Here is a 72,089-nt window from a genome sequence, read left to right as displayed (position 1 = left end):
CAAAAAAACGTATTTAGATGCAACAGGTGGAGTGTTAAGTTCAGTACCATACTGTGACTGAGCTTAATTTACTTACACAAAGTCTGTTTCATTTACAGTATTGCCAGTCCCACTGAAACTAAACTTCTGAACTGTGTACCCATAGGACCGGTGTTTCTGCCATACCAGTGCAGACAGTAGATGATGAACTGCATACTACTTGCTGATGAACTGTGGTCAGGGTAACGAGACATCTTTTCTCTATCAGGAAACAGCAAAATGTTACAGCACAAATCAAATGTCAGATGCAGTTATTTGCATCTACATATTCTAAGAGAAACAATGAACCTCTGTACACATTTATAAATGAATCAAGTTATTTATAAATTTAAGATTTTACACTTACTTTTGCAATGTTATATGGGTTGAAATCCATGGCAGGGTAATTGAGATGTTCTTCAAAACTTAAAATTGCTCTGTAAATTAGCACTGGCTGTAGTAAAGTGTTTTTTTTTTTTAAAGAAAACTTTCAGACACCTGACCTGCAACACCACAAAGGTAAAATGACATTTAAGTAATAATTTGCAGATCGTTTTTGTCAGTAGTGTTCTCTAACGATAAGGCGTGTTACTGTAACATTACTTTTCCCAGGAACAGAGGAACAAATTCAGTTACTTTGTATTATTTACTTAATTATCTTTATTCTGGAAGATGATGAGAACCTTTGGTTACTATATGATTTGGCCCTCGGGTGAGCAGTGGATCCAGAAGTTGCCAGTTCTCACAACATGTCAATTCCATCAACCAAATGCAAATAACTTTGACTTCATTAACAGCTTTGCCTCACAGAGCAGTGTCTGAGGGAGATTTCACTCTTAGCTGACTTTTTTCTTTTAAGGTTGAATACAGAACTACTTTTGGAGCCTATGGGTTTAAATGCTATTTGCTGAGCACTATTATCCTAAGTGTGACACCCAAATAAAAGTAATTAAAGCAACAATCATATTTTATTTTATTTGTCAATCCATTTTAAGGTAGCAGAAAGCAGGACATATAAATGTACATTTTGTTATTCATCATGAAAAACACTGGATAATCTGTAAGCGCCATAAAAAGGGTGAAACAGAAAAATACAAAACAACTTGATGAAAGCTAGACTACAAAGACTACCAAACTGACAATTATTGCCACATAAATATGTACATTTTCCAGAGTTCAGAGGGCCAAAACCTCCGCATCCACCTCAACACAATAGTTCATCGTGAATCCTCTTGACAATCTTTGTCAGGCAGTTCTTGGATGGTGCGGTTGAAGATATTATTTTGTCTACTTGATCAGATCTGTAAAACAATGGAGATGACAGTCACTGTTGTGCGAGGTAGTGATCTCAGACCCTTTGAGAATACCACACTGAAAGTCTCAATGATAAAATGACTGACTGACTTTGCTTAGACATATAGATAAACATGTTTACAGGCATAAGGATGTGAGTGAATGAGTGAATACTGGTAAAGCCAAATGCAGTGGGCTTTACAGTGTGCCCAAACCAAAAACAGCCCTGGTAGAAAAACTGGTAAGAAATTAACTGGGGATGGCCGAACAGTAGACAACCAGACAACATGGGCCAGGTAATTTGTAAACAATGATAAAGCACATATGAACCACGTCCAACAAATGAGGACAGGAATCAAGACAAATTCTGAGGGAGAAATTCTGAGGGAGAAATTTGTTCAAAATTTTCCAAACCTTGTGTTTCCGATGAGGTTAACGAAGGTCTGCAATTGTGGACGACTTAGGGGGTAGTCTGAGGTAACAGCAAGGGTCACCTCAAATTTCACAAATGCTTTAAGGCTGGAGAACATGATATGAACTCTGAAAAGAGAATACAGTGGAAACAACTGTCTTAAGTACATACATCAATGATAAGATTTACCATTCCTTACACTCTAAAGCAAATAAGGCCTCTGATTTCCTTTCCTATGTCAGCTCCACTAAGAACTATTTCTCTACCAGAGTCAGTCAAAGGTTTGACCATCTAGGTTTGGGCACAGATGACCCTGTAGCCTAGGTTTCCTCATCTTGTAAGTGAATGCGTATTCAATATCAGTTACATATTTGCATTATTCGCATTTCTTAACAATCAAACTAATAGTAAATAAAAATATGATGATATAAATAGCCACGTATCAGATTAAGAATTATCAGATCATTCTGAGTGACAGTCTTTGAGCTGAAAGCTTTGCAGAGGGACAGACTTACAGTGTATCCACACAGGTCAGCTCCAGGATGTCCAGTCTGAGAGCGCCCCACTTTTTCATTCGGTGGATCTCCTCTCCCAACAGACGAAGACGGCTCACGACCAGGCCCACCTCGTGTAGGAGCTGAGAGATGAAATGCCAACAAGTGAACTCAAGGGTCCATATTATAGATAATACATAAGATGTGCACTAACTGACAGAATCTGAAAGGTAAAATATAGATTGACAGTTCAGATAACCTCAGATAAATCAGTTAAAATGTTTGTCATTTTTCTATATCTTGATTCGAATTTTATTACAGTGGAAACCACTGATGGTGATCACAGTTACAGTGATCAACCGCTTAAATGGATCAAAAAGCTTGGGACAGAATAATTCCTATACAAAGTGCTGTTTAAATAATTCGCTTATTGTAATCAAGTAGTCCTTTTAAGTGTTCATTTTGGGTCTTTTGCTCCATAGCAATGGTCTTTTATTCACAGCAGCGGTCAGCTATTCAGAAATAACAGAACATATGAATAGAATGCCGTGATTGACCAATCAGAATCGAGTATTCAACTAAGCCGCGTAATAACTGAGGCTAATGCTGAGTGAAATCATGACGGGAAAAAGAAAGTCATTTTCTCTCAATGACGAATGTAGGCTCATCGAGGCTTAGAACAAACTGCCAAAAACGAGCCAACGAGATGCAGCAGCAAAACTTCCTCAGGTTACCTTGTGTAGTCTACCCAAACAACAAGAAACAGTACTGGCTGCTAATGACGGGGACAGAAAGCGAATGCGCATGGGGAAAACACCTGTGGTTGAAACTGCCCTCGTGAAGTGGATTGATAATGCCCGGTCACGTAATGCCCCCTTGAGCGGGCCCTTGGTGAGGGAAAAGGCAGCGAGCATTGGCAGCGAGCCTGGGAGAGGAGAATTTCAAAGTTTCCATCGACTGGTTTGAGCCATTTAAAAAGAGAGAGAACATTGTTTTTAAGAAAGTGCACAGGGAGGCTGCTGAGGCTGACATAGTGTCACACGATGAATGGCTTGATGACCCCTGGGGACGGACGAGACAAGAATACACGGAGGAGAACATTTGGAATGCCGATGAGGGAGGAATTTATTTTCGAGCCCTACTTGACGGCACCCTGACCTTTAAATCTGACAATAAAGCGGGGGGAGAAATCTAAGGATAGGATCACCGCTCTCTTCGACTGTTCTGCCGTCGGGGAAAAGAAGGTCATTGACAAAAGTCAGAACCCCCGTTGTTTCAAAGATGTGCGCACTCTGCCTGTGCGTTACGCAGCCAATGCTTCTTCATGGATGACGAGGAATCTCTTTATTGAGCAATTGAGGGAGTGCTACTGCAAATTGGGCCAAGAGAGGACGAATATTCTGCTGCTTGTGGACAACTGTCCAGCCCATGATGTGACAGACACTACACTGAGAAACATCCGGGTTGAGTTTCTGCCAAAGAACACAACCCCCATTCTCCAGCTGTGTGACCAGGGAATCATCAGAACAGCTGAAGTTTACTTTCGTAAGGAGATAGCCCGCACTGTATTGCAGCAAACTGATGAACGGAGGAGAGCTACTGCTGTAGACATCGCCAAAAAAAAATCAGCCTCCTGGATGCTGTTCTCATGCTATGGGATGCCTGGGCTGATGTGGGGTCCCCCACAGTAAGAAATTGCTGGAGGAAAGGAGGTCTGGTCATGTCATCAGAGGAGGAACCAAAAACTGTTGATCCACCTGGCAAGATCAGCGTTGAGGAGTTTGAACAGTGGATTGCAGCTGATGACAGCACCACTGTATTTGAGCCTGTTACTGATGAGTACATCATCGCGGAGATGAGGGAGCGCTTTGGTACGGGTACCAATGCTGCTGGCAGCTTGGAGGAGGGGGAGGAGGAAGAGGAGGAGACCGCTGTACCATCCCAGGCTGAGATGAGGAATGCAATCAGCATTTTAAAAACTGGTCTGCTGCGTGTGGGTTTCAACAATTTTGACCTTTTACATCATTTTGTAAAAGAAGTGAACTTGGTTTTGAACAAAACCATGATCCAAACAACAACGGACAGGTTTGTGAAACGAGGTAGCCAAATTTTGTTGTTGTTGTTGTTATTGTTGCAGAATGTTTTACGAATAAGTTTGATTGTGTTGATAAATCTGAAAAGCAGTTTCAAATGCTTTGAAAATAGTATTGTATTTTGTAAGAGTCAATAAAATTCAGTAAATAGCGACGCTGTCTGTTTCATTACTTTATATTCATGTAATAAATATACAAATGTTAATTAGATGGTGATCTACATGGGAAATAAAGAAAAAGAAAAAATCAGTTATAATGATCATCCACTTAAAGTGATCAGTTTCACCCACACAGATGTGATCACTATAAGTGGTTTCCATTGTACTTGTGTATTGGTCCCTGTTCTGGGTCTACATGCTAGGCATTAAATAAGTGGTTTTCATGGATTGTGTATGTGTGTGCGTGTGTGTGGTGATTGGGGGTGTGGGGGGTGTTACTCTGCTAGATCTCAAACCCACAATTCAATATCAAACATATTAGCTGTTGCTGAAGAATCTGCAGTTGCCCTCTGTCATACAAAAGATCAACACTTACCATTGGAATATGACCAGCTGTTGGGTATTTCTCTGCCCACTTTCTATCTGCTTGAATGTACTGGGAGAGCAACTTATGAACCATGACCGCAAAGCACTGTGACTTCTCCCCTAGGAGACAGGTCCAGTAAACACATGTGTAAGTGAACACACAAATATAAAAAGAATGTACTGAACCTGTGGTGTATTTAAAAGAGTAATAAGTAACTGCTTCTCTCACCATCTAGTTGTAAATGAAAGGATATGTCCATGTTCCGTTCAGCATCACCACTTTTGTCTTTTCCTGAGAAAGAGGGAAATGATGAGACTTTAATCATTTGCACCTTCATTTGAACTGCTATCGTCTGATGAATAACTAAGAATGTAAAATTGTTTAGGTTATAATGCAGTGGAGAATCAGAGAGTCACTGTTAAAGTGAAGATGAACTCACCAAGAGGGTTTTGGAAAGTGAGCTCCATCTCTAGAGTGTTATGGAGGTAAGTAAACAGAGCTCTGTTGTCATTCCTCTCAGCCAGTCTCCATTCATTCAGTCTGAAATGAGAGGGAACATGAACTCTCTCTCCACAGGCAATGACTTGCTGTTTGCTGCCACTTTTCTGTTCTCAGGTCATCCAGCATTTGTTCAACATTATTGGGTAAAACCACTTAAAGTAATTTCACTATTGTGGAAACAAAAACACTGTTTTATGCTTTAGATTTATTTATATTCTAACTTGACGAAAGCCTCTTATTGACGCTATCACTGTGAGGCTCGACAAATGACTTCCAGGTTTTAGTCAAACGCAAAATTAACACTATATTAAATTAAATGTTAGACCAAAGAAAATAAGTCAAGTCATGTCAAAGTCAGAGAGAGAAACCGAATTTATAAATCACACAGTTCTGAATATGGCCCTTTTTCATGTTCTAAACCAGTTCTGTTGTTATAGGATCAACACCAGCATAACTTGTTCTCTATACATTGGTTGATAATGAGGTGGATCTTCCAGCTAACCGAAAGAGCTGTCTGGATGAAACACATTAAAGAATTTCTCCCAGTGTCAAAAGGAAATAGGTTTTCCCAAGCTCTTAATCAAACTGGTAACCTCAACCAATCAGAAATCAGCATTTTGTGCTCATTTGACAAGCTCACATTAGCTAATAACTGTTTCAATAAGACGAGTGCAACAGAAATGCACAGAAATCATTTTCTGGAAACCACTACAGATACTGTTTAAAACCAGTATAATCTGATCAGGTAAAGCATAGCTTTGAGCATCTAGTTAACTGTTGGGTCTTTTTTTTTTTAAACAGTACTTGAGATAGGACTGTAAAAGTTCCAATTAGGTGTAAATACTGTATTATACATAAAAGACAGTGTTGTAGCACATCAGCACAGCTGAAAAAATGTGAAATTCCACATACTAACCTAACGCTATGTCTCTGACCACAAGAGCCTTCAGAAAGTCCAAGAGAAACTGACCTGTTTGGATTTGCAAAAATGATGCGACTAATAAGTTCTCACAGACCTGTTCAAAACTGTGATGTCACTTTGAAGTCCAGTGATGTCTTTCCGCATCAAGTCCAGTTTATCCTGTGTGGCCTTCTTCTGCACTTCCAACTCGCCAATTTGCCTAGACAGACCAAGCGCTGTTTAAGTTTTAAAACTACACAAGCACGCTCTTTAAAATTTTTAGGAGATTGATAAAATAGTTTACCTTTCATTTTCAGCGACAGCTGTGTTAAGATTCAGCAGTTCTGTTAAAACATGAAAAAAAACATTCTTTATATCGCCTGTCACAGAGAAGGCAGAACAGTTTAGAGAATTTTATGCCATGAAAGCATATGCACCTTGTTGTCTTGTTTTCAAAGCAGGCATCATGTCAGGGTTTGTGGGGAAGTCTTCTGTTAGAATGACATCTTTAGCTGCCAGGTCTGTGTTTAACAGTAGGAAACACAAAACATGAACACATACTTTGAAAGCACAGCCCAAGTTGTGTTATGACAAAATAGATACATTATAATTATATAGATATATTATAATCATATTCCACTTCTAATAAGGGAAACGCACGATCTCAGACTTACCTGCGTTTAACTTATTTATGCATTCATCAAGATCCTTGAGTATCCCATCCACCTCCTCAATTTTCTCTCTCAAGTTTCTTTGTGCCTCCTGTGATTGATTTGAGAGATACAAAACTGATAAATACAAAGGTGAGACGTGCATCCCACAACTAGCATTCACAGAATTACATCTTCCATCTGTTATCAGCCATCTGTGGTTACCACCAGTGTGTTCACACTATTTCCTCTCTTGGGTAATTACACATTTCAGAATTGAGGGAAAACTGGGGGGGGGGGGGGGGGGGGGGGGTTAGAAAAGAGAAGATTTCTCCTCGTGAACAGTGAGAATTACTTATTTGCAAATGACTAATTTGTATCATATGTAAAGCACATTAAAGAAATTTTGATGTACCTGTTAGATTTCTTACCTGTGTAGTTTTAACAAGCTCAGAGTACAAGGCTTCTTTCATTTCATGAGAAAGCGATTTGCCTCTCTTTCGGAAGTATACTTTTCTCTCTTTCAACTTCGAGCCAAAGCTTTGAAGCTAAAAAGAAAAAAGGTAACATCACAATAAACTGTGGTTAACTCCTCATACTTCGGTTTCTTTTAATGACTGGACTAAAATGGAGAACTCATCCGAGACACAGTAAACATTAGCATGACAGGGCCCCCTAAGGGAACATCAATACAAAGTGTGAGAAGGTGAATGATACCTCTTCTTTTGACAGTTCTGACATCCCCCTCATCAGCGACACATTGATACTCCTCATTGGATGACTTTGCTCCGATATTCTTGTTTTAAGTCTGGTGGGGGGGGGGGGGGGGGGGGTAATTGTCATCATGATTATAATATCTTAATCATTTATTCAAGATACAAGATTATGTATAAAATACATAATGAATATGTATGAATGCATAAAACGTACAAAATACAACCTGCACGCAACCTAACGCAGCATTTATTAAATGAACACATCTTTAATCAAACTTAACCAAATTCTTAATGGTGACGAATCATAATTAACAAATTTCTTTAGTTAATGTGACAATTTCTCCCATTTGTTTAAATGAAAGGGCAATATTTTTTTAACAAATCAAGTGGCGATATTGATGTGTTTTTTTCTTTATTTTATACTGAAATGGCTTTGCCCATGAGAGCTGTGAGGGGAACTGATTGATCCATGATGAAAAACCGACACATACCCCTCTACCATCTCTGTGAGTTTCTGACAGTCTGTCTCATACACCCTCTGCTTTGGCCGGTAGATGTATTTCTCCTTGAGCAAGTCCTCCATGGTACGTGTTTGGTCAGATTTTAACTAAAAGTGGGAGAAGCACATTTTATATGTGTGTTTGTGCTGTTCAGACAAAAGGACACGACAAATATTAATGCTGGTAATATACGGCAGAGAGAGGCTGATTATACGTTTTCAGGAAGAGCACTTGGTCGAGATCTGTGAATGACAAAGTTGATTCCAAAGTGTCTCAGGAACTCATCTGCCGTAATGCTTCCATCATCAAGTTTCTGAGAGGAAAGAACAGTGGAAATACCATAAAAACACACGTAATGCAAATGCCTAGGTAATGCAAAACAAATCTCATATAAATTCTCTATGGATACCTTTTTAAAGTCGAATTCATGATCAGTTGTCCCGTCCAACTGTGAGTCACACTGACTGTACTTGTAACCTGCAATACATGAATGCGCAAAGTAAGCAGCCTCACTACCTCATTGGTAAACAATCCCAACTACATCATCACCCCGCACCCCCCCAAAAAAACCAAACCAAAACATAAATTTACTGGCATACAGACAGAAAAACATCATGCAATGGGAGTACTGGATACTCACTTGATTCAAATGTGCTTTCATATCTCAGATTAGCAGAGCTGCTGCTGGAACTGACAGCCTCAATGTTCTTAGTCATGCGACCTGGGACCTCCTCAGAATTGACACGTGAAACGCTACTTTCCCACTGCACGACACCATGATGAGTGTCAGGCCCCTGAAATTAAACCATACAAGTTTTAACCTTGTTTGCTGGAAAGAACATGATTAGATTTGGAAAGACAGAGGAAGATACCTTTTCGATAATAGAAGAGGTGGATTGTTTTCTCTTGCTCTCTGCTTTAAGATCTTCATTGTCATCTTCTGGGAAGGGCCTTTTCAGACCTTGGGTGGTCTTTGTGGCAGGCTCAAACACTGAATCATCCTCAGGCTCCATTGACACAAGCTCCCGTGGAGAGCTGTCTCGCTCTTGTGTCAGTTTAAGCAAAGAGCTGTCCACGCTTTCTGAAAGCTCTTCCTCGCTACTGACCTCAGGAAGGACTTCATCGTCGAGGTTGTCGATCATACAGCTGTTATTTACTTCACGAGTCACGTCAGCACCTCTATTCAGCAGTGAGCTTTCAAAAAGGCCGGAGCTTCTGGTCTGTGTCTGGTTTGCATTACTTGGATTGGATCTGGATGGAAGCTTTGGCAAGAAACCACCTAACGACAGCCTTGCTGAAAGGGATTTCTCCCTGTGGTTTTTTGGCATGGTGGACTGGTGATGAGTTAAGTTGGCTGAAGATTCAGGCGCGTCTGCTTTGTCTGCAGCTGGTTCTCCTTCCATCGCATTGGATATCTTGGAAGTCCCTGCATCATTAACGTGTGTCTCTGGTAAAACAGACTTCTGTAAAGGAGGAAGAGCAGTTTCCGTGGCTGCCTCAGCAGACTCCCTGACAACACAGGCAGCATTTTTAAGTTTTAGCTGGAGATCAGTCATTGATCTTTGTCGTGACTTTATTATTTTTGCTGCTTCTTGGTCATCTTGCTGTGAAGAATCAGTTGCAAAATCATCAACAGTGGGTGTAGTGAAAGAATAATTTTTTGAAGGACACGCGATTTCTTTCAGTGCGTTTTTGTCTGCATGGTCAGGCAGAATTTGTGTACTTTCTTTTGTAATATTCACTTCAACATGTTTCGCTGTGTTTTGATCCCCATTCAGAAACATGGGATTTTTCAAAACAGGCGGTGTGACTCCCTCACTTTTTCTTCTGTTACAAAGGGAAAGCGATTCACAGGTTTTGGAGTCAATCATGACGGTTCTGCTTCGGGTAATTTCCATGTCATCATCATCTTGCATTCTTTTGGTCTCACAAATAAACTTTCCTGGGTTCCTATCTTCTGTGGGTAGACACTGTTTTACTTCAGTAATGGGCAATTCAAGAGCTCTGGTCATTTCCATTTGCTCTCCTTCTGAATCTGCACCAAAAAATATGCGTGATGACATTTCAGGTGCACCTCCATTTCCTGCAATTACTGAAGCGCATTCTGTGTGAACATTTTTCATATCGATAGGCATTGTCTGACATTTTGTCAGCTCCATATCCTCAGCACCAGAGTAGACAATGAAGCCCGATGTATTAGTCTGACGTGTCAATTCCACAGGGCCGGGATGGTCTGATGGAACAGCCATCTGTGTTACAGATGAGAGTTGACTATTATCCTCTCTGCTGCTGACTGGATGCCCATGTAATTTGATACTTCCTGTGAGTGCCTCAGTCATTTCCATAACATAACTATTGGGATCCAATGCTGAGGGCCTTGAAAGACTGGCCTTGTTTGGTAGGGAATGTACTGTTTCAAGGGTTTTGAAGTTTATCATAGCAGTCTGGCTTCTCGTCAGTTCCATGTCACAAGAATCATTGAAAATAGTTCTGTTGGAATCCAGTGTTGAAGGCCTTGAGAGACTGACCTTGTTTACTAGAGGATTAACTATTTCAGAGGTTTTGAAGTTGATCATAGCAGTCTGACTTCTTGTCAGTTCCATGTCACAAGAATCATTGAAAACAGTTCTGTTGGGATCCTGTGCTGAAGGCCTTGAAAGACTGACATTGCTCGTCAGAGAATTTACTGTTTCATGGGTTTTGAGATTGATCATAGCTGTTTGGCTTCTTGTCAACTCCATGTCACACGAATCATTGAAAAGAGTCATGTCTGGACCCAGTGCCGAAGGCCTTGAAAGACTGACGTTGCTTGATAAAGGATTAACTGTTTCAGAGGTTTTGAAGTTGATCATAGCAGTCTGACTTCTTGTCAGTTCCATGTCACAAGAGTCACTGAAAACAGTTCTGTTGGGATCCTGTGCTGAAGGCCTTGAAAGACTGACATTGCTCGTCAGAGAATTTACTGTTTCATGGGTTTTGAGATTGATCATAGCTGTTTGGCTTCTTGTCAACTCCATGTCACACGAATCATTGAAAAGAGTCATGTCTGGACCCAGTGCCGAAGGCCTTGAAAGACTGACGTTGCTTGATAAAGGATTAACTGTTTCAGAGGTTTTGAAGTTGATCATAGCAGTCTGACTTCTTGTCAGTTCCATGTCACAAGAGTCACTGAAAACAGTTCTGTTGGGATCCTGTGCTGAAGGCCTTGAAAGACTGACATTGCTCGTCAGAGAATTTACTGTTTCATGGGTTTTGAGATTGATCATAGCTGTTTGGCTTCTTGTCAACTCCATGTCACACGAATCATTGAAAAGAGTCATGTCTGGACCCAGTGCCGAAGGCCTTGAAAGACTGACGTTGCTTGATAAAGGATTAACTGTTTCAGAGGTTTTGAAGTTGATCATAGCAGTCTGACTTCTTGTCAGTTCCATGTCACAAGAGTCATTGAAAACAGTTCTGTTGGGATCCTGTGCTGAAGGCCTTGAAAGACTGACATTGCTCGTCAGAGAATTTACTGTTTCATGGGTTTTGAGATTGATCATAGCTGTTTGGCTTCTTGTCAACTCCATATCACAAGAATCATTTAAAAGAGTCATGTCTGGACCCAGTACTGATGGCCTTGAACGACTAGTCCTACTTGGTAAAGAATTAGCTGTTCCGAGTGTTCTGAGGTTGATCATAGCAGTTTGGCTCCTTGTCAGCTCCATATCACAAGAATCATTAAGAAGATCTGATCCCTCTGGACCAACTCTCTCTTGATTTTCCAGCCCTCCGGATAAGACCGGGTGTAATGTCCCTCTGTTCTTAATTATGTGGGTGTGGCTTTTAGTCAGGTCCATACAGTCCTCCTCAGGTGACATGGTCAGGTGATCAAGAACATTTGAATTTTTTTGCATAAGTCCAGAGCCACTTGGACAATGGATTTGCTTCGTTAAAAATGCTGGTGGCTGATTCTCTTTATCTAATCCTGATGTACGTGCATCACACTGAGCGAAAATGTCACTAGCTCCAACTTTTGAGGGTAGGGATGGAACATTGTTAAACTGAACCAAGGCTGAGGGCTTCTTTGAACTCTCTTTTGGTATGCTTGGCTGTGATAAACTTGCAAGAAAAGCACTGAAGTCTCGATCTATGTTGCTCTTTCCTGTGGTAGACAGATTCCTCAAAGGCATTTGATCAGTATGAGGCTTCAGAATGTCTTGCTGCCCTCCACAAGATTCAGGCACATGAATATCATCATCATAGTCATCTTTTTCAATGGTGATTGTATGACAGTGAGTCATATCCATGTATGCAACATCATCTGATCCAAACACAATCGTTTGGTCCACAAAGTTGCCACGAGCAACAGGGTTTTCAAAGAAATTTTCCTATGTGAGTGGAAAGAAAACAGCTTCAGTGGCAAACACAGCACACATAAAACAGATTTATAAGCATTAAGTGTAGCATTAGTTCACCCTTCATCACGATGTATATGTATAAATCCACGGCTCTTTGTGAACTTCTATCAATGCACTCTCTCTCAGCAGCAGCAAGTTAATCAACACTTGACAAATAGCAAAAGGTTAGAGTGGTGACATAGCAAATTGAATCCCAGGACAAAAATAATATATTTTGACTAAACTGAATTTCATTGAGCGGTGTCTTTAAACACCAATTTTAAACTGCAACTTAATATAATCCAAGTAAATTAGAATCCAAAATGTAATTAAATAGGACTATTAGTGTGCATATACGCCCTGGTCATGTTTTGGAATTATTTCCTGAATAAAGACAATACACTTAAATTGTATGCTGTAAGTTAGTAAAGTTGAAAGACATGAAAGACAGTTATGTGATAAAATACTGAATCACCAACAGAAAGAACAACACCCAAGTAAAACATTTTCACCATACTACAAAATTCCAGAGGACAATAATGGATAAAACATAATAAAATCAACCAGTGTTTGCAGTATCGCTGTTAGAGCTGGTCTATGGTAATGTATAATTACAGCTTACCCCACTCTTTCGGTATGATACACAGAGAGGAGCCACAGACAGTGATTCTGAGCCTAGAAAACATCATAAGTTTCCTTAGGTTTGAGGACAATGAACAGTTATGGTACTTGTAGTCAAATAGAATCCCACATTTCACATATTGAGAGTTTATTACCTGTGATATCTTGCTGTGATATTCCATCTTGTGAAGGGCTTAACCTTATAAAATCACAACATAAATGAGCTAAGATTAAATCAGGAATTAAATCATGAATAAATGTAATAAATGAATATGTAATTGTGCATTTGAATGGTATTTTGCATTCAGTGCCTGGTCAATGAGTACATTTCTTGTGTAAACAAACACTGAGGCAGTCTTGCTTGCCAAAGACACACACACACACACACACACACACACACACACACACACACACAAGATATTAATTACTTATACTGAGGACAATTTGTTAATCGTTGTGATCCAATATTGCTGCAGCACTTGATTTCTGGAATAAACAACAAATTTAAGTGTGATAACTCACCTTTTATCCTGCTGGTCTACTCCTGTAACACAGAAACAGTAGGAAATTATGTCTGTGACATCATCTAAATTCTACTGTTTTGGCAGCATACATAATTACATATTTGCTTTACTGTACAATGCTTTTGATATCCAGCCCTTTCATTTTTTTATTTCAGTTATTAGAGGGACAGGCTTTCTATTGTTCAGTCTTTGAAGCCTTGAATCGGCCTACTTTTGAGGAACATTTTTTCTGGACCAACACCAAAAACATCCAGATGGCAGTTAAAAGAAAAATCACAGGAGAATATTATTTTTTTGCATATAAACGTTGTCATTAATTACTGTCATCCATTCAATCTCTGGAAGGTGAGAGGCACACAAAAATAGTTTTATGTCTGCTATGCCTTTTGAATGATAAGTCTCAACCTCTCTATAGAACCAGGAGTCATCTCTGACAATTTTCAAACACATGCGCCCTCATGAGTCACTATTACAGTTACTATCCTTGTCTCACCCATAAGCCAAACAGGCAAACTTCTTTTGAGTTAATAAACATGGTTTGAAATACTTACCTATTACTGTCACGTTGTTTGACAGGCCCACTGCTGGAGATTCACTTTTAACGTCTCTGCAAAAAGAGTGTAACTATACATTGTTTTGTTTTGTTTTTTACTTTATGTCATAACAAGTTGACTCACATGGAACTTACTTTGAAAAGACATGAACATTATTCGTAGTTGCAAAGCTAACTCTTCGAGAGTTTCTTCTCTTTTCTATTGGCTTGGTAATTTCTTCCTGCTGAAAAACATGAATGTCCGTGAAAATATGGCAGATAATGAGCTACGAGCTGTCCAAGTAACAGAAGTCCATCTGTTAAAAGTTACCTGAACATCTTCCTGAAGTACTTTCATAGATGTCCGCGGGGCTTTTAAAATCTATGCAAGATACAAGATGTTGTTGAGCAGGAATGCTGTATTACACTGCATTACAAGTCAATAATATAATTATCCTTTAAATGATAAGGTAGCGACATACCGACGAAAGACGCCTTTTTGTTGAAATCGCGGGGTCTTTCCTGTAATGAAGAAGTATAAATTAAGTTTGTCATATGGACAGAAGATTTTGTTTTTGTCTTAAAACAGAACTTATGGTGCAAATTCTGCTAAATAATCACAAGTGCGCCCCCAATATTTTGATGGTCTGTTAACAGAACCTAACTCTGTCATTCGTAAACGTGACACCGCTCAGATAAAAGACGAGAAAGAACGACTTACTCAGAGTTCTGCATCCCGGAGGGTTCCATCCTGAACAAGTCGTTTCTGATTCTCTTATTCTCTTGTGATTCTCTTAAGTGGCGAGACTGACTGATCAGCTAGCAAGATGAAACAAAAACACCGATGACTGATCAAGTCAAAGGATATTGGTCAAAGCATTCTGACTCAGTTCAATGCCCATAGCTACAAAACTATTCTTGCATGAGCGCTTTGAGCGAGAAGGGGTTCTTTTCATACTAATATATGTATTAGAACACCGATTTAGGCTGTTTTGTAACTCGGCATCAATCTGTAACGAATACGAAAATACATAAACCAAAATTAGCTGTAAGCTGTGCTAGCTAAAATGTTGCGAATTATGTCTGAAATTTGAAAGCGGCTGTCTTAACATACTTCACGAACCAGAGTAACAGGTCTACCAATTGCATTTACCATGTGTTCATCTCTACTCTTGACTTTAACTTACCTAAACATAAATATCCCTTAAAATGTTGACGGTCGTCATTTGTTAGCTTTCTGTTTGAATTCGGTTTGAAATAAACCGCTCCCTTTGTACGCATGCGCACTACGTTATCGACGCTTAACGCAAAGACCAGAAAGACAAATGACTGAGAAGACTGAGGCTGCAAGAACTCTTTAGAACCATGTTACTGTGGCGGAAACAGATTCACTTAAGATCCTCTGTTCTCAAGTTCGCATTGGAAATGGCTAAGTAGTTGTGTGCTTGTCTTCAATAAAAACTCAATGTTATTATTATTATTAGTAGTAGTAGTAGTGGTATTTTGTTGTTGTTGTTTAAACCAGCGGTTTTATTTAAAGTCTGAGTTGACTGAGTTTTTGAGGAGCGACCTGGGGTTTTAATGAATGAATGAATGAACGACTGAATAAATAAGTTTATGTACAAAACTTTTTCATGAGAGAATGAGAAAGATAGAAACTACTTATTTACTTTTCTTTTCTTGCATTTCAAACCAAACAAGACATATTCTCCTTGGTGCTATTTATATAGTCATAATTTCTCTTCGTAAAAGGGATCGTAAATCATAAAATTATCATGGAATTAAAATTAATTTAGAATCTCTAGGAGCAGGATAATCTCGTTTTTAATGAAGAGTTAACCATCTGGGTGTCGCTTTCAATTGTCTATGCAGGGGGCGTTGATATTCGTAATATCCGGGTGTCGAGGTGTGACGCAGTATTTTGAATTTTCAGGGCGCCGTTTTAGGAAGGAGCTTGGCCATTTTAGTTTACGTTCATATGTAAATCCCAGCAACATTCAGCGTTATTCAGTAAATAAAGGTATGGATTCTTAAACCACAATGCAACGGGTAACAAATAGTGAGCCGGGGGTAATTGGGATAGATGATTCAAGCTAGCTAGCAAGACTGTGACAGCTAAATCTCAAGACCAAACTGACGCGCTAGTGTGTTACTTGGTGATTTATTTAGCTTTATTTAAGTTAACCAGCAAACACTTACTCGTGGCTCCGAGACGATATGAATGAATGTTCTGTGTACTGTTAACAGTTTATTGTCATATGCAAATTGTTGTTTTTACTGCAGGCCGTAGTTAGAATTTATGTCATTAACGAATGCATGTTGCTCGCAGAGGTCATTTAACTAAGTCCTGAACATAGTTAAACAAGGTCCTTAAAGTACTTTAATTTAGCTATTTGAAATCGAAATCCTGGACTATATGGAAAATCAGACTGTTCTGACGGAAGAGCACTAATTAAAAGTGATCATTTGCATAGCAAACAATTGTTACCACTGTTTACTACTGTAACGGTTACATGCCTTTTAATGAATCAGAAAAACTGATTTAGCACAGTGATTAAACTTTTGACAGGATGTTTGTCTGACGTGTCCAGATGCACAATCTTGCTCTAGTGCTTATCGCCTGCACAAACAAATTCGAGTATTTTCCGTGGCCGTGATATGATTGGTATTAAACCACCCTATCCCCTTCTGCTCTTTAACATATTCGCTCTTCACCCTTATCTCTTTCGGTATCTCAATTTGATTTCTTCGTGTGTGAGGTAAATCTCAGCCTGTCACGCGTAGTTGTGCCTGGTAAACGTAAGTTCAGTAAATGTAAATTGAGCTCAGCAGGCTTGAGATAGGTATATACATAGCGACTGCCTGTAATGTGTGGAGTCCTTGAAAATGGAAAATCGGAGATGAAAAAGAGTCCTTGACTTTGATTCAGTGATGTCGGTATGAACCCTGTTTAACAGTGCCCATGGCGGTTCATGTGTACACTGTAAAACCCTTTGTGAACATAATATCAGGTTCATGTCTCTCTTCCGAGAGGTTTTTTTCTGTAATGAGGAATTCTGATGCGACTATGTTAACTGTGCTTAAATTTCAGGCACTTGTAGAACAACTGAAGACACAGCAATCGAAAACATGAAGAAAGCAAATAAAGTGGAATTCAGAGACGCTGCTGTGACGACTTCTGGACCGAAGACGGCAAACGTTAGGCACGATCACGACAACGCACCACGGTGATTACCCTTGATTATCAGTAATACCGTAATCACTGTTTTGATCTCTACCGATTTACTGAAACACATGCATATCTTTTCTTCCAGAAAGAATATGCCATCCAAAATCCACAGAGGGTAAGATTAGGAGTTGAAATTCCTTATTGTAGTTTTCTATGTTGAACCATTCCCAAGAATTATATCATAATTTTTGGTGTTTCTTTTGTTGGGTTTCGTCTATTTTTGTTTTGTTTTTTTCTTTCTTTTTCTTTTTTTTTTTTAGTTTGTCTTCAAAGTATGGACAGCAAAATGATCTAAGAGAACAGAATCGCAATTTGGAGGCAGCAAACGAAGACCTTCAAAAACGTGTAACAGAAATGAAAGTAAGCTGTGGCAGAGATGTGTGGGGAGCCAACATAAACAATCTTTAATTCTTAATTATTTGCGCTGGAGGTTTGTGCCATTGCGAAGCACATTTAAAAAGTCTGTGTAACACACCTATAATCTCCTATTCATCAAAAACACCTGAAATGAACTGTGAATGCTATTGTTGTTGCTTTTAGTTTTAGTAGATTAGTAGAGTGCTGTGATTCAGGTTTAACCTACATGAGATTCACATGGTTATTTACAGCAGTGTAACTTCTAACACTTCGCTTGTTTTATCCCTTTTTATCTCTCCTCATGCCGTTCTTTCTTAAGGAAAATATTGCTGCTCTGGAAACTAAATACACAGATTTACAAGAGGAAAAGAGCAAAACTGATAAACATTTGCGTGACTGTCACATGCTTCTGGTGGCAGAAAACATTGATCCAGGTACTCTCTTTGTTGTTGTTTTTAAATGTTAGACATCCTCTTCATGTGTTGTAAACTTTGACACATACTGCCCCATACTGGATGAAAATGGTTGTTGCTTGTCTAATGTCTGATCATTTGGCTGTATGGCTGTAATGCTGTTTTTCTCTCAGTTATAGGTGAAAGAGTGGGCAAAACAGCACAGCAAAGGGACATGCAGAGAAAGGAGGTTATGGTAAGCACTTTTTGCGTGTTATTCATCATATGAGAATAATTACAGATTAATTACAGATGTGTGGTAATCTTTACATTTTAGGAATAATCCAAGACAGTCATGGCATAAGAATGGCATAAATGTCAGTTTTCCTCCTTCTGGTGGTGACACAATACGTTTCTCTTTAAAGTTTGGCATGATTGATTTTTCCCTGTTTTAGTATTAAGTGTGACTCATGTTACAGTTGTTTAACCTGACACTATGCACTGTGAAACTGAAGCCATTGTGAACTTTAAAGCAGTACCGAGGAGTATAAGGACTTGATTACCTGTGCGCAGAAAAAAATCTCACTAAAAAGCCAGGTGTTGTTTGAGTAAGATGGATTGTTTTTTCGTTTAATATGATAGAATACATTATTAAAAGTGTTACAGAAACATTTCGCCTTGTTAGCCTTGGTGAATACATGTACATACGCTGATAAACCTGTTACAAAGTCATTAGGGCTGAAGTGAAGAGGGTACCTGGTCAGAAATAACATCGCGTTTTTTCTTATTAATCATTTAGAGTGTTTCCCAGAATTTGTTGACTGAACTGGAGCTTTTTGGTGAGATGGCAACAGAACACAAAGCACAACTAGCAGTAAGTGTGTCTTTATGCATATAGGTTTGGATGTTTTTAGTCTAAGGAACATCCTCTACACAAATACCACATGTAACTCTATAACATACTGAGAAGTGAAAGGCGCCTAACTGTTCTAGAATGCGGTCCTGTATGCATTTTTATCAAAACTCCACATTTATTTTTTGTGGAAATATCCTATGAATGTATTAATTTGCTGTAACATTGCAAAATATACCGCTATGCACAGCATCTTGTGTGTTTGTGGGTTTCACTTAATGAATTCCAAGGAGATATAACTCTGAAGGACAAATCGCCCATCTCGCATTTCTTATTCATTTCACCATTTCTAATCTACCTCCAGGAAGTGCAAAACACCATGAATGGCCTTAAAGAAGCAAGAGAGAAACTGCAGCAAGAGCGGAACCTCTTCAGTGTCGATGTGGAAGAAATGGAGAAGGCTCTCGCAGAAGCAGAGAAACTCCTACTGGAGTAAAGCTGTGTGATGTCTCTTTCATATATGCAGAAGAACCTCAATAAAATATTTTCTATTTCAGTGCAAAGTTTCCCTTTGCTCTAGACTGTGTACTTCATACTCCATATTATGTTTGATTTGAATCTTGGGGTGTGTGTGTGTGTATATGTATGTATATGTATATGTATATATATATATATATATATATATATATATATATATATATATATATATATATATCTTATCAGGGATTATTAATTACTAGTTGACCTTTGGGTGTTTTGTGCTCCATAGCTGATTTTAAGAGCTGTTTTTATGCCCCAGTGATTTTTAGCTGATATTATATTAATGTACTGTTTATTATACTAAATTCTGTTGGGGGGTTCTTATTTGAATATACTGCCTACTGACACTGTATTCTGCAACCCTTGAGAACTTTTGTTCTGAGGGAGAGGGGGTATGTAACACACCTGACCATTAAGTGCCTGATGTAGATTAAAGCAAGGGCCCAAACTCCCAGACCTGACATTGTGATGGGATATTAAGTGTCTCTCCATCTATTTCATTCAATTAATCTGAAGTGAACTGTTCGTCCAATGCATATAAGAACTTTACAGAATATTTGTCTGCTGTTTTTCAAAGGATGATCTTCAAAAGAAACGAAAATGAAAGGAGAGTGTGTTGTAGGTATATTTGCTCCTTATATGTCTCTTGTCAGCAGCCTGCTGTTAAAAACAAAAAACATTAAACAGGATTAGGACAGTAGCAAAATGCATCTTATAAATATCTGAGAAGGTTTGTGACTGAGGACAGTGCACGCGTCTGACCATTCCAAAAACGTTAAAATGTCAGTATATGCTATGAAACCTGCGATACCATTCTGGAGACCCAAGTCTTGAAATATAATTCGAGGATATTTCCTACTGACTGACCACCTGCTTTTCATCATTATTTTTAAGACCTGTTATGAACAATAAATAGATAAATTCATCGAAATTGAAAAAGTATATCATTGTCACACTGATAATGATATTGATGACAATATTGTGATATTGTCATCATGCTGGCCCTGGCATAGCCATGCCATATTTCTTGTATGTTAATAAAGACTCTTTAAATGAAATGGGATTCATTTGAGGCAGGAGATCTTTCAAATCTTGCTTTGTAGGTTTCTGAAAATGAACTGGTAACATCTTTGATGGTTTGACAGTTTGCCAGCCAGTCTGCAGACATTTTTAGTGTTACATATCACAGAGTAGGGGCATTTTGCCATTATGTGCAGATTTTTTTTTTCTAGATTACTTTGAGTTTGCAAACAATATAGGTAATATTATTTTACAGTCACATTTCTGGTCACAATATTTTATCAGTTAGAAAGTTATAAAATGTAAAATGTTACGAGGTGAGAACCTGTGACTGCTGACTCATGAAAATCAAGAATTAAAATTGGTTAATTTCGTATTGTTTTAAATGTAAGTATAGGGCAGTCGGCATGACAATCTATTGCAATGCTGTTTTTAAGTAGACCATATGCAATGACGTTTTTCCACGTATGGTGCATTATGATGTCATATGTGGACACAGTAGGCATAAACAAATACGGCGTGCAGGCCACACAGCATCGCATTTCATACAACCGCTTTTAGTGGATCGCTGAGCGCACTTCGGTAAAGCACTGGTGAAATTAACTGAATTAAAGGTAAGTGCTGATTTCAGTCATATGATCATTACATGTGGGAGAATCTGAATCTTAGTGAGACATAACAGTTCAAGTTTATTTAGAGCCCAATATTACTATTTAAAGTCTCAAATACTTCTAGATATAAGTTTTATTATTGGTGTGATGTATGAAAATGTAAGCAAAGTAGCATTTATTTCGAATCTTATCCTATATTTTAGGCCTACGGTCTATATTTCGGATACATTTTTCACAGGTATAACGCAAAAGACAATTTAAAGTAACCTAACCGATTCTATATAACATAGACTACTGAAGAAAAAAAAGTAATTTATACAAAGTTATGAAAATTGTCATTATTATTATTGTCATTATTATAATGGTACGATTTTGCTACTTGTAGAAACTCAAAATGGCAGGCGAAGAGAATCTGGAGATAAAACTCTACAAGGAAAGAATCTGGCTAATGAACCAGCTGGAGCAACACCACCGCCTCACGAACAACGAGGTTGAACGCAAGATGCTTGTGTTGAAGACGGAATGGAGAGAGGAGTGGGAAAAGGAGAAAGAGAGGAGAGTAAAACCAAGTACTTCTGTCGAAGGTAGACTGCGCCTCATCTCGTGCCCAACAATGCACCGATCTGATCGGAACAGGGCGTTATGTTTTAAAACTTTTCGGCAGTCGTCGGCATTCAGTAATTTCTTAGCTGGCATTTGTTATTGGGTTTGAAGAAAACTTTGGAGTGCTGGGACCAAGTCAATTATTATAAACATCCTCTACACAGTAAGGGGGAAAGAACAATACTCAAACATGGTTATTTTAAAAAAAATATATATATATATATAAAACGGGGACTTGCCAGAGATATAGGCCTATAGCGTCAGTATACTTTATATGTTAATTTACGTCAAAGGAACTTAAGTGCGATATATCCATCAGTCCTTTTGATACACTGATTCGTGTCAGATAACAGTGAAGAGGCCACCCATAGTCCCACCGTGGCTGCCATGCAACGTCTATTCACAGCCATGCGTGTTTTGGCTTCGACGTTAGTACATCTCTTTATGACATCAGTCCGCGTTCGGCTTTCCGCTCGAAAAGTTTAGGGTATTTCACACAAATTTTCAAAAATGGTTCTATTTTAGTAATACAGCTTTTTAAGTTCTCACAAGCATTTTGTAATTGTCCGTCTACCTGTCTAAAGTAGATAGCATAAGATAATGACTTGAGGTTAACTAAGGAGATATCATTCATTACCTTCTCCACTCTGAGGGTCTTTGTAAGTGGTGAGCACATAAGAGCTTTGAAAATGCCAGTATAACAAGACATTTTAAGTGTGAAACAGACCAGTACATATAGAGTGATATTGAGGGTCAGTGATATAATCAAGATAATCTGTTGCTTTTGTATTGTACGGTTAGAACCACCTAAAGAAAATATTATGCTGTCACTTCAGCTCTACCCAGATTTTGCCTAATGGGTATATCCTGATCCTGGCTGGCATGGCATGCAATATAATTTATTATCAAATATAATTTATTGTTATCTCGCAGGACTGGTTGAGGAATGGCAGGAGATTCTAACAGAAAGAAAGAAAATGGTGCAAGACATGAAGGCTCTGTTCAAAAAAGAGGAGGAGATGAAAGAGATAGAGAGTGAGAGAGAGAGGACAGAGGAAAAAAAACTTCTAGAGGATGAGTGGAGAAAAATTGAGGAAGAGAAAAAGCAGATTAAAGAAGAGAGGGCCGCAATGGAAAATGAAAAAATGAAAATGTATGGAGAAATTGAGGAAAAGGAGAGAAAAATCCTGGAGGCAGAGGTACAAAAAAAGGAAGAAGCGAAAAAAGAATGGAAACTTATCAAGGAGGAGAAAAGGAAAATTGAGAAAGAAAGAAACAGAATGCAGCGGGAGATGGAGAAGTTAAGAAAGAAGCAGGATGAAGAGCTGAGGATGAGAGAGGCAGAGATAAAAGAAGAATGGAACAAAGTAGAGAGGGCAAAAATTCAAATTGAGCAGGAAAGACAAGATGAGAGACAAAGAAAAAGACAAGACATGGCTGAAGCAAAAAAGGAAAGGAAGCAAAAAATGGATAGACCTGGACGACTGGTAAAAAGCGCAAAGGAAGAGATCAATGGAAGTGACAAACTGATTAAAGAACCTGAATTTCCTGTTAAAAAGGTGAACAAAGTAGTCATACCAAGGGCAGCACTTGAACTTCTCAGGAAGAATGAAGAGAAACAGAAAGCTGTGGAGAGAGAACTCCAGGTCAAAGAACAAGTCACCAAAACAGAAAACCTGAGCTCAGTAAAAGTGCCAGCAAAAATACTGAACGAGGATGATCTGTTTGAAAAGGAAGTGGAGATATTTGACAAAGAGCTTGACATGAAGAAGGAACAGAAGATTCCAGAACAGACAAAAAGTGTCAAAAAACCTGAGAAGCCTCTGACTGAGGATGAGCTTTTCGAGAAAGATCTGGAGATGCTTGAAAGAGAGCTGAATATTACTGAAGAAAAGATGACAGTGGAAAAAGAAATGGGGAAGGCCACAACAGGTTCACTATCAAAAGAGAAGCAACAACAAAGTGTGACCAAAAAGTGGAACATTCCAGAACAGACAAAAAGTGTCAAAAAACCTGAGAAACATCTGACTGAGGATGAGCTGTTCGAGAAAGATCTGGAGATGCTTGCAAGAGAGTTGAATATTACTGAGGAAAAGAAGACAGTGGAAAAAGAAACAGGAAAGGCCGCAACAGGTTCACCATCAACAGAGAAAAAGCAACAAAGTGTGACCAAAAAGTGGAACATTCCAGAACAGACAAAAAGTCTCAAAACAACTGAGAAACATCTGACAGAGGATGAGCTTTTTGAGAGAGATCTGGAGATGTATGTAAAAGAGATGAATATCATTGACCAGAAGGAGAAGCTGAAAAAAGAAACAGGCAAGACCACAATAGGCTCAGTATTAACAGAGAAAAAACAACAAAGTGTGACCAAAAAGTGGAACGTTCCAGAACAGACAAAATGTCTCAAAACAACCGAGAAACAACTGACTGAGGATGAGCTTTTTGAGAGAGATCTGGAGATGTATGTAAAAGAGATGAACATTATTGACCAGAAGGAGAAACTGAAAAAAGAAACGGGAAAGGTCACAACAGGCTCACTATCAACAGTGAAAAAACAACAAAGTGTGACCAGAGAGCAGAAGAAAAAGAAATACGATGAAGTAGACAACGAATTAGATCAGTTGTTGAAAGAGCTGGATATGGGTTAGACTGAAATATATCATGTCAGGATCCATAGTAGGAGAGGAAACTGAAAACTGCTCTGAACACTGCCCCATGATTCATTTCAGCTCCCAGCTTTTTTTAAAAAAGATCTTTGGAAAATCCTAGATGTCCAGTACTCAAAGACAAACGCTCTCTCTCCCTTATAGTGAAAAATAAAAATCTTCATCTGTCCTCTCTGAACATCCAGACAAGAAAACTTCATATAACTTCATTTACTTCCTTGTCACAAAACTCTCCAGAAGATTCGACAGGCACCAGTCAGACGTCAAATTCAATGAAAAAGCTGCCACTTGTACTGTTTACATGAATACTTCGCGTAATGAACATGCGCAGAAAGTTCCAGGTGCAGAAGACGATCCGATTGAGCGTTCACATGGCTAAAATATTCCTATCAAACGGATTATCAGAAATCTACACCACCACTTTAAATCCGATTGAATTCTCGATCGGATTATGGTATTTCATTCCAATCGAGGTGTTTACACAAGGCTGTTTCATTCTGATTGAGCTTTAATCCAACGGAATATAGAGCTCCATGTAAACGCACCTACTGTCATCAGAGCAGTCTGTGGCCACTACAACACTATAAACCCTCTCTCAGGCCTTTCTCCACTGCTCATCCGCCGGACTCAATGTCATTCCCTCTCTCCACCTCTCCACTCTTGACAAATGGACATTTATTGGTGCTGCATCAACCTCATGGAATTCCTGTCCTCCACATATTTGATCCTGTTCAACTGTGCCATCTTTAAAAAAAAAACAACAACTAAACATTGCACCCGTTTGTATTAAAAGTTCTCTGCTCTTTACTCCAGCTGTCTTTTTTTCCAGTTTAATTATCATATTAATCAACAATACATGTAGAGACACTGCATTTATCAAAGTTCTTGCAGATTTGAAAGACTGATTATGTAAATTACCTGATACAGAAAGAAATATGTATTTCCGATTAGTGTAAACTTTTGTGAAGAGGTACAGTATATTCCCCCATGCTATTGTATTTCAGCATTTCAGTCTTGCCTGCTTTAAGCATCAGGAAATTTGAAGACATCCAACCCTTAATAGCACAAAGACATGCCTCAAGGTTAGCCAATTCAGAGCGGTCATTGTGCTGGATAGGTAAGAAAATCTGACTATCATCAGCATAGCAATGGAAGTTAATGTTGTAACTATGAATAATGTCACCCAAAGGGAGCATGTAAATAGAGAATAGAAGAGGGCCAAGGATTGATCCCTGAGGAACACCACAGTTAAGCTTACGGTATTCAGAGGTCACATTATTATAGTGGACACGCTGCTTTCTCTCAGAGAGATAAGATGTAAACCAAGAGAGCGCCAGGCCACGAATCCCAATTTGGTTTTCCAGGCACTTTAACAATATAATGTGATCGACCGTGTCAAATGCTCAGATCAAGCAGAATAAGAATAGAAGAAGCACCAGCATCCATGGCTAATAAAAGATCATCAGTTACTCTAGTAAGCCCGGTTTCAGTAGAGCGAAAACACCTGAAGCCTGACTGAAATATTTCAAACAGACTGTTAGAGGTCATATGGGCTATCAGCTGAGCAGCTACAATTTTTTCAAGAATTTTTGAAAGAAACGAGAAATTAGAGATCGGCCTATAATTATTTAAGGCTTCAGGGTCAAGGTTCGTTTTTTTAAGTAGAGAAATTAAGTCTATTTTTTGCAAGAAAGATTCAACAAAATAGTTTGCAGTAAAAGGGCTAGATTGAGGGGAGTGATTCTGGGTAAGTTTAGATACTGTATCAAAAAGGAAACTGGGGTTATTTTTGTTAACATGAATTATTTTCGAGTAATATGCGCATTTGGCTGTGTAGAGAGCGAGTTTATAATCTATCATGCTGTCGTGCCATGCAAGGCGGAAAACCTCTAGTTTGGTTGCCCGCCAGTTTCGTTCCAATTTCCTACACACCTGCTTCAGTGCACAGGTATCAAAGTAAGCTAACTTTATCTTAAATGAATTCTTTTTCAGCTCTTTGGCTGAAGCACCTTTATATTAATTTAGTCTTACATCAGACTCTGATATCAGATTCAGATTTGTTAAAGTTATCAGTAACTGTACGTTCACACTGAGAGCGGCGAGAGCGTCAAAATGACCGGAAGTCATTCATTTTCAATTAGAGCCAGCGTCTTTAAGCGGCGAAGAGCGTCGCGGCGAGGGTGGTTTGGGCGTCAAAATACAGTTGAAGTTCGGGTTAACTTTATGGTAATGAGATATGACGCCGTTGGGCGGCAACCAATAGAAACTTGGAAGTGCTCCGCTCTAGAGAATTGTAGAGAACACAACAGTATAAACTATTGTTCCCACAAAACTTTTGGTCCTAAGCAAAATGGAGGAGAAACTGATTATATCGGTGGTGGGTTTCCCCATGTTGTACTGTAATGTAGGTTATGCACAAACGTTAGTGTTAATTAAAGACCAAGGCTAGTAAACGTGTCCTATAAACTCCATGCTGGAATTTGAACTAGCCTATCATTAACACAAAAGACACACAACAAAAAAAAGCTTTTAAGTAGTGTTTTTCATTAGTTTATTTTGTTACGAAATATGTAATTAGCATTGTTTATTTATTTCTGTCATCGGTCGATTTCGCACCTTCTCATTTAAAATATCTCATAAGGTTAACTTATATCCTACTGGTGGTCAGTCAGCACAAAGATGCCGCTCGACCTGTTTGTTTGCTTTATAGCCCCTTTAAAAACATTTGCATAACCAAGCTTTCCGAAGGAACTTGTACCCGCCTATTTCATCAACGGCAGAGCGTCCACAGTGTTCAACAGCGTCGTTGGCAGGGAGGTTTGGGCGACTCTTGACGCTCTCGCCGCTCTCAGTGTGAACATACAGTAACACGTTCTCTCGACTTTACAACAAAACAACAACTCCCTATTGCCAGCTACAATAACACATATCAGCATGGTAATTGTAAAGGGCTGACAAATCCATCCATTTAAAGCTAAATAAAAGGAACCCCCCCCCCCCTCGCCTTTTTTTTAAAGATCTAAAGGTATTTAAGGTACCTTTATTTTGCTCAGGCGGCAGATGACGCTCATACATCACTGTGGGTCAATTATGGAGGCCATCACTACAAGCATGCAGTGTTCAGAAAGAAACTGACAAGGGCTTGAGTGGCAAAAACACTTTCTTGCGTTTCCTAGTTGATACACAGGCATTGTAAATAAGATTTCATCATTGCCGTTTGTTCTCACACTAATCGAAGTGATCAAAGAATTGTTTAATGTAAACAGAGTGTGATGTTCTAATTCAGAGTTGTGTAGCATGGTGCCTCAAATGACCGTTACAGCCACAGGGCAACCAAACGGTTTCATCAATGCTAATATCACATCTTTAAGACTCTTTTACATAAAGAATTGTAGGTTCAGGATGCAACGAATGTATTTGTGTTTGTAACCTGAAAAATGTTAGCCCCGTCTTCACACTTTCTGGTGAGTTACCCGCCTGTTTATAGTATCCCGACGTGATCCGTCGGGCTGTGCTGTTTATGATTTTGTGCTACTGGCAAAGTCTGTTGGCAAAGTCCGTTAGATGTGTTGGCAACGTCCGTTATCTGGATTTCAAATGAGAACACTTCTTTTTATTGGCCCGTTAGCATGCTTTGATATCTGTGATTGGACAGCGAAGTGACCAATCATATTGGTCAGAGAAGTGACCAATCACCAAGGAGCCTATGCCGCAGCTCACTTCCTACAGGAGTTGCAATTCGTAATATTAGAAGATTAAAGCTGCGTCCAAAACCGCATACTAACGTACTAAATAGTCAGAACAGTACGCCACCATTAGTAGTACGTCCAAATACATAGTATGCATAGAGTAGTATGTGAATAGTACACGGATGACACACTACTTCCGTTGGAAAAACGAAGTATGCGAGCACTGGACACTTTTCAATCCCATGAGGCCACATGGGAAAAGGGGGCGTTTCTGACGGAGTCAATTGTGGCTGAGAAGATGGCGGACGATCCTATTTTCAAGTGTAAGAAGAAGCTGTGTCAAAATTACTAAAAATATTTGTTTATGTGTATATATGTACAGTCGCCAGGAATCTTTTTTAACGCTATGTAAACGTTAGTTAAATGTTAGAAGTCTTTGTATGTTGATGTTAGTGGCATAATCGTGTTTTAGCTTAGGAGCTAAGTAGCTAGCTAGCATTGAGTTGTTTTATTTGAGCGCTTTTCATTGTATTTTGCCTTTTTAAATGTGGAACGTATACTGTTTATTACTTTATTTAATTAAGAACCGTTTATTTATTTTTTGACTAGTTCCAGTGTAGTTGTGTTTATATCCGTAAGGACAGACGATGACACTGCCAGCCTGATCAGCTGGCGGTCCGCAATGAGTGCCTTTTTACCGGGAAAAGAAATGCCGCGGTGAAAGGATTTGAGTGAGTATCATGGCTAGCGTAAGGTATATCAGCACATCTTACATCTTTAGGTTGACTGTTACGACTACATGGACGTGTGGTTTTATTATGACGTCTACTGTATTTGTAGTGTGTAATTCTTCTTATTGTATTTTGCCATTTGTGTGTGTGTCAGAACATTTGTAGCTGAACAGGATCTGTCAGGGAAGGTTTCTCCAGGCTGGGTCAAAAAGAAATGGGAAAACCTGAAGCAAAAATGTAAAGTGAGCAAGCACTGGCAAATTTTCACAAATTTATATCCCAGTACTGCATAGTAATGTTAGGTTAAAAGAATGGTGTCTGTAATGGTGGCTGGCATAGATGAGAGCTGCATAGCTTGAGGGGGGAATTGGTTTGTTGTACTTGTTGGTGTTGTAGTCTTTTCTTGTTTGTTTTTGTAGGACCTAAAATCCCCCAAAACAGGTGTTGGTACTGAGGATGGTGAGGGAACAGCGGCATCCTGGAAATGGTACAATGCCATGGATGAGGCAATATGTGGCAGGCCCTCTGTCACTCCGCCTGTCCTTATTGCCTCTGCAAGTCAGTGTGCCGCTGAACCCTCATCATCCTCACCAAGGGAAGAACCAACTGAAAAGGGTGAGACTTCTGAAAGGAAAAGGAAGGCAAACTGCTCAGCAGACAGGCTAATTATGTATATGAGAGAGATGGAGGAAAGGGAAGAGCAGAAGGATAGGGAAGCTGAGGAAAGGGAAAAGAAAAGGTTAAAGGAAATGGAGGAGAGAGAAAAAAAGAGAGAGAGGCAGATGAGAGAAAGGGAGGAAAGAAGGGAGAGAGCCGCCCTTGAGCGAGAGGAAAGAAGGGAGAGAGCCGCCCTTGAGCAAGAGGAGAGAAGAGACAGGGAAGCGAGAGAGAGAGAGAGGAACGATTTTTAAGTTTGATGGAGGTGTTGGTGAAGAAGTTTTCATGAATGTTGAACAATAAAATAAATAAACCACTTCACTGAAATTTTGTGGTTTTATATATATGATGAAAGATAACTATTTACATGCACTGAAACTGGCATGTATGTAAGTATAGAGTCGCAGGAACATTGGTAACATTGAAGGAACAATAGGGGTCCTTCAACATAAAGGTTTCAGTTGTACAATTATACACCTCAAACTAATAATACACTACTCATACACTTCACATGTAAGGTCATCAACCGCATCCCACTTCAAGCCCTGTTCGACTTATTGTTTGTGTAATAGTATTTTGAAGGTATTGCTACAACAAGGTCATTGGCATAGAACTATTCACATTACTTAACAAAATTAAATATCATTGTTGAGATATTAGGATTAATTTTAAGTGTAAGTATAGTCAATGTAATATAGTAAATTCTGTGTCATGAGGCCTTCTAGTTGTAATCATGGTCATGAAGGGCAGGCACAGTAACTTGTGGTGCTGACACTGCTGCAGCAAGCATGTTTCTTATGTTGTCCCCTGCTGTAACCTCCTGTCTGCCTGCAGCCTCTGGATTGCCCTCATCACCACAGTCCGCCTCATCAGGTTCGACAAGATCTCCGTTGTCAATGCAGAGGTTGTGCAGTATTGCACAACCTGCCAAAACCTCAGGTGTAAATGTGGGGCTAACCTCAAGCGATTTAAAAAAGATGGATCTCCAGCGTGTTTCCATCATGGTGAATGTCCTTTCTATGATGGATCTTGCACGAGAGAGCCTGTCGTTGAACCTTGCCTGGACTGGATTTTGAACGGGTTCACGATATGGGGTGATAGTCCGGATGGGTGCCATAAGGCACGGGTATCCACCATCGCCTAAAATACATTTCCCCTCAGGTGGGTACAGGCGATTCAGATACACTGGACTGTTTTTCAACACACGAGCATCGTGCACTGATCCCGGATAGCCCACAAAAATGTCAATGAACCTCCCACGGTGATCACAGATGGCCTGCAAGTTTATTGATGTAAACAATTTTCGGTTGAAATAACACTGCATTTGCTTTTGGGGCTTTTATTCGAATGTGACATCCGTCAACAGCCCCAACTGCCATTGCAAAAGCAGGGGATCCAGCCAGCCTTGCAAATCCTGCACCTACCCCTTCTATTTCATTTGCATTGGGGAAATGGATCACTTTCTTTATAATTTCACAGAGTGCCTTGCTTACTTTATGCACAATAAAGTGAACAGAGGACTTTGGGATGTCAAATGCCTGGGACACCTCCATAAAAGATGCTGCATGTGCCAACCAGTAAAGAAAAACCAAGACCTCTATATCCTTCTGCCAGCCATGGTCAGCGTTGAGTGTCAGTGCCGCACAAAGAGCAGCAACTGACTGTCGGGAGAGTTGAAGGTCAAAGGACTCATCAAGATAATGGCGGAGTACTGGGACGTTGTTGTTGAGCTGGCAGTATGTGGTGGGGGATTCAGTCTGAAAGTAAATTAATAAAGGCTGCTGTTTATGAACGCTTCTTCATTCTATTGTCTTTAAAATTATGCAGGGTTGTACCCATAACTTGGAACCAAAATGTACAGATGAAAAGGTTTGTTCAGCTTTTATTATGTTTTTCATGTTTGCCTGGCCTATAGCACACACCTATATCCTTCTAAGGTAATATATCATGCAGTGTCATGTGCACTTGGAGATAAACTGTGTTAAGCTGGAAAAAGCCATAAAAACCAATTATAATACTGTTATCCTGGACCATATGTTAAAAGGACAATTGTTTGCTACTTTGTTATTTGCACCAGTCGAGGTGGGCAAGTCCTTGCACTTAAGCTAAGCCGTATGACATGCATAGCACAAACATGTTAAAACGTTCATTTTGGGGGATATTATGGGTACGTAATTGAATGTTTTAAACAGTTAATATGTTAATACACGGCTTCAATGAGTACTCGACACTGACAGGTCAATTACGACATTCTACGGTCTGTTATTTCTGAAGGTCAGACCACCGCTATGACTAGCAGACCGTTGCTATGGACGCTGACGGGATTTTTTTTTTTTTTTAGCGGATCCAAGACAACCGGTTCGCGTCGGGGTACCCCTCTTGCTGTACATTATCCGGTACTTATTTTAAATTATCTCTTACATATTTTAAACTGTTTTGTGTAAACTGTTTTAGTTTCGTCTAATATTTTAATCCGTTATTAGATAAATACACTTTCAAAGCAATGCTATTCAAATGGTATGGGTTGAGGGATGGCACTGTTTCATACATACATTGAGCTGATAGAAAAAAAGTATTAAACGACTTCTGTGTGCAAGTTTTCTTGTAGCTCGAAGACGCCTGAGCCTTGTGTTTGACGGTGTTAAAAAAAACACCAATAAAACAGAGGAAAATTTCCAGAATCTTTTAGTACGTACTCCGCACTACTATTTCAATGCAAGTTTAGTGTGCAGTATGTAGTATGCGGTTTTGGACGCAGCTATAGAAAATCCTTATGCACTTCAATCAGACTTTTTAAGATGGGAGAGAGCTAATAACAAGAGATGTGTGAGAGCAATTTGGTGACCTTTGATCATAGTTTTTTGCTGCATTAACCCAGGTAGCTTTGTTTTGCCTAAAGTAGGCGGCAATGGAGAGGACAGCGCTTAATTTAACTGGCCTAACTACCCATGTTCCTTAGATTTTAGTTTTGTTTTTTTGATAGGAGATAGTGCCCATGACGTGATATGTCAGGTCCATATTAAGCTTTGAAATCAAATCTGGTGAGCATTGATCGCTGTTTAGGTACATTATGCCACGTTGATCTTTTCCCTTACAATGGGCCTCAATGGAGAGGAAAACGCTTAACGTAACATAACGAATCTATTCCTTAGATTTTGGTTTTGATATTCTGACATGTGAAAGTGTTTATTACAAGAGATGTCCGAAGGAAATTTGGTGATCATTGATCGCTGTTCAGGTACATGAAGCCACATTAAGCTTTTCCCTCACAATGGGCGTTAATGGAGAGGAAAACGCTTAACGTAAAATAGCGAACAAATTCTTTGGATTTGGTTTTGATATTTTGACATGTGAAAGTGTTCATGACAAGATATGTGGGAGAGAACTCTGGTGATCGCTGCTTACATACATTAAGCCACGTTAAAGCTTTTCCCTTATAATGGCCCTCAACGTAGAGGAAAACGCTTAACGTAAGATAACAGCCATAGTCCTTGCTTTTAGGGGGCGGTTGTAAGCGAAAGTGTTCATGACAAGATATAAGTGACAGAACTTTGGTGATCATTGATCGCTGTTTAGGTACATTAAGCCACGTTAAGCTTTTTCCTTAAAATGGGCGTCGATGGAGAGGAAAACGCTTAACGTAAGATAGCGAACAAATTGTTTGGATTTTGGTTTTGATGTTTTGACATGTGAAAGTGTTCATGAAAATAGATGTATGAGAGAAATTTGGTGATCATTGATCGTTGTTTAGGTACAAGCCACGTTAAGCGTTTTAAAATTCCCCCCTAAAGTAGTGTAGATGTAACCCAGCTGTAATTTACTCAGCTTGTGTTGATTGTTTTCACCAGTAAATAGTTACTGTCACTTTAACACTAGTATACGACAGTAGCAAACGCTTTCTGGTAGGGTTAGGAAGCTATCATACAAACGCACTGGCGGGAGAACACGCGGGTTCAGAGGGGCTGCGCGAAGGCAGAGAGCACATCTGCGGAGTTGCGTGGTCCTCGCCTGAGCTTCGTTATCAACCATAAAGGTGCAATGTTCTCTCGCTAGACGGACTGCCTGTCTTCAGTAGTCCTGGACGCTTTGACACGCGGAGGAGAGGAGCAGACGGATTTGCACTGGTCACCCCACCGGGACAACTTGAGTATTACACAATCTTTTTTTTTTTTTCCCACCTAGAGCTCTATGCAATATATTTTTTTTGGGTACCCCTTTTTTTTTTGGTTGCTTCGTTTGGTTTCCTTTTCTTCTCAAATTTCTATGTTTGAACTAAAGTGCGGTGATAAGGACACCCAGATTTGGCAAAGGAACCATTTCTTCAGATGAGAGACCCTTATGAAACAAATGTGGCAGAATGGACTAAGCAAAGGATTTGTCAGTTGAGGTTGTGTTTAACTGAAGTGTTCAAAGTATCATTTGGGAGGTGAATTCAAATGTTGTAAGAATCCGTTTTGTTTATTTTGGACAATAGCAGTGTAATATACTATGGACAGACTTTGTTTTATGGATTGAACAAACCTTTACTGTGATGTATAATTTACTTTGTATTCTATGAGAAGGATACGTTTCCAGTCCAATAATTTTGTTGGATTCAGATAGTAAACAGCTATCAAACCCTGAATAAATTCTTCATTGAAGTAAGTCAATCCAGTTTGCTCATTTTTACCAGATACTGTGACTGGGTTACATAAACATATAGCAAACAATTGTTATCACTATTTAGTACTGTAACGGTTACATGCCTTTTAATGAATCGGAAGAATTGATTTAGAACGGTGATGAAACTTTTGACAGGATGTTTGTTTGATGTGTCCAGATGCATAATACGCTCTACAAACAGATTCGAGTATTTTCCGTGGCCGTGATATGATTGGTATTAAACCACCCTACCCCCTTCTGCTCTTTAACATATTTGCAGTGAACTGTCCATACAATGCATATAAGAACTTTACAGAATATTTGTCTACTGTTTTTAAAAGGATGATCTTCAGAAGAAACGAAAATGAAAGGAGAGTGTGTTGTAGGTATATTTGCTCCTCATATTTCTCTTGTCAGCAGCCTGCTGTTAAAAACAAAAAACATTAAACAGGATTAGGACAGTAGCAAAATGCATCTTATAAATATATGAGAAGGTTTGTGACTGTGAGGACAGTGCACACGTAAGACCTGTTATGAACAATAAATAGATAAATTCATCAAAATTGAAAAAGTATATCATTGTCACACTGATAATGATATTGATGACAATATTGTGATATTGTCATCATGCTGGCCCTGGCATAGCCATGCCATATTTCTTGTATGTTAATAAAGACTCTTTAAATGAAATGGGATTCATTTGAGGCAGGAGATCTTTCAAATCTTGCTTTGTAGGTTTCTGAAAATGAACTGGTAACATCTTTGATGATTTGACAGTTTGCCAGCCAGTCTGCAGACATTTTTAGTGTTACATATCACAGAGTAGAGGCATTTTGCCATTATATGCAGATTGTTTTTTTTCTAGATTACTTTGGGTTTGCAAACAATATAGGTAATATTATTTTACAGTCACATTTCTGGTCACAATATTTTATCAGTTAGAAAGTTATAAAATGTAAAATGTTACGAGGTGAGAACCTGTGACTGCTGACTCGTGAAAATCAAGAATTAAAATTGGTTAATTTCGTATTGTTTTAAATGTAAGTATAGGGCAGTCGGCATGACAATCTATTGCAATGCTGTTTTTAAGTAGACCATGTGCAATGACGTTTTTCCACGTATGGTGCATTATGATGTCATATGTGGACACAGTAGGCATAAACAAATACGGCGTGCAGGCCACACAGCATCGCATTTCATACAACAGCTTTTAGTGGATCGCTGAGCGCACTTCGGTAAAGCACTGGTGAAATTAACTGAATTAAAGGTAAGTGCTGATTTCAGTCATATGATCATTACATGTGGGAGAATCTGAATCTTAGTGAGACATAACAGTTCGAGTTTATTTAGAGCCCAATATTACTATTTAAAGTCTCAAATACTTCTAGATATAATTTTTATTATTGGTGTGATGTATGAAAATGTAAGCAAAGTAGCATTTATTTCGAATCTTATCCTATATTTTAGGCCTACGGTCTATATTTCGGATACATTTTTCACAGGTATAACGCAAAAGACAATTTAAAGTAACCTAACCGATTCTATATAACATAGACTACTGAAGAAAAAAAGTAATTTATACAAAGTTATGAAAATTGTCATTATTATTATTGTCATTATTATAATGGTGCGATTTTGCTACTTGTAGAAACTCCAAATGGCAGGCGAAGAGAATCTGGAGATAAAACTCTACAAGGAAAGAATCTGGCTAATGAACCAGCTGGAGCAACACCACCGCCTCACGACCAACGAGGTTGAACGCAAGATGCTTGTGTTGAAGACGGAATGGAGAGAGGAGTGGGAAAAGGAGAAAGAGAGGAGAGTAAAACCAAATACTTCTGTCGAAGGTAGACTGCGCCTCACCTCGTGCCCAACAGTGCACCGATCTGATCGGAACAGGGCGTTATGTTTTAAAACTTTTCGGCAGTCGTCGGCATTCAGTAATTTCTTAGCTGGCATTTGTTATTGGGTTTGAAGAAAACTTTGGAGTGCTGGGACCAAGTCAATTATTATAAACATCCTCTACACAGTAAGGGGGAAAGAACAATACTCAAACATGGTTATTTTAAAAAAATATATATATATATAAAACGGGGACTTGCCAGAGATATAGGCCTATAGCGTCAGTATACTTTATATGTTAATTTACGTCAAAAGAACTTAAGTGCGATATATCCATCAGTCCTTTTGATACACTGATTCGTGTCAGATAACAGTGAAGAGGCCACCCATAGTCCCACCGTGGCTGCCATGCAACGTCTATTCACAGCCATGCGTGTTTTGGCTTCGACGTTAGTACATCTCTTTATGACATCAGTCAGCTTTCGGCTTTCCGCTCGAAAAGTTTAGGGTATTTCACACAAATTTTCAAAAATGGTTCTATTTTAGTAATACAGCTTTTTAAGTTCTCACAAGCATTTTGTAATTGTCCGTCTACCTGTCTAAAGTAGATAGCATAAGGTAATGACTTGAGGTTAACTAAGGAGATATCATTCATTACCTTCTCCACTCTGAGCGTCTTTGTAAGTGGTGAGCACATAAGAGCTTTGAAAATGCCAGTATAACAAGACATTTTAAGTGTGAAACAGACCAGTACATATAGAGTGATATTGAGGGTCAGTGATATAATCAAGATAATCTGTTGCTTTTGTATTGTACGGTTAGAACCGCCTAAAGAAAATATTATGCTGTCACTTCAGCTCTACCCAGATTTTGCCTAATGGGTATATCCTGATCCTGGCTGGCATGGCATGCAATATAATTTATTATCAAATATAATTTATTGTTATCTCGCAGGACTGGTTGAGGAATGGCAGGAGATTCTAACAGAAAGAAAGAAAATGGTGCAAGACATGAAGGCTCTGTTCAAAAAGGAGGAGGAGATGAAAGAGATAGAGAGTGAGAGAGAGAGGACAGAGGAAAAAAAACTTCTAGAGGATGAGTGGAGAAAAATTGAGGAAGAGAAAAAGCAGATTAAAGAAGAGAGGGCCGCAATGGAAAATGAAAAAATGAAAATGTATGGAGAAATTGAGGAAAAGGAGAGAAAAATCCTGGAGGCAGAGGTACAAAAAAAGGAAGAAGCGAAAAAAGAATGGAAACTTATCAAGGAGGAGAAAAGGAAAATTGAGAAAGAAAGAAACAGAATGCAGCGGGAGATGGAGAAGCTAAGAAAGAAGCAGGATGAAGAGCTGAGGATGAGAGAGGCAGAGATAAAAGAAGAATGGAACAAAGTAGAGAGGGCAAAAATTCAAATTGAGCAGGAAAGACAAGATGAGAGACAAAGAAAAAGACAAGACATGGCTGAAGCAAAAAAGGAAAGGAAGCAAAAAATGGATGGACCTGGACGACTGGTAAAAAGTGCAAAGGAAGAGATCAATGTAAGTGACAAACTGATTAAAGAACCTGAATTTCCTGTTAAAAAGGTGAACAAAGTAGTCATACCAAGGGCAGCACTTGAACTTCTCAGGAAGAATGAAGAGAAACAGAAAGCTGTGGAGAGAGAACTCCAGGTCAAAGAACAAGTCACCAAAACAGAAAACCTGAGCTCAGTAAAAGTGCCAGCAAAAATACTGAACGAGGATGATCTGTTTGAAAAGGAAGTGGAGATATTTGACAAAGAGCTTGACATGAAGAAGGAACAGAAGATTCCAGAACAGACAAAAAGTGTCAAAAAACCTGAGAAGCATCTGACTGAGGATGAGCTTTTCGAGAAAGATCTGGAGATGCTTGAAAGAGAGCTGAATATTACTGAGGAAAAGAAGACAGTGGAAAAAGAAATGGGAAAGGCCACAACAGGTTCACTATCAAAAGAGAAAAAGCAACAAAGTGTGACCAAAAAGTGGAACATTCCAGAACAGACAAAAAGTGTCAAAAAACCTGAGAAACATCTGACTGAGGATGAGCTTTTTGAGAAAGATCTGGAGATGCTTGCAAGAGAGTTGAATATTACTGAGGAAAAGAAGACAGTGGAAAAAGAAACAGGAAAGGCTGCAACAGGCTCACCATCAACAGAGAAAAAGCTAAATGTGACCAAAAAGTGGAACATTCCAGAACAGACAAAAAGTCTCAAAACAACTGAGAAACATCTGACAGAGGATGAGCTTTTTGAGAGAGATCTGGAGATGTATGTAAAAGAGATGAATATCATTGACCAGAAGGAGAAACTGAAAAAAGAAACAGGCAAGACCACAATAGGCTCAGTATTAACAGTGAAAAAACAACAAAGTGTGACCAAAAAGTGGAACGTTCCAGAACAGACAAAAAGTCTCAAAACAACCGAGAAACAACTGACTGAGGATGAACTTTTTGAGAGAGATCTGGAGATGTATGTAAAAGAGATGAACATTATTGACCAGAAGGAGAAACTGAAAAAAGAAACGGGAAAGGTCACAACAGGCTCACTATCAACAGTGAAAAAACAACAAAGTGTGACCAGAGAGCAGAAGAAAAAGAGATATGATGAAGTAGACAACGAATTAGATCATTTGTTGAAAGAGCTGGATATGGGTTAGACTGAAATATATCATGTCAGGATCCATAGTAGGAGAGGAAACTGAAAACTGCTCTGAACACTGCCCCATGATTAATTTCAGCTCCCAGCTTTTTTTAAAAGATCTTTGGAAAATCCTAGATGTCCAGTACTCAAAGACAAACGCTCTCTCCCTTATAGTGAAAGAAAAAATCTTCATCTGTCCTCTCTGAACATCCAGACAAGAAAACTTCATATAACTTCATTTACTTCCTTGTCACAAAACTCTCCAGAAGATTCGACAGGCACCAGTCAGACGTCAAATTCAATGAAAAAGCTGCCACTTGTACTGTTTACATGAATACTTCGCATAATGAACATGCGCAGAAAGTTCCAGGTGCAGAAGACGATCCGATTGAGCGTTCACATGGCTAAAATATTCCTATCAAACGGATTATCAGAAATCTACACCACCACTTTAAATCCGATTGAATTCTCGATCAGATTATGGTATTTCATTCGATCGAGGTGTTTACACAAGGCTGTTTCATTCTGATTGAGCTTTAATCCAACGGAATATAGAGCTCCATGTAAACGCACCTACTGTCATCAGAGCAGTCTGTGGCCACTACAACACTATAAACCCTCTCTCAGGCCTTTCTCCACTGCTCATCCGCCGGACTCAATGTCATTCCCTCTCTCCACCTCTCCACTCTTGACAAATGGACATTTATTGGTGCTGCATCAACCTCATGGAATTCCTGTCCTCCACATATTTGATCCTGTTCAACTGTGCCATCTTTAAAAAAAAGACAACAACTAAACATTGCGCCTGTTTGTATTAAAAGTTCTCTGCTCTTTACTCCAGCTGTCTTTTTTTCCAGTTTAATTATCATATTAATCAACAATACATGTAGAGACACTGCATTTATCAAAGTTCTTGCAGATTTGAAAGACTGATTATGTAAATTACCTGATACAGAAAGAAATGTGTATTTCCGATTAGTGTAAACTTTTATGAAGAGGTACAGTATATTCCCCCATGCTATTGTACTTACACTGGGTCTTCTCAGGACATTCACACTTGCTCTCCCACCTACATAAGAGCAACACTGAGGAGAATTCTCATATTTGTTGTTTAGTTAATATTATTAACTGAATTTTCTGTTCAGTTCTACTACAATATCAGAGTAAGCTAACTTTATCTTAAATGAATTCTTTTTCAGCTCTTTGGCTGAATCACCATTATATTAATTTAGTCTTACATCAGACTCTGATATCAGATTCAGATTTGTTAAAGTTATCAGTAACACATATTCTCTCAACTTTAAAACAAAACAACAACTCCCTATTGCCAGCTTCAATAACACATATCAGCATGGTAATTGTAAAGGGCTGACAAATCCATCCATTTAAAGCTAAATAAAAGGAACCCCCCCCCCCCCCCCACCTTTTTTTTAAAGATCTAAAGGTATTTAAGGTACCTTTATTTTGCTCAGGGGGCAGATGACGCTCATACATCACTGTGGGTCAATTATGGAGGCCATCGCTACAAGCATGCAGCGTTCAGAAAGAAACTGACAAGGGCTTGAGTGGCAAAAACACTTTCTTGCGCTTCCTAGTTGATACAGGCATTGTAAATAAGATTTCATCGTTGTCATTTGTTCTCACACTAATCGAAGTGATCAAAGAATTGTTTAAGCGTGAAGGTAAACAGAGTGTGAAGTTCTAATTCAGAGTTGTGTAGCTTGGTGCCTCAAATGACCGTTACAGCCGAAGGGGGAACCAAACGGTTTCATCAATGTTAATATCACATCTTTTACATAAAGAATTGTAGGTTCATGGTGCAATGAATGTATTTGTGTTTATAATTTGAAAAATGTTAGCCCCATCTTCACACTTTCTGGGGAGTTACCCGCCTGTTTATAGTATCCTGTTAGCATGATCCGTCAGGGTGTGTTGTGTGTGTGCATGCACGTGTGTGAGGTAAGCGTGAATGCATGAGCCAGTGTTTAGTAGCTGTTTCTCTCCTGGTTAAATGTGTTCACTTTGATTAAACAGAATCAAACTGAATAATTTTCTACATTGTTGAACACTCACTAATTCCCCTCACTGATTATTTTATTTGAGTGAAATTTGTTGTTCATGTTATGTCTATGTCATTTATGTTTTGTTAATCCCATTACTGAAGTATTATTCATGTTTCTGAAGTGCCGTAAATATTCTGCATTTCAGAAATAAACTGAGTACAAGTACAAGTACAGTAGCAGTGAAATCACCCAGCCCAAACAGTTTGTGTGTGGGGATATTCTGTTACTGGAGCACCCCCTTGACTGCAGCCACTATAGTGTTTGCAGTCCCATCTCGCACCATGACAGGGTCTAGGAACATGCGCCACAGTTTCCCTTCTTGGTCCATGTATCTGAAAATGATAATGGCATTTTCATAAAAGACTATTAAGTTGGGACTATTAAGTTGATAATTACATGAACTTTTTGTTTTTAGTACCTGACATGTAGATCCAGCTGCCTGTTGATGGCAGCGTTTGTGCTCTCATCAGCCTCAAGGCCTATAGCCACAGAGGCCTGTATTGCTTTGAGGATGGGCTCCTCCACCATCACAGCAAGAACCTGCAGCATTCAATCACTTATGAAATGAGACATGTAGTTTGTGTTTCCTCCAATCTATAAATGAAACTGGGCATGTATCGTTTTTGCAATATTTTTATATTAGGTTATAATGAAAACATCAAAATAGCGCAGAATAGTATGGAACCTTTTACCGTGAGCTTTTCAAAACATTTTCAGCCAAGTAGCTCTGCCAAGTCCAATAGCGCTGGATAATTGGTGTGATGGTACTGTTCTCGCTTTGCCAGGTGGTACAGACATTTAAAGGCCCTTATGACAGCTTCATGCTCCAGGACAACAACAGGCCCGAAGGTGAGCAAGACTGAGGAACCCGTGTGCGTTGTAATTTTTAAAAAAAACATATGAATGGAAACATAAAACTTTTCTTTTTCCAAATATAATCCCTGTGGTGTTCACGTGTCATGTGTCTGTCTAAACATTCCAGGCAGTAAACCAGTGAGCCCTCTTCAGTAAATGGGCACTTTGACACTCGCCTCTTGGCAGCAGGTCAGTGTCGCCTACATAAACGGCAGAACATTCCTAACAAATGATGGATAGATTCATTAAGAATAGTTTCCTTTACGTATTTTAATTTATTTATTTTACACAGTAATTTTGTATTTGAAACTTACCATTTGATGTATGGTACAACCAAGGCTTGAATCTTGGAATATTAGTCTGGGTCCCATCCGGACTTCCTGAGTTTGGAGTTTTTTTTTTTTTTTTGTCTTATGTTTCTCTTTTCTCTGTCCTGTCCTCTCTTGCTCCCCTTGCCTGAACACTTTCCTCTCCTTGTCTCCTCTCTATTTTCTCCTCGTCTGTCTCTCCCTGAGCTCTATCTTCCATCCCTAATCCGTGTTCCCACTCTGTCTATGGAGGTAAACAAACACTTAATAATTGTATGAATTAATATAGGCTAGTTATTTTTCAGTGACAGTTATAACTACTTTTTTTTTTAAGTAAAAACTTTAAGTAAGCTCATTTTATTAGTGCTTTATGAGAGCATCTGCTAAAGGACAATGTAATATAGCCTATTAGTGCCTTTAATTAACTGAATTCCATAATGTGTGCAGGGGGAGTGGGGGCGGGAATCGGGCTTTCCAGCTGAGTCACCAAGGCATTGGATTGGATGATTGGTTGGATTGATTTTTTTTTTTTTTTTTTGCTGCGGCCGCAAAGATTTTGCCATGGTGGGCCGTCACAAAGAAACGTTGCCAGCAGAAACACTGCAGCAATATTAAACAAATAATATTAAGGTTATAAAGAAGTAAAACTTGATTTAGGGTTTGTAAATATCACATATATGTAGGCTGGATGTAAAAGTGTAGCAGAAAGTCTGGAAATGAATTTCAAATAATTTTATATGTTTTTGCTGGCAGCAGTTTTTACTCTGTCCCACTTTACCAATAACGTATTGATAAAGTGGGGCACGGTATTACTGGTAAACTGGGACAGTCACTCAAGTCATTTAAAGTGGGTTTATGGATGAATGCCCTTTTGTAGTGTTCATTATGAATTTACATGTCAACAAAAATGATTGTATTTATTAATAATAAGTACTTAGGGCTATATTTGACTTCTTATCAGCATATTGTATAACAATGTTAAAAATGTATTTCAGTATAGAATGGTTAAACAGGCAGGGAGGACGATGAGGAAAGAGAGAGAGAAGAAAAGGGCAGAGAGTAAGAGAACTTAATAAGAGGAGTGAATTTGTTTTTGTTTCTGTTTGGATAATGTCAATCCGCCCCTTTAGTTCATTTATGTTGATTAGCAGCTCACCTGAGTTGGAGCGCCTGCGCGCCTATAAAAGGTCGCTTGGGATTATTTGTTTTTTCTGGTTTGTTTTTTTGGTTAGAGGTAGGCACCATCTCATTGTGTTTAGTTGGTTTCTTATTGTTTTCCTTTGTGTATCATTACATACCCCATCTGCACCCATGCACGTACATTACACCACTGACTTTACTGATTTTCCACGGTTACTCAGCGTTTTATTTGTAGCATGTATTTTGCATTAAATAAATCATTGAGCTTGTCTCTCGAATGGCGTGTGCCCTTCTCTTTTTGTTGCGCCCTTTGAACCAGGATCGTAACAAAATGGGGGCTCGTCCGGGAGCATGCCTCTGGTAGAAAGCCCATTTTACCGCAAGACAGTGAGTTACTAAAAACACTGGCCAATAGAGGTTCTCCACTCCGTCAGAAGGAGATCCAGAAGCCTGCACTTGAATTTGCTAAAGCAAAATAACCTTCCTGGCTTCTCAAATCCACCAAACAAGCTGGACAATTTTGGTTTGAGAATTTCTTGTGCAGACACCAAGATATCAGCCAGAGGAAGCCAGAGGCCCTTTCAGCTGCAAGGGCAGCATGTGTCAACCACTAATGTGGAGAAGTGGTGCAAAGCATATGAAGGCCTTCTGCTGCAAGTGGGCATTAAAGATGTCCCGAGCTACGTTTGGAACCTGGATTAAACTGATATTCAAGACCACTACCTGTCTTCAAAGGTGGTTGCAGAAGTGGTAAAAGCTTGCTCTGAGGTGACATCCGGGGAGAAGGGAGAAACCACCACGGCTTGTGCTTCAATGCTTCTGGTCAATATAGACCACTCCTCATCATTTTTACAGCAAAACGACTGAAAACTGAGTGGCTGTACAATGCTCCCCCAAACACCATTGTCAAAGTATCTGATAATGGTTGGATTACAGGTGAACTGCTTTTGGTTGGGGTGAAGCAGTTTGTAAGTAGGCTTTCCAAAGAGGACCCGAGGCCACACGTACTGCTGCTAGATGGCCACAGCAGTCATGTGTATAACCTGGAATTCCTGCAGCTCATGAAGTCCCACAAAATGCATGTCATATGTTATCCAGCCCATACCACACACTGCCTGCAACCGGCTGACAAGTCTCTGTTTAAATCACTCAAACACCACTGGAATAAGGAGGGACAGAGGTTATCAGAGAGTCATGAGGAAGGAAGCTCCTCAAAGCAGAGTTCTTCTCACTGTTCAGCAGGGCATGAGAAATGTCAGCCACTGTTTCAAATGCCCAGGCTGGCTTCAGAAGCACTAGGATGTTCCCTTTCAATGCCATGGTCCTACAACCCAGTGTGTTTAAGCCAAGTCTTACCGCAGAAAGGCCGCAAGTATCAAATCAACTGCATCAGCAAGAGTCTCCAACCCCTGTGCTCACAGACTGGATTGGAGTACACTTGCAAAAGTTGCAAAATCAGATATGGTGATTTAGGCCTATCATTGCTTCATTTAGGCAGAATAAGTTAAACGGTACAGTTTAATCACTCACTAACGTTAGCGGTCTTCTACTGATAAACATGGCATTAGCTAGGCTTGTCAGTAACCTAATTTAGCAATGAACAGTGTTATAAGCTGCGAAGATGCGACAAAGGAGACATGACAGGACCGTTGTTTGTTTACTCGCTAGAACTGCAATGTTGTTTCATAAATAAACCTACAATCAAGTTTGTCAACAGCTTAGTCTACACCACTCAACTACCGTGACGTTAAACGTAATTTTGATGTTTGACTGACTGCACCAGCTTTCATGTTACTGCGGCACAACCAAGCATGGCCGACATGAATGTCTCTTCCGCCTCTTTTTTACGTGTCATTTATCGGCCGTTATAAACGCTGATACCGATTTATCTGCAGTTAGCTCACATCAGCCAATATGGGCACGCCGATTTATCAGTCAGGCTCTACTTCTAAATGTTTTCTTCAGTTCTCTTATTAATGCATACATATTTCATAGCTATATTATTTCAGTGTTTCTGTGACACAGTGTGGGACAAGACAACTGTCAAATTTTATCTAGCATTGTACCCATTATCACTAGGATGAAAAGTAAGTAGCAGAACAATGAAACACAATAGACATGTTTTGATTGGCCCATTTATTGTAACTTCAAAAGGACTTCAAATCAAACACTAGTTCATAAGGCAGTTTCAATACTGTTTTGGCAGTGTGAAATGAAATCTCATTAAAAAAATACTAGGACCGTCAAAGCTAATGCATTAATGCATGAACAACTAACAAAGTTAACACGCTAATAATGCGTTAACATGTCTTCTGGTGAAAAGGTGAGTGTATATGTTTTTAGCTTTGTTTTTCTTGGCAGCTTTGTACCTTGCTTTAATGTCAGCCAGCAACGCACAGTGGAAGTTAAATGTTTTTCTGAATTTTGACAACCGAATTTTGACAGCCATGCAGGATAGCTTTGTTCTTCTCTTTGGGACTGTCAGGGTGAGATTTACCCTTCAATCAATTTTTTGTGTTTTTCACACCATCTATTTTTCTCCTCAAATTCTTCATGGAGTTTTTCAATTTTTCTTTGATATTTATGTGATTTTTTTTTTAATCCATGCTTCATGGGGTTTGTCGCCTGCAAAAAAAGACAATTAATATTTGGTTATTTTTTCACCTGTTGGATGCATAACATCAGCAGACCAGATTCCAATCACTCAAATATACCTATACAGTGTGTAGGTCAGTGAAGTAAATCATTGGATTCCTTGGCAACACTTTACCTGACTATGGGTTCATAAGACCAAAAATCTTAAATGGGTCCTAAGTGGCTAACCTTGATGTTCTGTCTACCTCATCCAGAGTCAAAGATGGGCTCAACACCTCTGTTGTTTTGAGTTTTTTTCTGTGCCTATATGGGTCGAAGACAAGACATTGCAATTTTTCGTCCCCAGTCTATAAATCTTATAGAAAATTATTAATGAAATTACACAACTTTTAGGTGTCTGTTGTATCATCAAGGCATTTCTAAGAAAGGTTTATGATTTTTGTTTAAAAAAAAAATGTTTCAAAGCTCAAAACTGTCATTCAGCGCAACTGTCCTCGTATCTGTTCTAAGAGTAAAACATTGCAGAAAACCCCCCAAAATAATCCAAAATAAAAGTGGAAAAATATTTCTCTGCATATTTGTAAGAGTGTCAGGAGTGGCATATTATATTATATTCAGTCAGCTGTGTTTTGGACACCAGTATTACTCTGGACACTTCTGTCTTGGCACAAGTCTAGAGAAGACTTTTGAGATCACTGTGTATAATCCTATAATGGACGCAGAGACAATGCACAGAAGATTTCTCAGTCATGGCACACACTATTCTGACCTGGGTCCTTTGGACCCTAGAAACTTCTCCCAAGTGAAGTCCTCCCCACTTCCACAATCAGCCTTTCAAAAGCTCAGCAAGTGTCTGTTTAAGTTTAACACAAATGGAACTGCAGAGAATTTGCAATGTTACTCCACAGTGGGAAAGACTGAAAATGTCACCATTACAAGAGTATGGAGACCAGATCAGTAGAGGATGAGAATGAAGAGGAGGAGGTTGAAATCCGCTGTAAAAACTGTTCCTCCTGAAATGAGCGGCAACAGTGTTTGCTACCAGATTCTCAGTCGGTACAATGTGCTGACAGATGCCTACCACCTTGGTCTAGCATACAAATTTCAGCTTCCCCTGTCTATCATTCAGGTGTCCTGTGAGCGTACATTTTCAACACTCAGGTTCATTAAAAACAGGATCAGAAGCTCTCATTTGGAGGCTTTCATGCCGATGGCAATAGAGAGGGGCATCCTGCTCACTCTGGATGCTGATGTGATCATTGAGAAAAGCTGCAGAGAGAAGTGATGTCCTCAGAAAGGCATTGAAAGTCAGGTCAGGCCTTTTTGACTGGCTAATCAAAAGGCAACAAAAAGACAACAAAAACAAACAAAAGCTGTTTGTTTCATTTTCTTTAATTATATTCTGTCCTGTTGAGAGATGATAAATATTTGTTTATCTTTTTTTTTCTTGAAAATATGTAAAATACCTTAGCACCCGAGTAAAATACATTAGTTTATATGAAGGCAAGGTTATGTTTTTATTTCAGGACATCATCATTGTATTTATTTTGGGACATCTTTTCATTTGTTTAAAGTAAGTAAAAATTAGTAAGAATGTAAGATGTGCACTGTTCTATGAAAGATAATAAAAGAAGTAACAAAAACAATTTCTGGATTGTTATTTACCTTGAAACACTTGCATATTTTTTTGTGCATTTCAGAGCTGCAACAAATACATATGCAATTACATTAAATTCTCCGTCCACCGAACCATGCCTCACTGTCACATATACTGTATGTAATCAACCCTCAACTTAAAACACCTTAAAACATGACACAAAATGTGTAACTTTGTATTTGTAACTTTATTACCTGCCCCACAGCTGTAACTGACTGTCATATATACTGTACATAAGTAATCAACCCTCACCCACCAGCTCCCCCCGACCCCCTAGGCCGGTCCCAGCGGGTAAGTCCAGGGCTGAATCACTCTCCCAGTACAACCCTGACAGTGACCATGCTAAACTAACTTCTGAACATTTTAATCCATATTTAAATGTATAAAACACATGGTTTCCTTTTTTGTTTACTTGTTATCAGGTGTATTTACAATGAATATACTTTTTTTTGTGTGTGTTTTTCGCCGTAGATGCCCTTATCTAGGAAGGCCTGTTGTTAGCCAACAGAAAGGATAGAAAGGTGATTGTAATGTGATGTAATGAAACAAAATGAAAACGTGTTCATGTGGGATAACCAAGGAAAGAGGTACACATGGATGGGAGAATAAATCAAGAGAATGGTAACAGGTGTAAGACACATTTGATGGAATGCTGTTTTTTAGGTGATTATAAAGTCATTATAAAGTTTGAAAAAGGCAGAAATACATCATGTTAATTTTCATTATTCTACCCCTACATGCAATTCTCAGCTATCAGAGAAGAAAAAAGGCTGCCGATCACCCAGTCATTAAAGACATTAATGCAAATGATGCTGAACAGAAAAAAAAATGTAGGGACAACCAAAGGAAGTACAGAGAGGGAAGAAAGCAAACAAAAGCAGTGCTAGATCTCACACCAGAATCATTCGGAGCAGCACCTGAAAACATTGTGAATAGGCCTGAGCCAAATCTTAACCCCATACAAAAGGTGGAACAAAGGTCTTAGTCTCCTCCACAGACAAATGATCCTCTGGCTTCCTCTAATCCAGAAAAGCTACCAATCCACTACAAATGACTTAAAAAGAAGAAAAGAGATCTTAGCAAGCAACTTGCTGAACTTAGGAAACAACTGGCACAGGCATATCAAAGATGCAACACGTTAAGAAAGATCTTGCAAAGGTCAAGAAAGACTAAAAGAGCAAATGAAATGCAGACAACAGGGAAGCAGGTGTTGTGGAAGGCTCCACAGAGAAAAGTCATCTCATTCCTCCGTAGAGATGAGAATAGCAGACTTCTGGGTGGGGGAAAATAGACACAATAACAAAAAACAAAGTGAAAGCTCAGAGGCACAGACTGACTAAAACCATGAAGGAGTTCCACACATGCTACATCTCGGAGGTGGACAAGGAACAGTGCCTGTCTTCTTAGAGACAGTTTTTTACGTTTGCAGTCGTTCTACATCACAGAGCCAAAGACCAGTGATCGAAATACTTGTACCTGCATCAACAACAAAAATGTAAAAATTGTCCTGGATAAATTCTGTCAAAATGGCTTTGTTGAAATCTAAAAGCATCTCTGATGGTATCCTCAGTTGTGCGTGATACACACAAAAACGAATGTATGTACTGGGTATGCCCTAAGTGCTGTTATCATGAAACTGAAATAGCCCTGCCTGAAGAGCCGAGACAACTTCAGTGGCAACAGTGGGAGAGGGAAAAGACAGTAAAAGGGGAGAACTGATTCACAAACGTGAAGAAAACACAAGCTTGAACATGGACTGACCTACTGCTATTCCTAAACAAAAAGTTGGATGCACTGGCCAGTCACCACTATGACTGGTTACACCAAGTGGAACAGTGCAGAAACCTGAAAGAGACACTGTTGGGGAAGTGAGGCTGTAGTCCACATGGACTACTCTGAATATTACAGCTACAAACTCCACACAGAAGTGCAAGCCTTCCATTTTGGAGGCAGCTGAAAACAGGCTACGATTCACGCGAGTGTTGTCTACACCACTTTCTGATTGTCTACGCCATGATGAATGTGCAGTCTTGGCCTGGGTTTACGTTAATTGGCATCACGTGTAGTTGTCTGGCAGATGAAAATTTCAACGGCTAAAATGTCTGGTGGGAAATATGCCAAATAAATAAGTAAATTCATTAATAGCGTATTAAATAGCCTAATATTGTGTGACCTATAAAATATGTTGCCAAGACAACTTAAATATAAACTTACATTATGCAAAAGTTTGGTTTTCCCTCCACCGTTACGACAATGAGAGATTCACTGAGTGTTTGGTCATGTGACTAAGCAAACAGAGCTGTGATTTTTGGTAATTAGTAGTCAATAAATGCATTGATTTACAATATTTATATAGCACACCAGCATGTGTATGTAGTTACATCTCTATGTTTTTTTAAAAAGTAAAATTTGGTACTATTTGATGGTTAGTGTGAACAGCTAGCATTACCCGTCTTGTTGACATATTTTAGGCTAATGTTTCCATGGTTAAAGAGCGTGCTGCTGTCGTTTATTGCTTTGAATCTTAAATTTGCATGGTAGTTAAGAGCAATGCCTTCTGAGTTTTGCCTTCAATGCCTTCTGAGCTTCTGTGCTTCACGCGTGCAACGCACCTGAGAAGAGTGAAGACTGAAGAGGGCCGTTTCTGGAAGGTCAGTGTTTGACTGCCCCACGCCTTCAGATAAGAATCTCTTACAGTGGCGTTATGATAACCTTAATTGGCTTATATGACGATATGTCAAGACTGGGACTGTTAATTGGCCTGATAAGGTCGAGCAGTTTTGATTTAGCGAACGCTAGCCATCACAATTTGGATCACAAGTTATTTCTATGGAGTCTACAATTAGCTAGCATACTTGTTATTCCAAATTCCACTTGTATAACATTACAAGGGTTCTGGGACTACTCATTTAATGTTACTAACATTACCATTTTGCCGACGATTACAACATTACAACAAGTTGAGCTCCTTAACCAAAGTGCCCACTTAACGTTCATGTTAGCCCCTAATGTTTCCATTTTCTTTATGCTAGGATAATATCAGCAAAACTAATACTGTCATAACCATGATGAAATTAAACAATTTGCTTTTGGATTTCTTTTGGAATATGAGACTAACTAATGAAACAGCCATGTAAACCTTTATCTAAAATGGACCTCATGATGTTTTAAAATGGAACACTTGTTACAGTAGCCTAATTATGTCACTTGAGAACGAGGCAAAGCTCACTGAACACCAGAGGGTGAATTGACATTACCTTGTGACAGTTTTTCTTTTAGTTGTAGTGGCTGTGAAATCAACCTGTAAACGTTGCATCTAAGCCCTGTCTTTTAATTGACCAAACAGCAGTTGCAATAGCTGTAAAGAGCGAAAACCACATTCAATTTAAGGACAGTCTCTCTCTCTCTCTGTCTCTCTCTCCCAAAATATAACATACGCTGTGCTTTCCATTCAATTTGATTTGCCAGTTGTTGTGCATATTGCGTTTTTGTTTTGTTTGATGATTTTGTTTTGTTTGTATTGTGGATGCAATGCACTTAAATACAATTTTGGACCCGGCTCTGCACTCTCTTGATTGTTTATCTTTTTTTTTTTTTTTTTAAAGAGCACTGAACTGATGTCGCCCTTACATTACTTTCGCAGCAGTAAGATTATATTAATTAATCCTAGGGTGAGTTTTCCCCCATATTCCCATGATAACATCGACTGTAAATCCACATTTTAAAGCTGACATGTAAAACATTTTCTTCCCGGTTGCTGCTAATGTTTAACAAAATATGACAAGTGGCATCAGTTACTGATGTGATATGAATTCGTATGAAATTGTTTCATGTTCTTGGTTGTCTTGGTTGCTGTACACACACTCAATTTAGTGAGGCTTAACAGTGTTAGCTGCTGCCTTGAGACAGAGGAAATCAGAGGAATGGGCTGTATCCAGTCCACGGGCCACAGTTTGAGAACCCCTGTCTTACAGGATTTGCTGAAGAATGGCAGGAGATTCTCACAGAGAGATAAAAAAGGAGGAGGACATAAAGGCTATCCTGAGAAAGGAGGAGGAGACAAATGGAGGGAGAGAGAGAAGAAAGAAGAAGAAAACTTCTGAAGGTCAGTGGAAAAGGAAAATAAGAAAGAGAAAAAGCAGATAAAAGAGGACAGGGCAACAATGGAAAAAGAGAAAATGAAAATGTTTGGAGAGATTAAGGAAAAAAGAGAAAAGTTGTGGAGGCAGAGATTTGAAGAAGGAAGAAGTGAATAAAGAATGAACACTTAGTGAGGAGAAGAAAAGAAAATTTGAAAAAGAATGCAGCAGAAGATGGAGAAGTTTAGCAGCATAGATCATATAGGATGAAGAGAGAGAAGCAGAGAAAAAATAAGAATGGCAAAAGTAAGACTGTAAAAAAATCTATTTGAGCAGGAACAACAAGAGGAGAGAAAGAGAAGGCAGAGAAGAACCTTCAACTCTCTGACTGAGGAACAAATAGAGAGGCCAAAAGAAGAGAGCAGAAAAGATGGAGAGGAGATAAAGTGATGACATGATGAAAACACAGGACAAGATTTAAAACAAATGAAAAGGAATAGAAAGTGTTGGAGAAATGGAGGAAGGCCTCTGAATGTTGAAGTCAACGGAAGGGGGCGTCGGTATACCAAAAAGGGAAAATGCAAGGTCAGCAAAACATGAAGGCAACATGAAAAGGGTAAAATCTAGGTCATAGTGACAGGGAAGCATAAGTAATGGCCAGGATGTGGTTGCTTCAGTGTCTGCCTTGCATGGACTAGCCCATCGCTTGATAGCTAACACCTGCATTAAGGGCAGAGTATCTGAGGTGAGATTGGGGACATGGTTGAGCATCCGAGGTAAGATGAGGACATGGTTGAATATTATTTTTTTATTTAACCTAAAAAGGAAACTTCAGAAATAGTGGTGTATGGAATAATGAATTCTGGGAAAATGTGGGGAAAATTCTGGAAGCGAATGGGTTGGACCATGCAAAAACGGATGATGTAAGGGGTGTTACCATACAGCCGTGTTATGCGTTTATTGGATACATAGGTTTAGCATATTGATAAATTTTTATATATAAGTAAATGATTTTATGTATTAGATTCAGTCACTCCCTGGGACCTGACTCAGTTTGTTGTATTTTGCTCACTACTGAATGCAATAAACTTAGACTGCATCAGACTGAGGACTTTGACTGCTTTTTGAAACTTAGAATTCATTTTAAACTCAGCATAAGTAGTACGTCATTTAGTGTGGAGAAGGGACTCGGTCATATCTGGCACTGACCAGGGAGTCTCTCCCACAAAAGAAAATGAATGGATGTTGTCAGCTGGTTAAAAGTCTTGATTGGAACGGACAAAAACGCCTCTAAATATGTGGAGGTGAGATACTTTTTAAAGAACCCTAATTTCCTGTTAGAAATGTGAACAAAGTAGTCATACCAAGGGCAGCACGTGAGCTTCTCAAAAAGAATGAAGAGAAACAGAAAGCTGCAGACAGAGAACTCCAGGTCAAGGAACAAGTCACAAAAACAGAAAAACCGAGTTCGTTGAAAGCGCCGTTAAAAAGACTGAGTGAAGACGATCTGTTTGAAAAGGAAGTGGAGACGCTTGAGATGCTTCAGAAGAAATACCATGAAATAGACAATGAATTGGATCAGTTGTTGAAAGTATTAGATATGGCTGAGACTGAAATACATAAAGGATGAGGTTAAAATCCCGATAGGGAGAAGAGAAAAGATGAATATGCACCTCATACATGCTTAAACACCACCCCGTCATTTATTACAGCTCTCAGCTCTTTTCAAGCCCTTTGGAAAAATCCTGGATCTCTAATACTTAAAGACAAAACCCTCTCCCTCATACTTAAAGATAGAAAGCGTCATTCATACTCTCTGAAAATCCAGACACGACTATAACTAAAACTTCATTCACACTGGTATGTGCTACAGAGCATTTGGTATTTGCACCAGGAGCACCACTGAATGCTTCAGGTAATCCTTTCTCCCTGTGGGAGTTAAATTGTATAACTCCACCTTCCTCTGGCTCTTCTCCTCCTGTGGCTCTTCCTCCATCTAGAGTACTGAGGTACTGAGAGACTTTATCGTCATCAGCTTTATCAGCTTGTATGTTATGTACAGTTATACCCTTATAAGAATCACACGCAATCCACCCTTATCTATTTAATATGTCTACTCTGACTTATTGTTACAACCCCGTCTAGGGTGGGGTGAAACATGAATGCATGGGAGAACCTCCTTCTCCTGCCACCAGTGTAAAACAGAGACACCAACAGCGACACTGATATACTAGTCAGCCTTTTATTACTATATATATGATTATTTACAAAAACACAGAAGACTTCGGGGGTGAGCCAGGCCAAAATGACAAACAAAATACATCTAACTCAAAGGAAAGGAAAGGGAATAACCTATCCAAAAGAATACCAAAAGAAAGACAAATCAACTTCCCTCCCTAACTAACACACAGGAGAAAATATGTTCACCTGAAATGGCACCCACCCCCTACGAGTGCTGACTAAGAAGAGAATGCAAAAGAAACCAACACGATAACCTGAACTATTTACAGCTATTTACAAAGTGCACTCAATGTGGACTCACTAATCCACGTCGTCACCAGAAAGATTTTACACACACAAAAAACTCTGTTGACGCGGCAGCAGGAGTTTTTAGCAGAAGGTTCAGCCAGATGTGCCCTGCGCAGCCGTCATCTTTTAAAATTCCCTCGCACATTCTCCAACCAATCGTGACCCGCCATCAGTCTGCAAGGAAAAATGGGGCGGGGAGCGAGAGGGAGAGACAGCGAGAGCGAGAGAAACATCCAAGCAGGCACAACACTTATCGCATTGGTGCAAAGTCTACTACCCCACTGCACCATACCTTACCTTCACTTTATATTTCCTTGTATATCGTCATAAGAGGTTATTCGTGCTTATATTTTTATTAGTACTTTGTTCTCATACTTTTTGCCAAGCACCAAGCGATGTGTATTACCTGAGCAACTGTGGCACAACAGTTTCCTTTGGCTGTTTTATCCTATCGTGCCTTATATTGTCTTTTCTTATCCTATGTTGTCTGATTCTCTTATTTTGATGAATCCAGAGCCTTTCAGGAAGACTCCTTACTCAGGTCCAGCATTACGACGACGTCATCTTGGCTCTCCAGGAGTTACAATGGGCACCAGTCAGACGTCAAATTAAACTAATGATAACAAACAACTAAATGAATAACAGACTAAATAATCTGTGACTGACAACAGGGCAGTCAGTGGCCTTGCTTTAAACAGCATTTTAAACCCTCTTACAGACTCTTCTCCATCCCACTCTCTACAGTCCTCATCCATTGGACTTCATGTCATTCCCTAACTCCACCTCTCCACTCTTGACAAATGGACATTTATTGGTGCTGCATCAAACTTAAGGAATTCTTGTCCTTCACATATTTGATTATTCTCAACTGTGTTCTCCTACGAAAAAAACAAACAAACAAACTGTTAACACTGTACCTGTTTCTGTTAAAAAACTGTCCTCTTACAATTAACTTGTAGTTGTACATTAGTGTAAACCTAAGCACATACACACACACACACACACCAAGATTTGCCATGTTCTTGTTTTAATTTAGGAACTTCCTAAGACCTGTAACCAAGTGAATCAGGTGTTTATCAGGTGCCTGAGCAGAGGTCAGCTTCAAAGAACCTAAAATACTGCGTCTCATGACAAAAGTTCACAATTAAAGTGGAGAGATCTTATCAGAATTTTGCATGTAAGTGAAGAACCTTTTCATGTTTGCTTCAAAGGGAGACAAGTGTGTTGATTGAAAGACTTTGCAACTGGAATTCTAACACGTCTTTCAAACAGTTACAGAGACCCAGTGCTTTTTCTAAGATTGTGTTTAGTAAAATATTTTTACATAATCCTGAGGCCCTTGGGTTCTTTGCCGGTGAATTTTTTAATGATTTGACAGTGGGGAAGTACACATGACATAATGGTGTAATGCCCAGCCTAGGGGTAACTCTTTCCCCACTCCCAAGGGTCACGTGCTACAATGAATACAGTCCACACGCAACGTGATTTATTTACAAAAGTGATATTGTAACGTCAGGGTGAGCATGGCCAAAACAACAAACAAAACAATCTATTAAGTGAAACTAAATAACCTACTTCCCCAAAACAAAAGAAAAAGAAAATGCGGAGGTCTTACCTCACTCCCTAACCGAAAACAGGAGAAAAATGAATAACAACAAACAATAACAAAAACAAATCTACTACCCCTTTAAACTAACGGACTGTTCTCATGGAAACTATGGACAGTGTATATAACGAGTGACAAAATCGAAAACACAGTTTCAGAATCTCTCATCAGCCAGCACGGTCAGTTTGGGGGCATCTGGCATCGGGAACAGCGTCTTTTTAAAAGCAGCGCCATCAGGCTGTAAACCAATCCCCAGCTGCCACCTGAGACTGAAAACATTGAAAAAACAGCAGCACACCAAACAATAATACACTCTTATGACTCAGGGTCATAACAATGGAGGTATGGAGATAACAGACATACACTACATTGGGATGCAGTTGAAAATACAGTTCATCACAAATTTTGATTCAAAAGCAGTGGTCATAAAGTTATACCATTTTTATTTCTTTTAAAAAAAAAAAAAACAGAGAAAATGATCAGAATCAAGGCCACACAATAAACAACAACGTCAGCAGAGGAATGAACATGTCCACATTAGTGCTGACTATTCCTTAAGACACTTATAAAACAAAAAGAGAGTGATTCTCTACAGGAAATCCTATTACATTAATAAGAGAGCATTCATCAGATTCATCAGAGGCTCAATGGCGACATCTGGTGTCCCAGGTGCGCCACCCCCAGTTTTACCCCTTCCTATAGGTTGATGGTCACCTTACAGCCCAAATCGGGTCCTTTCTCTTCAGCTGAAGCAAGCTGCTGGTGGAAAGATGAGCCTCTGATCTAGATCCACCTGCAAGCTGGACTCCCTCCTTGCAGTTGGAACCTCAGGGTGTTGGAACCTTTTGGAAACAATATCACCACGCACCACACAATATAACTACACTCTAAACAATACCACCACTCACTAAACAATGTGACCACATGCCACACAATGTAACCACGTACTAAACAGTGTAGCCACATGCTAAACAATATAATGACACACCAGACATTATAACCACACGCACATATAACCACTCCAAAAAATGTAACCACACCCTAAACAACGTAACCACACGCCAAACACCATAACCCCACACTAAACAGAATGTATCTCAAACAACAACACAGAGTTTGCCCCAGTCACCCAATTAATTTGATATCAAGTGACGAACGAGTTACATACGTACATGTGAGAAATTGCCTATAACTTAGATATAAGAAAACATCCCACAAAAGTTGAAAGTTCATTATGTTAATATTATTGTTAATATTATTATTAATTTACATAATTTTGGCAATGGCTATACTAAAGTTCAATGTGGTGTCTTGATTGCCCCATAACACAGATCTGCATAGGTATTTCAACAGTGTGTGACAGCATTGGAATTTATTAATACATGGCCCTGCACCACAGAACAATACAGTTGTAAAACACTGCGACACAAACCCAGATATCATATTTTAAAAAGTACTTCACATAATTCGTTACTTCAAGTAATACTCCATCATTACTTGAGACTTAGCTCCTCCAATTCAACAACTGTTTCTCACAGCGGCTACAATCAATTAACCACTCTCCCAATTTTCATGAATTATTACAACATGCATAGAAAGTACAGTTTTTTACAATAGCTAACATCCTTTTGTCCAATCTGTAGTTACATTTTCAAAACTCTAAACACAATTAGCACAACATCCATCTGTTGTGGACCATACCATTAATACAATTCATGTTGTTTTCACAGAATATGCAGTCAATTAACACGTTTCTAAAATGCTTAAATTTTCTTTACATACAAGCTTACCCGATACCACAATTCTGGATCTATCTTATCTTATTTCCAAATGCTTGCATAAAGCATGCCAGAAATGAAAACCTAATGTCCACATCTTAAATATAGTATGAAGCCTCTACATCTGCAACAACAGCAGCTCAAAAGCTATATTGAAACAGCTGATAAGTATCTTTGAATGAACAGATCATTGAAACATTGAGAGATACCTGATTTACTGTAAGTTGTGTGAAATAGTCCAACCACAGCTGTTTCCAGTCTCATTCGGAGACATAGCCAGGTGTTGAAGTTCTTTCAATTACATGGACATGCTCAGTAAAAAGGGGACTTTTTGGACCAATTTTGTTCAATGTGGATACAGAATAATACAGGGGAGCCAAGAGAGAAAAAATAATGTCTGGACGTGGGAGAGGAATAGTTGGATGAGTGTTTGTGTATTTTATTTTTACACATTTGGAACCAAAAATGTAGAGTGGTTTTACAGTAAAAGGAAACTCCATTACAAAAAATAATGGATTTCATATTGCTCATTGTATGCGGGTACCTATAGACATGAGACATGAAATGTAATGCAGTTTTTGTAATGCCATCAACTGTTAGTATTCTGAAAGTTGTTATGATTGACTATATGTTCCTCTTGGATAGAAAACGTGTTAGAGTTTTGAAAGAATGATTTGACATTGAGTCAGGTTTGCCGTGTTCTAATAGAGTCAGTGTATGTAGAGAAAGGGTTTTTGCATTTTGAAATGTAGAGTTGGTATTTAATTAATAAAATGTAGCAGGAAAATTAACTATTTGGCTAACTGTATGATGTAGGTGTGTTGCTGTGTGAAGAATTTGGGAAAAGTATCTTAATTATAGGCAAACACTTGTTAGCGATTGTAAAAAAAAAAAAAAAAAAGAACTGTAAAGGGTTGTAGATAAGACATATTCCAAAGGTACATTCCACATCTGCGTTTTAGACTTTTCTTTTTTCATAATATAGGTATAATAATCATCTTGATAATTAAAAAAAATTACATGGATGTACAATGCCACAGTCCAAATTCACATTTGCACCACTTACATTACGTGCTTATTTGCACTTAAATTACGTGCTGTTTGTGGAAACAACTGTTTTTCCAAACAGTGAGTGCTTCAGAAATTAAGTTCATTAATTACATTTTTCCAGGTTAAATAAACAACGTTAAATAAACAACCTTTTCCAATTAACTCTGAACACAAACCCTATCTTTTTCTTTTTTTTTTGCAGGTAAAATGGATAAAGTCAAACATATGCTTGACTTTAAGATGCGGGCTGTTCCTCTCTAAGCCGGCTGTGTTGGTTCCATAATAGGCTGCGTGCTCTTTCAGGGAAAGGGACGCCCAGCGCGATAAGACACAGCAAAGACTGAAAAGAAGTGTAGAGTTAGGAAAAGACAGTCGGCATCATGTGATACAACTTATTATATTCTATCATATTTAACCAGACAGAGACGTAACTAAGTTGGATCATAACGTTTGAATCAAGTTGTCGGAATCACCAAAGCATTTATTGTGTTAGCCCACTGAACACGTAACACATAAGCGAATCCCTATGCATGTCGAAAGGCTCTAGTTAGCTAATGCACATCTTGTATTGCTCATCTGATGTAATATTTTTCCGCTGACTAAATAAAACACGTTTCTCTTGATTACACACCAGGTAGGCGGCAAAGACCAGGCTGCAGCCAAAGTAAGCAATAAAGATGTAGGCCCACACGTTGTTCAGGGACATCATGTACGCAACCACGAAATAAACGTTTATGCCACAGATTGCTATAATGAACAGCGCTCCAAGGATTTTCCATACTCTACAAACACAGAAATGGTTACGATATTGTTAAAAAAAAATTGTATTTCATGGTTAAAAACATTTAAAAAATCTATTCATGTTAACAGTGCATAATTTCAAATTTTATTTATTTATTTCAACTGAAGCTGGACCTTTCACTGCTATGTATAATTACTTTGAAGGGGTTTTTTTGCATGTCTTTTAAAATTCATTGTGTTTGTTTCTAAACCACCTCTCCACAGACTAACTTGAATTTGTTGTAATAGACCAATCCTCCATATCTCTCCATATCTCTGATACTAGATCTCTTTATACTTTTTGTCACTATACTCACATGCCGTTAGCAAAGTCATTCATTAGAGAAGTCTGGCTGGTGAAAGTGAGGACTGGAATCAGGGCAAATGGCAACTTTTCAAAACAAACACAGAGACACACCTAGATTAGTACAAACATTTTCATGAACTGTTTACAGCACTGGACATTTCTTCTTGTACTAAACCTCTTTATAGTACTGATTTACACAACAGTAACTGATCAAATCTGCAAGGGCATCAAAATAAAAAGCTCATGTAATAATCTTTATGAAAAACGCCAGCTTTTAAGGTTCAGTTGATCATGTTTGGGATCAGGCTGACAGAGCAAATAATGCTGATACTACAGTTACGTGACATTTTGTCATTTTGGTAATGAAACTTTCATCATTCGCCTACTGTGCAGGTGCCATTTCTCTCATCTCTTTTGAGTCTCTGAGACACAGCTCTCATTGTTGAGTCCTAACTGACCTGCACACTCTGTAGCGCATTGAGAAAGTCGTTCATGCCTGTCAGGTGTTGTACATCCTTAAAAAAAGCCACGGACAAAGTGGGTACAATGGCAATTAAGCGAGTAACAAACACCCGAATAAAACGGGAACACCTGAGATTAAAAAAACCCTGAAAGAGAGCAGAAGGGAGAGGGGGAAAAAAAGGGGAGATACATTAACCTGTAAATAAAAATGAGATGCATGGAAGCAAACACAAAACAAAGTTTGTAGAAAGCCAAAGTTAAAACAGACATAAAGCAACACAGAGTAAAGAGATGAATAACACACATACTTCCACGACGTACTGGCCAGAGTAAGTCCCAGTCATGGTAGAGCTCTGGCCAGCTGCAAGAATTCCTATGGCCCAGATATACAGGGCAGCAGGACCAAAGTAACAGCCCAGAACAACTCCCTTCAATGAGAAAGACAACAGCCTATTTAACGTTTCAGGCCAAGCAAATATCCTACTGGCACAACTGCTTTTTTGTATCTTTCAGGAAAAGATAACTATTTTATTATGTTGATACTGATAAAGAAAATCAGCTTTGACAAACAAACACACCCCTTTGTAGAGGTCCACGTCAAGCGTCTCGTTGTTGAGTGGAAAGAGGTCTGTATGTGCACTCCCGGTTGAATTACACTTTTCATTCTAAAGGACATAAGATCAATATCTTAGAGCACTTCATTTTTACTTACTGTAACATTAGAAATACAATACATCCATTTGGCTTTTTAACTCTCTGAAAGCCCACTGTGGTCACTAAACTCACCACTTCCATATTGGTCTTGTCATAGAAGGCCTCGGCAAAAACAGCTATCACAAAGATGTTGATGATGAGGGAGACAAAAAGCGCAATGCCGGACTCTATGAAGAAATATTTGTTGGCTTCGCTCACCTCCTTCTTGTTAGCACGATCTATCTGACGGGACTGCGTGAGACAAAAAAAAAACCAAGAGTTAACTGGATTCCTTTTCAAATCGCCACATCGTTTAAGACACCACAGTCCTAAACCTAAGCCTTAGTCTCTTACCTTTACGAGAGCAGAGTGTAAATAGATGTTGTGGGGCATTATGATGGCGCCAATGATTCCCACGGCTTGTAACAGCTCTGCAGACCCACAACCTGGGCAGTACGTCACAAACAAACCCTTTAGGACCTCCCCCTGATTTGGGGCCACCAGTACGTACTGGTGAAGAGAAAGGAGAAGTAATAAAGTTGTACGTGCATAAACGCAATAATATACTTTAAAAGCATACATTTTCGAATCCTCAGATTCCCACCTAAGACCTCTTTGCCTTTGTGACGCTCTTATGAAAATTAAAATAATCACACACAAGTTCTCTCACTCTTGCATTGGGATCAGTGCATTAGAAATATTCGGTTTTAGGCCTGAGTGCAGATCTAATAATTACTAAAAGGTATGGACTGTAAAGCCAGATACACACACAATAAAACTGTAAAAAAATCGATAAAAGATACAAGCAATACATCACTGACTTTTAATCAGAGTGAAAGTAGATGGAGATGTTAAAGTATCCTCAGTAATAACAAAGATTAGACGTCTTGTTTAGGCCAAACTTACCTCATACCCAAACGTGACAGCCATAATGGTGATAAGGAGCCCAAAGAAAGCTTCGAGTTTCCTCAAATCTTAAAGAGAAAGATGATACGATTAAATTCTCACAAGCAGTACATTTCAAACAACACTCTGACTGTAAGCCTCATTTTTAAAAAAAAAACAAAAAAAACATTTCATCAGGTTAAACTTACTAAATTTCTCCAGAAAGAAGAATAAAAATGTGTCACTGATGGTGATTAGAACACCTCCCCACAGAGGAATCCTACAGAACAAAAATAAAAATGCATTCAGCTTTGGAACATCACTTCATCCTTAACAAGTTTAACCCATTAAGTCTGGGTGCAACATTGCGTGATCCCTTTAGAGCATATTTTAGATTTCTGCGAAAAATGCTTTGTTTACTTGTTTGTTGGTTCGGTCGTCAGGCGTTGTCACTGTCTGAAGTGCAACTTTAGAAACATTTTTGCAGTCCATGCGGAGGCTAAGATGGGCTAAGAGCTCTGAAAAAACCCAAACAAAGCATTTCGCCTTCCCCACGTTTACTTCAGCGAATCATGATGCATTTCATCAGTCATGGGTCTAGAAAACGATTACATCACCTAAATCACAAGACATTGCATCCGGCTCTAAAGGGAGAAGTATGCAAATGTCGCACCCAGTCTTAAAGGGATCACGAAAATGTTGCGTCCGGCCTTAATGGGTTAATCACAAACCGGCTCTGTGTCTGGTGTTAGGGGCCACATTCATAAGTAAGTAAAAACTTCAATAATATTTCAACCTCTATAAATCATGGTAATATGTTAATGGCATATATACATGTGTGAATCACATAATAGGAATGAGTGAATCAGTGTTGTGACTGTGTTGGGTTCAGGGGAGATATGACCTGCCAGCAGACAGCAGACTGAAGGAGATGGCACAACCAATGACCTCCTGGATATCTGAGCCGATGATGGCCACTTCCACCATAAGCCACAGAATGATACGAGGCACCTGTGTGTGTAAGCAACGTAAGAGACTGGATTCAACAGAAAAACATGAGGAGAGGACTGACCAACTCCATCTTAATTAACCATCATACATTTAATAAACACACACACACACACACACACGCAGGTTGTGAATGTAAATCCCAAGCTTGACAGTTCACTGTTGATGTGCCACTGGGCAGGACCTCTGATAAAAAAAAAAGTAATGATTTTAAGTCACTCTTGATAAGAGAATCAGCTAAACAAATGAACTTAATTATAAATTAAATCTTAAATGAAAAAAATTTAAATAAAAATGCAGAGACACAAAAAGAAGCAATGAACTAATGTACAGTTGAAATCCCAGAAGTGGATAAAGTGTGTATATCCAGTAGATACACAGAGGAGGAACTTAACACAATGTTGACTCACAGCACTTCAGTAAGAGCCTAATGTCCTGACACGGCCTACAGTCACAGAAACTTCCAGTCTTGGGGTCATATAAGAGTCATGCGGCCGATAGATAAAGACAGTTATTGGGCAATCTCAAATAATACTGCAGCTGTAATCCTCAAACTGACACCATATAGCCTAGTCCGGTTTTATCTCTGTCAAGCTTTTTCCCAGAAACAGTAAACTACAACAGCAACGAAAAATTGCACATGTCAGCATGGAGGTCAAGATCCACTGTATGGCCAAAAGTATGTGGACACTGGACCATCACACCTATATCAGCTTATTGGACATCCCATTCCAAAACCATGGGCATTAATATGGAGTTGACTCTCCCCCATCGTGGCTATAACAGCCTCCACTCCTCTGAGAAGGCATCCTGGCATCCACCAAACCCAGATTCGTCATCAGACTGCCAGACTGTGTGATTCATCACTCCAAAGAACATGCTTTGCACCACTCCAGCCGTTGCTTGGCATTGTGCATAGTGATGTTGGGCTTGCATGCACCTGGTCGGCCATGGAAACCCATTTCAGGAAGGTCCCGACGCATAGTTCTTGTGCTGATGTAGCAGCCAGAGACCATTTGGAACTCTGTAGTGAGTGATTCAACAGAGGATAGGCGGCTTTTACGTGCTACACACTTCAGCACTCAGTGGCCCTGCTGTGTAAGTGTTCATGGTCTATCACTTCGTGGCTGAGCTGTTGTTGCTCCTAGATGCTTCCACTTGACAATAGTAGCACTTACAATTGACCAGGGCAAAAATGTCATGAACTGACTTGTGGCAAAGATAGCATCCTTTGACAGTGCTACATTTAAAGTCACTGAACTCTCCGGTGCGACCCATTCTACTTCCAAGGTTTGTCTATGGAGATTACATGTCTACATGCTTGATTTTATGCACCTGTTAACAACTGGTGTGGCTGAGACACCTGAACTCAATAATTAGGAGGAGCGTCCACATACTTTTGGCCATATAGTGTATCTTATTCTGGAACACTGTAATGGGACAAAACAGTGGCTATAACCATGGGTGAATGGGTGATAATCTTGAAAAAAACCAAGTAATGAATGTTTAGTCTCCTGTCTTTACAGAGGTCTTGTGGGTGGAGGCTGCATTTAACTCACTCTAGGATACTGCTGATGGCAGACCTCTGCTAACTGCATCCCTGTGACAACACCAAGTCGGGCAGCCAGTCGCTGCAGAAGGAGGCCGAGTATGGTGGACCACAGCAGGACCCATAGGAGCTGGGACAGGAAGAAAATAAATAAATAAATACAGCATCCTTATAATGAGGGGAAAGAATTCAGACAAGGCTAGCTTCCTTGTGTGTGACTGTACCTTAAATCCAGCAACAGCTCCAGCCTGAAGGTCTGATTCAATATTTCCAGGGTCCAAATAGGCAATACTCATTAGGAAGCCAGGCCCTGTAAAGGCCCACAGCTTGCGAAAGCTGAATATCTAAATAAAAGAAAAAAAAGAAGAAGCAGTATAGCACTGATTGCTACAGAGATTCAGTAAAAGAGAATGGCAGTTAAGTTATATTGCTCTTTGGGGTCAGTTGCTAAATCCCATCTTTTAAGTGTTAAAGTGTTTGATTAAACAGAACACTTTATTAAGAACAATGGTAAAACAACAACACAATACAGGAGAGTATTTAAATCCGGACCCTGTGAACACAATGATGGTGAGACACGAAAATGCACAACTATTTACACACTATGGCAGTGCATGATGGCAGGAGCCCTGTTTTCACCCTCACAAGTCCTGCTGCTCTCCCCACTTTCGCTGCAGTAGAAATTACACAGCAAATTAAAGCTATAACTGGCTAAGCAGTAAGACCAATATAAAAAGGTCACCTGTGAATTGGCAGTGTTAATCTAGAATCTGAGCAAAATTAAGTTCTGGTTGATCTAGTCTTTGCTCTTAAAGTGATCCAGGGCAGGAGTGAATGGGCTTTCCATTCAAAAGAATAATCAGTATTGAGTCTTATATTACTCTTCACCTGATTGTCATCTTCGGGAATAGGAACACTATCAGCCAAGTAGGTGGAGAAGGGATCCTCCTGAGGACCGGGTGAAAGTTTGGGGTCATAGTGAGCGTTGGCTGACGGGATGACTTTGTTGCTCTGTGGGGAATCCACTGTGGGTGCAAGAGAAGGTGAGCGGTGGCAGTCATTACAACACAAGTCGATGCTTTGGTTAGGGTTAGCTTTATTACAGCCCGATGCAGTGTTTGCTTGAGTGTATAATATAAAGATAAGGCAGTAAAGACATGAAACAGAGAGAAGTAGCCTAGCATGTCGTGGGTGTGAATCTCAAGCTTGACAGTTCACTGCTGATGTGCCCTGCCCTGGGCAGGATCTTTTACAGATGAAGTAATGATTTTAAGTCTTGAGTACAATGTCATCTAAACAAATAAACTGCACTATGCATTAAAAATTTTTTTAAAAAAATGCAGACGCTAAAAGGAGTGAAAGATTGTACGGTTGAAATCCCAGAAGTGGATAAAGCGTGTTTAACTGGTAGATACACAGAGGAGGAACTTAACACAATGTTGACTCACAGCAATTCAGTAAGAGCCTAATGTCCTGACACGAACTACAGTCACAGAAACTTCCAGTCTTGTGGTCATTCACACACCCAATGGATAAAGACAGTTATTGGGCAATCTCAAATAATACTGCAAATCACCAAACCGACGCCACAGAGCTTAGTCCGGTCTTATCTGTGATCAAGACCATGCTGACAATAATTATTGGCCTGTAATGACCTAATTAATAAATTACAACAAATATTTTTATTTCAGTGTTTTACTCACATATTGTAGTTCATTATTTTACACTTGATAAAAGGGCAATGAAATCGTTTAAAATCAAAATAATTTACCAAACGACTAGCATTGGTTGATAGAGAGGACCTGCTCAGCACGTTAGGGGCCCAAGCAGGTTGCTTATGATAATAGCTTTTGGCTGTGTTCGAAACGCATACTGCATACTGGGTACTGCGCACTGCGCACTACACCAATATATACTGCACACTATTTTTATTTATTTATTTATTTTTTTCTTGATAAGACTGTATAGCTGCACGTTACTAACCCCTTGGGTTGGGTGTGTAAAAGTCTATGGTGACAGAATGGGATATTCCATTTCCTGGGTCCATTGACGTGACCCACTTCGCCGCTCTATGAGCAATCAAAAACAGTTACTACTCCGGCTGCACGTGTAAATATGGGAGCAAGTAATTTATTTCTCTTTGTTCTACTTTGTTTCCATGTGAGTCCAGGCAATGACATAGGGAGGTGTTTTCAAGAATTAAAAGTAGATAGGTGCTAAATTCATTCGCGCGCGCACTTCATTGGAAATTGGCAACTCGGAGTCCACACACTACGCAACACAACTAGTTCAAGCTTAGTTTGTTAGATCGCATTCATCCAGACAACCAATCAAGTGAATTTGCGTGGATTTGAAAATGTAGGCTAGTACTTGACTTTGGTTTTAGCGAATTATGGTGGGCTAAATTATATATTAGTATTTTCAAATAAACATAAATTAAAAATAATAATAATTCAAGGCCTTAATCTTAACTGAGGGGGCGGGGTAATCCATCCCAGGGGGGACGACCCCGTAAACCCCCCCCCCCCCCCCCCCCCCCCGTGGCGCCAGGCCTTAGTTTAAAGAAAATAACAATTTCTTCAATTTTGAGTTCAGAGTGTGAGAAATTTATACTGCAGCCTCTCAAGACTAAACGTTGATCTAACAGTTCTGCCCAATGACGTTCACTGAATAGCCCTTCTCATACTGCCGCTGTCTGCTGCTCGTAGTTTACGGGACTTCACTACTTACAGAGACTTACACTATTGCACTTACATTATTGTTTAAAAAAAAAAAGAACTTTTTTCAAGCTAACCTGAAAAAAAGCTCCATTAGGTGGAAGTAACCAAATTCCTGTTTATGTTAAGCAATAAATTAGAAAGAAGTAGCTAAATTTACTACATCAAATGATAAACGATTTTTTAAAAATTCAAATCCCCATTGATGATATAGTTACCATTTTAGTTTTAAATTGACTTGTATTTTCAGCACCTTTTCAACACCGTTGTGTTTGTTTGTTTTTTTGCTCTCTTTTCTTTGATGAAAGTAAATGTATTGCCTCCGCCCTTGTATGGAACCATCTTAAATGATAATTGTAGTTTGTTGTATGAATGATAGATGATAAATTATGAATTTTTTAATAGTACAAAGACTATTTATCAAAGAAATTTTCATTCCACATCCATTTTAATCGACTCCACTTTTTATTAATGTACCACCTTTATTTTTGTCAATTATTTTGGCCTGTTCGATAATGCCTTACACAACAAGCAATTTCAGTATTTTTGTTTCTGTTCTTGTCTCGGTTTACATACTTTTACATACATAAAAATTTCCATGTTTATGGAAACTTGTGTCCCATCATTTATGCATGACTGCAAAATTCTTATGCTATTGTGGAATATCTGTTGCTGTTTCTGTAGCTAAGGGGCGTAATATGTATACATTTTAAAGTATGAGGTCCGGGATTGACTCGCCCCTACCTCAAATTTATATCCTCAGACCGAGGAAAACATTGTAATAGTACGACACTATAATCTGAACACTGCAATGACAGTTAATACTTACGGAGTCTGGAGCGTTCGTCCACGGTACCCCTTTGCTTGGCCATCTGATAACGACAATGTTATCTCCAGTAACAGGCAAAGTTTTTTTACGATAAGTCTTTGTGTCCCTCTTTTAAACCAACTTCTTCCTATTTATACACACGCCGTGTCTTGAACTTCCTACTTAGATACGAGAGTTTATAAAACACGGCGAAAATTTCAGATCCACTTTGGTCACAATCTCAAGAGTTTCACTTTTACTTTTGTCACAAGCACCCACAAAAAGGAATGTGCAAATACTTATGTTTTTGGGCTTTTTGTTGTTGTTGTTGTTGTTGTTGTTGTTTGTTTGTTTGTTTTTGTTGTTGATGTTGCTGTTGTTGTTTTTAAATGATAAAATACATTATTTACGTCCGCCTGGGCATGAAAAACTCATGTAATCAAGAAGTACAAAATAAAATGTGGAAACATGCAAACAGCTTGGCACAAGCACCTGTTCCTCCCAACATGAACACAGTACCTGTACATGCAATTGTGCAAACTGTCTTCATTAGACTCCATAGACATAAAATCTAGTTGTTTCAGTTGTGCTGCTTGGCAAAAGTACTCGGTTGTATTAAAAGCACAACAAAAGCAATGTCTCTCCTTTTATCATTTCATATGAATATCACAGATTTATTAAAGAATTTCTGAGCAAAGTGACAGGCTTAGTGTCATTAGTGATTACATCACAGGACCAATTGTTTTGTAAAAAAAAAAAAAACCCAAAAAACCCAACAGATTTTCATGATGAAGGACAACTACTGGTAACAAGCAAGCTGTTTATTAGTTACTATTGCCACACTGTGTTGTAAATGTAAAACCATTGCCTCAGAGATCCAATTTAAATCTATATTTTAAAAAAAAATCAACATAGCTGTGTATACTTTAAGTAAAACTATGTTGCAGAGTGAGGATACTTTCACAAATCAATCAATAACGTGCTGGTATCCACCACAAAAAAAAAAAAAAAAACCCAACTGGGCACATTTATTGTAGATGTTGCATAAATCATAAAGATGGACGGCATATAATTCTGCAACCTAAGCTAGTTGTGGATTAATCAGATGACTTTCACTTCCCACATAAAGTAATCATTAAACACATTCAACAATTGAACTGGCAAACTACCACAAGACAGAGACTGACACTCTATGATTACAAAGCAATTTAAATTCCTCATTGTCTGGCACCAATACAACAACATAGGAAATAAAAATTGTGTTTACTCATGTCACTTTTTTTAGAGTGAGACAGAAGGATTTATCTATAATCCAAAGAGAGTTTGAGAAATTTAATGCAATGAAGAGTTCAGTAGGAACAAAGTAAAAACCTGATTCAGTACAAAAAAAACTCACAAAAACACTGGACGGTGAATCAGTTAGAGGATGTACAAAAGTATATACTATGTATATTTTGTTAACTTTAAAAAGTGTTGGCTTGTTTTGTATAAATGTAAAAATGTACTTAACATACCATACTAAATTTGATCCTGTCACTACTCCTTGGTTTCCAACTCCACCCAATCGGCTTCTCCTGCTTATTTATCATTCAGTGATCATTACCATCTGTTTCAGGTTCATGGGCTTATTTCTTGCTGTTTTTAAATACTCATGGTCATTTTCATGTTCTTTGCAAAGTCTCATTCTCTGAGTCACTGATGGCGTTCACCATTGAGATTTCCATTGTCCATTTTCCATGTTCCAATTTCTGTCGTCCGTTAGTCTTGCCTTTGATTATTTCTCGTAACTGTATGTTATACCCTACAATCGTTCTGTCATTCCTCTGTCCTCTCTTTCCCCCTCAGTGTTCTGTTTTCATTGGTTTAACCAGTGTGCTCTTTCCTTGGTTCCATCAATTAATCGTTCAATCAATTGTTTCACCTCTATATGTTGATTAAAACGTGTTTCCTGTTTATATAAATACCCCTGCTTTTCCCTTAGCTCCTTGTAAAGCCTCGTTTTTACCAAGTGCAACTCGGAGCATTATTCCTGTGTATCCATGCCAGTTCCTAAGTCAGACGACCCCTGCCTGTTCCTGAGCCCGTCAGTTGAGAGCTTTGTTCTTCTGTACCAGTTATTGTGTGCCTGACACATACACATACTCTCTGGATTTGCCTTTCATACATCTTTTAATCGTGTAACAAACTTTGGAGTAACTCTCTATTAAATCTAACAACTCCGCACGTGTATTCAGTCTCCCTGGTTTTTGGGACAGATTCACAATTCCACTGCTCCCTGAATGGCAGTCTGCATAGTTTAGGGATGAGAAGCGTCCTGAGACAACAACGAGTAGTGAATTTTCTTTCTCGTTTTTTCTTTCTTTATTTGTTTTGTTTGTAACATGTGTTAAGAGATGAAAGTGGCTCATGTACTAGAATTCAGTGCTCTGGAGTCAATGGAGGAACTCATGAACAAGAAAAAGAGAGAGTTAAAAATAAGGTAGCAAGAAGAACCCACAACTCATTAACATCTCAATAGCATTACAGGATAGACTTTTAGCGTTACAGGACATTTTTGAATAGAGGTTTAAGACCATTTATTTTACATGTTTCCCATTTCTCATTTGTCTTTCCTTTTCCTGTAATGGATTTTCATTTTATCATTTATATGTTTCCATCAACAACCTTTTCAACAGCTGGTCCAAATTCATTGTTGTCATTGCTTTTCTTTTTCTTCTGCTCCTTTTTTATTTATTTATATATATATATATATATATTTTTTTTTTTTGTTCTTCTTTTCTCTGTTTGATACCGTGCCATGATTGTATGAAGGGCTTTAAAACAAAGTGTTGTGGTATGACTCAGCCCCTCTTCCTGACATCTGCAAATCTTTCGTTTTTTTTCCTCGAGATTTTCACTGTTCAGGCCCCTCCTGTTTCCTTTCCCTGCTTCTCTTTTTCTCTTCTTATATTCAGTTCAGATCTCAAGGGTTTTGTCAGAAAAATTGTTCCCAGTCTGTTGTTGCTCAATTTTCTTTGCCTTTGCATGTGTGACTGGTTTTGGACATTCCCTCTGTCTTATCACGTCAAGCTTTTTGTTCCGCAAGTTCAGCAGTTGTATTGTAAAAAAAGAGATCATCCTCGGCCAGTGTTTTTGATCTTTTCACAAGCTAGCATTGTTTGAATATACTGATGGCAACTTGTTTAGGTCTTTCATTGCTGTCCTCATTACTGTTTTCCCTCCATTCTGCTTTTCTCTTCTCGTGACTTGTTCGTCGATCTGCGTACCTCAGCTTGCTTTTGGGAGCATCTGTGTCAGTCCCCGCGGCCTGTGCTTGAGTCACCATTGCCACCTTTTTGCCATAGAGTGGACATGTTGCCGATATTTATTTTATGACGTCTATTTTATCCACATACAGAGGGAAAAGTGTGAAAGCAGACATGTACACGTGACAAAAAAATAAGCAAGAAAAAATGAACGGTTGTGAAACATTTACAAATCTGATGCTATGACACTATTGCTAATTTTATTGTACTTAGATGCTCATTACATAAAGCCATTTCTATTGGACAGTAAATAACCAACAAACCAATCAGGGAGAGGAATGGAATAAGGACAGGTTACTTTGGCCAATCACCTATATGAGCTTTATCTGAATGTCATGATTTGCTGTTTGATATGATCAAACAGCATACCTTATACCTTAAATGTATAAAAATGTTTCAAATGTCCTCCATGTTCAAAAGGAAAGAGACAATTTCCCAGTTTCATAATATTGATACTTTAGTTCACTGTCATATAGGTTTCATGTTTCAAAGACCTGGGTGTCAAGTATTGGAATATTCTCATCTTGACTGTCCATTGAAAGTGAGATATATGATACACCACCAAAAACATTACATTCCAATCCTTTTTCCCGAGTGTATCAACGCCTGCAGATTAAGCATCCTGACTAATCTCTAATCTCTCAGTTTAAAACACTATCTCAGTGATCTACACACCCATGCAGTCTTCCTCCTCTGAAACTCTCAAGCATGTTTCCAAACAACACGACTTTCTTCTGTTTAACGTTGTTTACTACATTGTTTTAGCCATGTTTAAGCCAAAATGTCCATGTTGTGTTTATGAGGTTGGAGATGGAAAAATCATAACATAAACTTTAATAACAAGAGAGATAAACAAAAGTCTTAAAGTATCTCAAAATTATATTAAGTCCTTTGCAGGCATAGATGCTACCTCTTAGCGCAGTTCATTTTGTTGGTCTGTATGTAACTTATACGGAAAAGTTAATCACACTGAACCTGTGTTTGAAAGCATCGCCTGATATTGCCCTTGTCCTCTACGCAACTGAACATCATCAAAGATGTCATGACTCATGACCATATTATGCATAATTTGTGTATTCGTATAATTTTGAGTCAACAATATAATGCTTATGGGTCATTCCGTACCAACTAACCTAGGGCCTCCCAGTTCATGTCATGGATTTTCTTGACAAAATTCATGTGAAAACCTCTATTAAATTCATGCCACCTTGCAAAATCATATAGCTTTCCTCCAGATACTTTTTTAGTTATGAGTTTTTGAAGTTTGGT

At 38.9% G+C, this 72,089-nt stretch overlaps 2 protein-coding genes across 2 annotated transcripts; both read right to left on the bottom strand.

Moving 5' to 3' along the window:
- Positions 1 to 1,222: 1,222 nt before the first annotated feature.
- On the bottom strand, positions 1,223 to 9,659 carry knl1 (kinetochore scaffold 1). Its single transcript, XM_030779015.1, has 17 exons — positions 8,976 to 9,659; positions 8,744 to 8,867; positions 8,513 to 8,580; positions 8,318 to 8,416; positions 8,095 to 8,210; positions 7,605 to 7,695; positions 7,319 to 7,435; positions 6,912 to 6,999; positions 6,675 to 6,758; positions 6,542 to 6,581; positions 6,353 to 6,457; positions 5,275 to 5,375; positions 5,064 to 5,126; positions 4,845 to 4,954; positions 2,239 to 2,360; positions 1,726 to 1,851; positions 1,223 to 1,319 (listed from the first exon to the last, which is right to left on the bottom strand). The coding sequence occupies exons 1-17, from the start codon at positions 9,657 to 9,659 to the stop codon at positions 1,223 to 1,225; spliced, it is 2,235 nt and encodes a 744-aa protein (XP_030634875.1).
- Positions 9,660 to 40,932: 31,273 nt separating this feature from the next.
- LOC115816043 (natural resistance-associated macrophage protein 2-like) lies at positions 40,933 to 67,579 on the bottom strand. Its single transcript, XM_030779014.1, has 16 exons — positions 67,537 to 67,579; positions 64,879 to 65,015; positions 64,215 to 64,334; positions 64,001 to 64,120; positions 62,338 to 62,444; positions 61,643 to 61,713; positions 61,455 to 61,522; positions 60,903 to 61,058; positions 60,642 to 60,800; positions 60,452 to 60,520; positions 60,164 to 60,283; positions 59,852 to 60,001; positions 59,404 to 59,477; positions 58,938 to 59,088; positions 41,128 to 41,249; positions 40,933 to 41,041 (listed from the first exon to the last, which is right to left on the bottom strand). Exons 1-16 carry the CDS (start codon positions 67,577 to 67,579, stop codon positions 40,933 to 40,935), a joined length of 1,776 nt encoding a protein of 591 aa, XP_030634874.1.
- Positions 67,580 to 72,089: the final 4,510 nt, after the last annotated feature.

The sequence above is a fragment of the Chanos chanos genome, chromosome 7, assembly GCF_902362185.1.
Source record: "Chanos chanos chromosome 7, fChaCha1.1, whole genome shotgun sequence".
In the NCBI taxonomy this organism is placed as follows: domain Eukaryota; kingdom Metazoa; phylum Chordata; class Actinopteri; order Gonorynchiformes; family Chanidae; genus Chanos; species Chanos chanos.
Note: the sequence above shows the minus strand (reverse complement) of the source record. Positions and strands in the feature narration are given on the sequence as shown.

What these genes read in the sequence shown, in the direction of transcription:
- knl1 (XM_030779015.1), bottom strand. Translation starts at nt 9,659, where the DNA reads ATGACTGATCTCCAGCTAAAACTTAAAAATGCTGCCTGTGTTGTCAGG. An exon ending in CACTTTCCAAAACCCTCTTG is followed by an intron (nt 5,127 to 5,274) that starts GTGAGTTCATCT and finishes CCTCTTTCTCAG; the next exon opens with GAAAAGACAAAAGTGGTGAT. An exon ending in CTGACCTGTGTGGATACACT is followed by an intron (nt 1,852 to 2,238) that starts GTAAGTCTGTCC and finishes TTCTCTTTTCAG; the next exon opens with AGTTCATATCATGTTCTCCA.
- LOC115816043 (XM_030779014.1), bottom strand. Translation starts at nt 67,579, where the DNA reads ATGGCCAAGCAAAGGGGTACCGTGGACGAACGCTCCAGACTCC. An exon ending in ACAAGACCAATATGGAAGTG is followed by an intron (nt 60,521 to 60,641) that starts GTGAGTTTAGTG and finishes TATGTCCTTTAG; the next exon opens with AATGAAAAGTGTAATTCAAC. An exon ending in CTGGCCAGTACGTCGTGGAA is followed by an intron (nt 60,002 to 60,163) that starts GTATGTGTGTTA and finishes GCTCTCTTTCAG; the next exon opens with GGTTTTTTTAATCTCAGGTG.